Here is a 70,716-nt window from a genome sequence, read left to right on the forward strand (position 1 = left end):
ATCACCGTCTCTGGAAATGGAAACACTGAGAGCAAGCACGTGCCCAGGCTCCACGGCTGAGAAGGGCAAAGTAGGGGTTGAAGCCCTGTGTGGTGTGCGGACAGAGTCGGTCTCTTTCCAGCACCCAGGGCCCCCCAAAGAGGGGGGCCAGGGAAGAGGGTATTGAGCAGCCTTGAATGACAGTACCCAAGGTCCTCCTTGTTCAACCCTTTACAGGGCTTCTGGTGACTTCTAGAAGAAAGATGCTCCTTCAGAACAAAGACAAAGTCAGCCTGGGGCCCAGAGGTCTCCCCAGACCAGAGAGGGAGCTAGAACCGAATGGCACCGCCATGCTTTCATTGGCCGTATCATCGGCACGGCTGTTTCCTCTCTGGCCATTTTTGTCTCTGCACGGCCGGCCGGCCTTCTTTCCCATTGGCTGTAACCATAGAAAGACTCTCACTTGCTCTTCCCTCTCCACGAATTCTGGAATGGCCTCTTTAAACGCGTCTTTGGGATTCGTGCTTTCCGAGCCCACACCCCCATCACAGCATGTTCTGTTACAAAACACCCGAAAGCCCCTCCACACTGGGGCAAGTAGGGTCCAAACATTTAATCACAAAGATGTGTTGCGTTATTATGAGTCCAGTGAAAACGGTTCAGTTGATCGGGCCTAGGCTGTTTCATTTTTCAATAAATGCATTTGTTTTAAAACATGAAACAGCTTAAAGAAATATGAAGTCAACCATCAAACAGGTGTTAGGCTGACACGCCATGTGGAGCTGGTTGGTGTTTTGGCCGCGCTGCCTGAGACCAGGCTTCTGAGCTCTGCAGACTGTTTCTCCACGACCTGGGTTCAGGATGCTCTCTGGGGTCTCTTCTACGCCACCAGCTTCTCTGGGGGCTGGAGTTCCTGCGCTCTACTGAGCTTCCGGACTTGGGGTCTCTCCTTAGGTTAATTGGCCCCCCTTTAAATTCTACAGAACTGCAGAAACCCGATGACAAAAGGGGGAGCTGGCCGGTGGCAGGAAAATACCATTGGAAGTCAAAAAGCAGCCAAAGTCCTGGTAAGCGGATTAACTCAGCTGCTGGAAGGTAAGCCGTGCTGGAGAGGCCTCGGGTCGGGAGGTAGGCCAGCCGACTGTCGGTGGGTTCCTTCATGCGAACGGAATGTGGGTTTGGAGTCTGATGCAGGCCCAGAGGGGCCAGAGACGGAACGCTCGGCAGTCCCTGTTTCAGCCTGCGGACGCCAAGGTACAGCACATTTGAGCTTACAGGGAAAACACGGCCGGAGTGGAAGCGAATGTCTAGCAGGGAGTTCTCCACGGGCTCACTTCCCCTTGCATCCCAAACCTGCTATCTTTAGAGCATAAAGGAGCAGTTTCTTCAGGAAGAATCCCATTGAACTCTGCAGAGAGGTTAGAAGGAGTTTCCTGGGCTGATAGGTAAACAGACAAGACCCATTAGCATCGATGAAAAATTACAAAGTTAAATCTCCAGATTATACATTCGAGTTGGAATCTTAACTTATAAATCACTTTTCTTCCAGTAATATGTATATGCTCAGAGTGTGTATTAATTAAAAAAAAACAGTGTGACTACTATCCTTCAAATAGCCAAGGATACCTGAAAAAGATGGTGTAAGATAGTCTACCCATCCATTCCTCTGGTTCCCTAAGCTCTCAGTCTGTATCAAGTTAGAATGTGAAAAAGCTGGTTCCTAGACCATGTGAATTAAGTTCTTACAGAAATGCCTTTACTAAATTGCACTGAAATAACAACATCCTTTGCTTTTATATTGAAATGTTATGGCATCTTTAGAAAAATCCTTATGCTGCTTAATATCCTTGACTTAGAATCCTCATGAGAACATAACATTTGCAACATGTGGAATGAGGATTACTTTAACTCTGTTAAGAGTCTGGTATGTTTCCTTTAATCATATAAGCCATCCCATTTCTATTTTTGCTTTGGCTGCCAGGAAGCTCAAAGTTAAATTATTTGCTTAACACCAGCAACTATATTGGTCTAAATTTTAAATATGATGACTTTTCTATTTCCTTTAATATTTTTAAACAATCCTCAACAACAATATTAATAGTCCTATTATATCTATTATGTTGTCATTGTCTTCCATTCTGGCTGCTAGAGCAGAAGGCCATAGACTGCGTGGCTTATAGACATCAGACATTTATTTCTCACTGTCCTGGAAGCTGGAAGCCTGAGATCAGGGGGCCAAGCTTGGCCAGTTCTTGTGAGGGTCCTCTCCCGGGCGTGCAGATGGCTGTTTCCTTGTTGTGTCCCTCGATGAGGCAGGGACAGAGGGATCTGGTGTCTCCTTCTTTCACGAGGACGCACGTCCCACTCCCAAAGGCTCCACCCTCGTGACCCACTGACCTCCCACAGGCCCCACCTCCTGACACCGCCATCCAGCGGGTCAGGGTTTCAGCCAGCGAACTAAATGGCAGGACGCAGACATTCAGTCCGCAGCTCTACTTGCGCCTTCTCTGTGAATTTTAAGTTATTATTGAAAACAGTTTAAAAATATTGGGGGGATCACTGCATAACTTATAAAAATGTCGAACGAACCACTATGCTGGACGCCTGAAACTAATAAAATATGGAATGTCAACTATAATTGAAAAAATGTATAAAAATTTTGAAAACCAACAAAGGGACAAACCAAAAATAGATAATAAAATGTGAGCTCTAAATCCAATCATATCAATAGGCACATAAATATTAATGGCTTAAACACTCCAATTAAAAGGTAGAGTGATCAGAATGGGTGAAAGACACCCACGTGTGTATTGCCAAAAAGTGATGTAGTTTAGTTATAAAGACCGACAGAAAGAAAGCAAGGGGATGGAAAATAATTTACCATACAAAAAGTAAGCCTAAGAAGCATCAAGTGACAATACCAGCATCAGGCAAAATACACTTCGAGCCAAGGGTGTTAGAAGAGATGAAGTACATACAAACACATGTGTGTAATCTTAAATAACAGCCTAGATGAGATCCTCTCCGCCCAACGGGGTTAGGTCTGTGCTTGTTCTGGTCTTACGTTTGCCTTTTTCCTTTCCTGGGGCTCCCCATCCACATCCTCACCCCGCCGCACTTAACCTGTGCTAACAACCCTGTACTCATCTTTGCCGTGCTCTCCCCGTGCTTGTAAATGATTTCTGAACGTATCACGAGTACACACAGACACGTATATGCACTTACACAAAGTGTTTTGGTCAATGTTCTAGGGAAAAGTAGCTTCGTACCATACATCCTTGAACTCGTTTTCTCTTTCCCTGCCTCCTGCAGATTATTGCAAGTCCCCAGATACAGGGCTGATTCCTTGTTCTCAATGAATTATTAAGAATTATGCATTACTACAATTATAATGAATTATGACAAATTATTACAAATCATCCACAATGTATTCAACCCTGCATATATATATATATAGCCTTATGCTGTTTGGATGATCAATATTCTCAGGGGTGGAATTCTGGGTCAAAGGGGCTGTGCTTGTAATCTCAATACCTTTTTGCCAGATTCGTTTCTGAAAAGCTCGTGACCATCACGTGTCCACCAGCACCAGGTATATGCACCAGCAGACGCCCGCTGCTCCACCTGAATTTCTGCACCGCCCTGCAGGGTTGGTCGAGGGGCAGACGCCGTGGGTGCTCCGGCAAGTGCTCCTGGCCTTCTAGCCTCCAGAACCGTGGAAGACTAAATTGCTGTTGTTTTAAGCCACCTAGCATGTGGCGTTTGTTACAGTGGCCCCAGGAAACGAATACACACCATTGTCCCCTAGAGGGTTGACCTCCAAAAGTCGCCCACAACAGGTCCGACTCCCATTACTTATCTGGCCTCTGACCATCCGAGGCAGGAGCGGCAGGTTCCAGGCAAACTTGCAATGGTTTCATTGTGGGCTCACAGCGGGCCAAGCACACACAGACCCCACTTGGCCAGACGGAAACAGTCGGGGACGGCCTGGCTGCCTGTGCATCAGGAAACTTGTCTCACAGAAGGAGCTGGGATCTTTGTTCCAGTGTGTGCTACGTCACGGGAGTTCTTGTTTGTCCAGAGGGTTTTCCGAGTACATAAAGACATCCGCAGATTGATTTAGATTAATCAGGTGCGACTGCTGGATAAACAGAGGGAAAATCTCGGTCCCTAAGACCCAGGTACCATGACAGCTGGACCCTATGTGGCACTGGCGGTGGCAGCGGCAGGACCTCAGTGGTCCAGCAGAGAGGATGGAAACCAGAAAGGGGAAGAAACCCGGAAATATGAAAAACGTCTCGGGCTATAATCCCAAAGGAAGCAGCAGGCTCAAAGGTCACCCAGAAGATGAGAGTTTAAAGTACAACCCCGAACACAGATCTCAGGGAGTCATACCCTCTGGCCTTTCCCCCAGACACACACACACAGAAACAGTCACAGACACTCACAGACACATACAACACAGACAGACACACACCACCACAGACACACACACACAGACACACTCATACTCAGCCACACACACACACACACCTTGGGCACAGGGATCGCTATACATTGAAACTGTTTTTAGAGAATATAGTGCATGTATTTTACATTTAGTTAAATACAATGTTTAATAAACTATTTAATGAATAATTGATATTAAATGAAATATTAAGTAAAGTAAGCAGAGCACTCAGCACCATGCTCAAATCAGCCAGTCTCCAGCCAACTCACGGACTTGGGAGCAATAATAAATAGATGTGTTTAAGCCACTAAGTCTGGGATGGTTTGTTACACAGCAAGAGCTGACTGATGAACCTCATACTCCTGATTGGTGAGGCTCGCTATTGCTAAGAGGTGTCTTTTCCATGAATGAAGGGCAAGTGTTACTCTAGTCAAAATACCAAGTTACTTATTTCTCTGGGATGTTTTTAAAGATTTTTATTTATTTATTTTTAGGGAGGGAGAAAGAAAGGGAGAGAAACACTGATGTGTGAGAGAAACATCGATTGGTTGCCTCTTGTACACCCCCACCTGGGGACCTGGCCCACTGGGGACTCTTAACCCAGGCGTGAGACTGACCTGGAATTGAATAGTTGACCTTTCAGTTCACCGGCCAGTGCTCCATCCACTGAGCCACACCAGCCGATGCTTTTTTGGGATTTTTAAGTAAATTGTAAAACAAAATTAGCCACTAAAAATTTTGGGAAAAAAACTAATGGCAGAGAATAAGATCTTACCGTATCAGTTATTAAGAGGCACCATAAAACCAGGACAGTTAACACGGAAACAGACAAATACACCAATGGAACACAACCAACAGGGCTGAAAAAGACCTGAAAGATAGACAGAGATACAACAGACAAATGGGGCAAATGCTGTGTTACAAATCAGGGGTGAGGGGTGACAGCTTGCACAGTAAACAGCAAAGGGATAACAGGTTATCACTTTGAAAAACGTAAAATTGAACTGTTACATCACCCTAGAATCTAAAATAAACTCCAGATGGATTAAAAGCCTAAATGTAATAAATCAAACTATAAAAGTACTAGAAAAAAAGCACAGCAGACTATTGTCATAATCTTGGGGTAAAACAGGCCTTTCTGAGTAAGATGTAATCCAGAAGCCATTAAAAAATAGACTCGCAAATTTTAGTCCATAAAAATCAAATGCTCTATAGAGCAAAAGACCACAGACAAAGTTAAAATACAAATGACAGTTTGAAAGTTTATCTAATATACAAGGTTTGTCTGGGAAAAGTCCAGCCATTGTTAATATAACGAGAACAGTTTGCATGACATTGATGGGAGCTGGCAGCCAAGGAGAGTGGACTGGGATGCACATGCGTGAACAATGATGACTTCACTGTACTAGCCAGTGGGGGCGGTAGACGCCATTGAGTGAGCATGTGTACTGTGTGGCTGTCACATTCAAAATGACTGAGCGAGTAGAGCAACGAATCTGCGTGCAGTTTTGCATTAAGCTTGAACATTGCTCTGTGGAAACTACTGGGATGATTCAGAAGGCTTTCGGGGACGGTGCAGTGAGTGCAGAGCAAACAAAAGTGTGTCACGAACCTTCACAGACGGTCGAGAACCTGTTGAGAGTGATCCACGTTCTGGAAGGCCTGCAACAAGCAGAACCCCCGAGACTGTTGAACGTGTACAGGCTGCAATCACCAAAGATCAGCGACTGGCAGTGCGAGAACTAGGAGCTGACCTGGGGATTCCCAAAACTCCTGTGTCCGAGATGTTAGCGCAGGATCTTGGCATGAAACGTGTTGTGGCAAAATTCACTCCGTGGCTTCTGCTACCAGAGAAGAAGGAACACTGAGCTACAGCTACTAATGACTTGATTCAAACTGCTACCAATGAGCCGGACTTCCTCAGGAAGGTCCTAACCAGAGATGAATCCCGGGTCTGCGGCCACGATCTGGAAACGAAGGCCCAGTCGTCCCAATGGAGGCCACCTGGTTCCTCACACCCAAAGAAGGTGCAGCAAAGTTACAGTAAGATCAAGACCATGTTTTCAACAGTGGAAGAGACACGGGGAACACTGTATGAGGTCCCAAGGTGCCCACTTTGAAGGGGACTGAGGCATCATTGTCCTGTGTACAATGTTTCTTGTATCTTGTATCTTCTTCAGTAAATGTCTCTATTTTTCACAGTGCCTGGCTGGTTACTCTCTGGACAGACTGTATCTATCCATCTATGTATCTGGCAAAGTCTGGGTTGTCCTGACTCGATCAAAGCTCTAACAGTAAGAAACAACCACTGTCCCATCTAAAAAAAAAAAAAAAAAAAAAAAATGGGGAAGGGTTTGAACAGGCAATTCATGAAATAGAGAAATGCAACAAGCAGTTCAAAAAATTTAACAGGCCCAACCTCGCTGTGGTGCCCCTCAGCCTGGCCCACATCCACGATGGGCGGGCCCCTGCAGTGTGGGGAAGCGAGAGTGGACAGCAGTCCTATTGCAAGACTCTGTCCCTCCAGACCTCCCCCGGTGGGCACAGGGTGAGGGGGATCCCCACACAGGGGTCTCCGGGTGGTAACCGTGCCCGTTAAAGATCACAAGTGGCTTCCTGGTCAGCAGTATGCAGATGGACCAATAAATTGCAGTGCACAGCTACCCCCTGCAAGCAGGAGGTTGGTCCACATGCATGGACAACAAAAGGAGAGAGACGGTCGTGATGGGTGGTGTAATGAAACACGCTTGGGAAAAGCATTGACCAGGGAGGGACGGTTGTCACCCCTCACTAGCCACTTCTGTATATTTTAAACGTTCCATGGGCAGGTGTGACTTATGTAATCCTAGGAAACAGACGTAGAAGTGAACGGATGCTGGTGCTTTAGGTTTGAGATAGACGGGGACAGAGGTACCGGGGTGAGAACAGGTACGGATGTGACGTAGACGTGGGTGTACACAGTCGAGATTTTTAACTCCCTCACCACTTTCTGTTTTAACATCCACTGTCTTTAAAACCTAGCCTCTCTCCCCAAGTGGCCCACAAAGCAGGGCACGTTGTGAAACATGAGCGGACCTGTCACCGATTTTAAACACAGTCACCCTCTTTGGTCAGACCCGTGACATCTTTGTCTCGGTGAGGACCCTGGGAACTTCATTCCAAGGGGAAGTCAGGGATCCGTCCCTGAGAATGAGCTCTGTCCCACTGAAGCCCCACTAATCCTGCCCTGTGCCCTGCCTCAGACTCAGCCCCTCTGTGTCCACTTAGGGCCTCCCTCCCCCCACGTCCCCCACCCCACCCTCTTCAAACTCCACGTGGATGCTGTTTGGGTGGCCCCCTAGGAAAAGGCTTTAGGGTATGACTCTTTAAAACCTTTATTAATTCTGAAGTCTTTCTTCCCGGTAGAATGACTACACCAGAGCAACCAGCGTTGAGGCAGGGCCGGGGTGCCAGGGAAGGCTGGGTGCCCTCTGGGTGCTCTGCTGGGCCTTCACCCTCTGATCTCTCCACGCTGTCCCCGCCTCCACGGGGCTCAAGTTTCCACGTCCATCTCCTGCCCTGGCTGGAGCTCTGCCCTGTGCTGTCTTCACATCTCAGCCCCCAGCAAAGGGCCAGGATGACAGGGGCGTGGCGGGCAAGAACATGGGAAGGAAGGAATAAAGCAAGGGAAAGGGGAAAGGAGAAAAACTCAGAAAGGACGAAGAAAGTGAAGGCACCATGTAAGGCCCGGAGAGCGAGGTGATAGGACAGAGACAGGCAGCCCTGTGGAGGTCAAGGCAGGAAGTGGTCACATTTCATCACGGACCTTCGTCCCAGTGTTGGCTAAAAATAGTGCTGTTCCCACGGTGACTGCATTCACCCAGCCCCCGGGGCAGAGTCCGATGTGGACCTGTGACTCTGGGCCTGAAATCTTTTCTCCTGCAGGCCTGCCCCGTCCTCACTGCACACACAGCGCCAGCCCTCGCCACACACCCCAGTGTACCCCATGCCCAATTTCCGAAGGTGTTCACTATGCATTTCCTGGTCTAAATGCCTGGCTCCCAATTGCTACCTCTCCTTACCCTCGAGATCTGAGGCTTAGGATGTCTGCTTGGCCACGACCCTCAGCCATGCCATCTCAGCCCTGTCTGCCGGCCCTCTGGGCACCCCTGGGAGACCCCTGTCCTGGACTCCGAGATCAGATGGCCCCCGCCTCACAGATGCAGTGGGTACAGTCAGACCCAGGACATGTGCGGCCCCACTTCCTCCCCCGGCCTCCATTCCTCGTCCAGAACATTCCCGGCTCATCTCATCCATTATCGCAAGCATTCATCAGGAAAATGCCTCGCTCGTACTGGACTCGGGGTAGTGGTTCTTTTCAGGCACACAGACCTTTTTCACATAGCTCGTATCAGGCCTCCCAGATGCTCTATCGGGGGGTCTGTGGAAAAGAAAACTTAGATGCGGGCAAAAATATGGACTGTTATCAACGTCATATTCTGCCATTTCACATCCAATTCATTTGAAGAGTCCACTCCTCTCCCTCTCTGAGGGGAAAGGGGGAAAGTTGCTTTCATGCTTCCAAGATGCCGTGATGTGCCCCGGAGAGAACAAAGGGGCAAGAATTATTAGCTCTGTTTTGTACTGGAGGCAGCCATGTCTCTGGAAGATTAAACGGCTCGCCTGTTTCACCAGGCTCAGGAAGCAGAGCCAAGCTGCCTCCTTCTCCCTCCCCAGACGACAGGATTCCCAGCACCCCGTCCTGCTAAAGCACTTTTACCGCCGTCTGTCGGCAGTCACATAATTTGGACCAAATGCAGACCAACCCCGCAGGACAGTAAAAATAGAGACAGCCCCAACGATGCAACTGAATGGGGTTGAAATGATTGAAAATCACTCATTTCCAGGGAGGCTCCAAAGGAAGGCAGAGAGCATGCTATCATTCTGGCAACAGAGGCGTCGGGAGACCAGAGTGCGCACGGGGCCGCTGCACGCTGGATCCCTTCACCTCTGCTCCGAAAACAAGCGGCTCGTCCTACGAAGCCAGCGTGTCCAGATTTCCAGGGGCAGTGACGAGAACACCCGACGCATTGGAAAGAATGAGCAACTCAAGGTCAACCACCCTTCACTGCAAAGGCACACCCTCCCTTTGTGGCTGGCGGTCACCTCCATCCCATGAAGATGCTGGTCAGTCTCCAAATGACCCCTCTACTTGGAAGCCCATAGCTCAGCTCGGCCTGGAAACCGTTGCTATGTGTGGGGAAGGTTTTTCCCCCAAGCACGGGAATGTAATCGCAGGCAGGGAGAAGGCTGCATGTGCCAGTGACGTCCCCGCGGACCTGGCTTTTGGATTATCGAAGAGAAGACAACAGTTGATCTGGCCAGGCCGGCAACGTTCCAGGGAGAGAGGGAGAAGTTGCTGGAGAGGGGAAACCAGAGCTGTTTTGGAATAAAAGGATGGTGGCGGTGCCTGAACTGGGAATTGAAAAGTTCTCCTCTGGAGGACAGAGGGAAGAGAGGACGGCAGGAGGAGAGAGTCTTGAGTGAGAGGGGTGGGTGGTTTCATGGCGCCCCCCACCCAGGACACTTCCTAGGGAGGGGTCTGTCCACTCTGGGCCTCAGGCACCTCATCAGTCAAGGGGAACAAATGGTAGTCCCCCCTTCTAGGGTGAGGGTGACGTGTGGCCTGGACACGGAGTGTGAAATGTCCGGCCCTGGCCCGGCATGGCACTCAGCGTGAGTGGGGGCTGTCAGTAGTGGCGTTATTAGGCGGAGGCCTGTGAAGATCACACCAAGGGCTGAAGCTCAGATGGGCAGTGCTGATGAACAAAACTGGGAAGAATCACGTGATCCAGTACCCAGTGGGCCAGATCTGGCAAAAGCATGGTCCGTACGTGAAGCGGAACAAAGGCGGTGTTATGGGCTGAAATGTGTCCCCTCCGAATTTACATGTTGACACCCCAGCTCCCCTGTGGATTTTGTCATCAGGCCTTCAAGGAGGTAACTAAGGTTCAGTGAAGTCACAGGGGTGGGACCCTGGTCTCGTGGGGTTAGTGTCCTTACAAGCAGAGGAAGTGTGTGCACAGAGGAGAGACTGAGTGAGGACAAGGAGATGAAGGGTTAGCTGCCTGCAAGCCAAGAAACCAACCTGCCGGCACCTTGATCTTGGACTTCCAGACTCCAGCTGTGTGAGGAAATGACTTTGTGTTCTTTCAGCCGCCCCATCCACGGCATGTAGTTATGGCAGCCAGAGATGACTGAAACAGGAGAGGGGTCTTCAGTCCATCTGCCACTTGCTATTTCCAGGGTTCTCATCTCCCTGGCACTTGCAGCCCACCCAGAAGGTACCGAGGGACAGGTCTCAGGCCCCAAAGCATCGTAAGTATGTGTAGGCCACCTCGGCAGGACTGCAAGGCAAGTGCCATGGGGGTGGGGGTCGCAGGGTGGTGAGCAGGAGAAGCATCCCATGCTCTGCTGAGAAACAGGATCACAGAAGTTCCTTCCTTTTCCTTACCTCCCGCAGTGGGTTCCGTGGTGGGCTACATCCTGACCCTGGGAACCGGTGGATGAGGCTTTATTTGGGAAAAGGGACTTTGCGGATGAAATTGAGTTACGGATCCCAAGAGGAGATCATCCTGGATTTAAATCCAATGACAGTTGTCCTTAGAGGAGAAAAGCAGAAAGACACAGGGGAGATGCACACAGACACGCACACAGACACAGGGGAGGCGAGGACGTGAAAACGGAGACAGAGATTGGGGTGATGCACCACAAGCCAGGGGACGCCTAGAGCCCCTGAAGCTGGACATGGCAAGGAACTGAATCTCCCCTTGTCCCTGGAGGGGGCAGACCCCTGCCAGCACCTTGACGTCGGACTTCTGGCCTCTATACCTGTGACAGAATAAATTCCTGATGTCTTAAGTCACTAAGTTTATGGTAACTGATACACCGCCCCCCATCCCCTATTAGTTTAATTCCTAATCTTAGATTAATGAACAGGTAAAATCATAAGTAGCAAATAATGTCATAACACCAAGTTTCTAATGACAACACCTCCCTCTTCTTGAGGATTTCTCCTTGTAGGCACTGGGGAAACTGTGTTACCTCCATTCTGTCTCTCCAGAGGAAGAACGTGAAGCTTGGAAAGGTTAGGCGGCTGGCCCAAGGTCACAAAGCTCATGCCTGGCAGTGCCAGAAGGAGAACAGAGCCTGTCCAACTCCAGTGCCAGTGGGAGGTGGAATCAGACCTCCAGGTAACAGCAGGAAAGCTCTGTGAGCCCGGCCACTGCCTGGTGACCACAGCAGGAGCTGCGGTGACAAGCCCCAGCACAGTCAGGGACGCGGTAGTTCTTTGGGGTTTGTAGCAATAGGACTTTATCTCAGGGAACATGTATGGGTCTGGGCAGGGTGATCATAATGCCCTTAGGTCCCCTGGTGACCCAAACACCTGGGCACATCACCTGAGCTCAATCATTCAGTAAAATGCCAAAGTCTGCAGCATTCACATCCCCTCCCAGCAAGGAGCCACCTAACACATGGCAGAAGCCGCACGTCTCGGGCCAGACCAGTGACCAGGCTGGTTTAAAACACATACTGGCCGCTGTTCCAGGAGGCAACCCAGCTGTGGGAGAGGCCAGGAAACAGAGGTCAGGACGTCAGAGCTGAACATTGCCAGGTAGAATCCAAAGCCCTCCGGCTAAGGGGATACCAACACGTGACCATGGAACAGCCACCGAGCATTTTCACATCCATCAACCTGTGTGAGCCTCTCAACATCCCTGACAGGTGGCCAAGGCAGGATTCGAGACTCTCCCCAATAGATGGGGTAACTGAGGCCCAGAGGTTGAGTGTGGCAGCGAAGGGTCACCAAGTCAGGAAGTGGAAGAGGCCTAACTTCTGATGGTTGATTCAGTTCTCTCTCTGCCCTGTCCCTCCCCACTCCCACGCTCAGTCCTCATGGGAAGCCTAACTCTGCACTATCGGCAGTGAGAGAGCTGAAGCCCGGGCTGTGGGGCCAGTGCGGCCAGGGCCCAGGTTGCAAAGCGCACCAGACGATGCACTCCTGGCCTGCAGCACGGGGTGCTCATCCCCAGATCTTAGGCCACAGTTGCCCTTAACACCCCCTCTGGAAAAGCAACCTGGCAGGTAGGGAGAACTCCTTCCTGCCCTTTGCTTGTGGGCTCAGAGTAGCCCCACCTCCCCACTGCTGAGCTCAGAGAAGGGTCTGGCTCCCACCCACCTACAAGAGCACTTCCTCTGGGCCTGGAGAGCTGGGTGGAGGTGAGCAGTGTCAAGTAGCTGTTCTAGGGCTGCCTCATCCAGAAGAAAGGTCAGCAGGAGCAGAGAGAGGGCCGAGAGACAGCTGCTTCTGTCCGGCCTCAGCCTCTGCGTGACCTTCTGAGGCTAGAGACTCACAGGAACCTGGCCCATGGCCCCCTGCCCGCCCCTCACTCCGCTCTGGTCTCACTCACAGCCTGAGCCTTGAGGGCCACACCCTTCCCACATGTGCTGGGGAAAGGAACACTTGTCCCAAAGGGAGGTAGTGGGGACCCAACGACAAGCTGCGTGCAAAAATCACTCTTAGACTGCCAAGGGCTTTACAAACACGCACTGTCTTCATTGTTAAAACTGACCCGTGTCCCATCCCATGAGACAAAACAGCTTAAAAGGGAATCCATGCCAGTGAGTTAGGAGAACTCCCCCAGGTCTGCCTTTTGCCAGAGGTTGTAAATAGAGCTAACTCCCCTGTCAAGGGATTGTGAGAGGGATGCCATTCCCGTGCCACGGAACTCTGTGCAGAGGCAGGGGTGGGTGGTGGCAGCAGGTCTTTGGAGCAGATCTGCTCCTTGAAGCACTAGAATTTCACGGTCACTGGCACACTTGAAGCTTGACTCAATTCAGCAGGGGGACATGTGAATTCCAGGCATGTCCAAGAATCTTCCCAACTCCTGGAGACCCCCGGAGGTCAGGCCAAAGTCTCTGAGGCACAAGAAAGGATGGAGTGATCCAAGAAGGCTGCCTGGAGTAAGTGGTATTTGGAGAATCTGGTCATGAGGAAAAGCATGCCTTTTGGGCTCAGTTGATGCTGAATCAAACATGCTGTCACATCCAGGAAGAGCAGTTGTACCCTTGAGACAAAAGCAGATATGAATGGAAAGTTTCAAGGTTTGGAAGACGTCTGCCCTTCTACTTGTCTGCTGTGGCTGTGTGACCTTAAGAAAGCAGCTTGACCTCTCTGATCTCTTTAAAGTGGAAAGAACAGTCCCTGCCATGGCCACATCTTCCGGTTTTGGTGGAGCCAGTTTCTATAAACTGTAAGATGCCGTACGCATGCCTCAGCCAGTCACTGAGGAAGGACTGATGCTTAAGGCTGGAGAGAAACTTAGAACATGGAGGGGGGGTGAGGGCCTTAATGTGTCAGCCGCCCAAGAACTACAGCATCTGGAAAAATCACTTTGATGAACTCGACTACCAGCCACAAATCACTATTTTAAAACCCATTCCAAATTAAAAAAAAAAAATCTCTGCAGAAGGCTCCGAGATGTTTTCCTCTCCTTCTGCAATAGCAGATGGAGAGGACACTAAGCAGATGCTGCTGAGATAGGGTCCCCCCAGCCGCTCTCTGGGCCAGAAAGGCCTGTGGCTGGCAGTGGACATGAACACCGTGTTAGGAGGACCCTGGTCATCCACAAGACTATCTTCTGACATCTGGGAGGGGAGCAGAGCCGATGCTGTAGGTTGGTTTTAAAACAGTGAACTTGTGCCAGGCTGCGGATTCCCACCAAGTTCCTGCCTTCGATGTTTTCAGCCTCTGCCCAGCCAAACCCCATACTGGTGGTTCTCCTCCACACCCGGTCCTCTCACCTCTTAAGCCTCTGTTTGAGCTGTTCCCTCTTCCTGCTCCCCCCGCCCATCACCAGGTGCCTCAAACCACATGGCTCCAAGATCCACCACCAAAAGCCTAGGACCCCCGCTCTGGCAACCACAGCCTGTCTCGGGGTCCCCCACCCTCCACCTCAACACTGGTCATTTAGTACTGGGTCAGCCTGATCCATGTGCCTGAGGACAGACACTGCTGGAGCACAGAGCCTGGCACTCAGTGGGTGGCTGGTGAATGTTGGATGAACAGAGTGAGCTAGCTGGGACAGGGAAATGTTAGGGTGTGACCACCAGACAGCCTCCTCTCTGGTCTGATTAAAGGGACCTCCTTGCTGGCCAACTGCTAACCCACCTGCAACTACCACCTCCTCCAGGAAGCCTTCTGGGATTGCAGCTGTCTTTCCTCTTTGTCTCGTAGTCAATGTCACATAATTGAGCACTTTTTGATATCCTGTTGTCTATTCTTCAGAAATTGTTTCTTGCAGGTTCAGACTACATCACTGAGAGGGCAGCTGTCAGGTGTCAGGTGCCATAATATATATACCGGGCTTCCGTACTCAGCCTTATATCGCCCCCACCCCATTGTCACAGGGCAGGAGCTAACACTGTGCTAAGCTCACAGAGAAAGGAAACGAGGCATTAGGTAAATCGATGTACATCCTGGCCCCTTCCCTCACTAGCAACAGCCTCCATTTCTGGCTTAAACTCTAAACTTTACACCAGGGGTCTGCAAACTTCTTCTGTGAAAGACCAGATAATAAATATTTTCAGTTTTGCGGTCCCTACAGTCTCTATTGCAATGAACAACTCAACTCTGCCATTAGAGGGGGAAGCAACCATGGACAACGCTTAAATAAACAGGCACGGCTGTGTTCCAATAAAGCTTTATTGACAAACCAGGCAGAGCCCATCACCCCGCTCTGGAGGATTACTTGAGGTGACATTTACTCCCCTTGACACGGGGACCTTAGACCACATTGTAAATTAGTCCAAATCCTCCCCCAGCACACTCGACCTCCTCAGCGGACTTGGTTTTCATCTCAGCACTTACAAAGTCTCAAACCACAGCCTGACTACCCGGAGATGGACTGTCTGCCCCCACACATCAAACTCCAGGAGGGCGGAGGCTGTGTCCCCTGCACCTAGAACAGTACCTGGTGCAGACAAGGCATCCTTGTAATATCTGTGAACTGAACGGAGGCCACTGTTTTTATTGCTCTTGTTGTTGTTGAAGTCATCAATAAATATATTGTGTACTCCTGACTATTTTTAACGTATTGAGATATTTACCTTGATTAATCACTTGCCTTTGCAAAACCCCACATAATTGTCACGTGTTGCAGGGATACGTTCCTCCCACGTTGGAAAGGAGTGGGCAGCTCAAAGGCGACACAGCCTGATGGTGGCCAGGCTGAGATCCGGTCCCAGACCCCCTGGCTGGTCTTTACGCAGGGAGATGGTCTGGGAGTGAAGAAAGGGCACTGGATTTGGAGTCTTAAGATTCAACCTTGCTGTAAATGGACATGTCATTTCACCTTCTGAACAATGGGGACAACAAAGCCAATTTCACAGGGGCACTGACAAGATTAAATAAAGTACAGAAGGTAAGGCAGTACTTGACCCCTGGCAAATTCTGCTCTGTAGCCGCTGAGAAGGGATTGGATAAGGCATGCCCAGGAAAGGGATCACAAAACTGTCAACCCCCAGATGATGTTAAGATCCATATTTTATGACACCCTCCATACAAAGCAGAAATTACTTCCCCTCCTTAAAAAAAAGTTTTAAAATTTACATACAAACGTCTTCCTTAATGACAAAAATAAATCATAAAATCCCATAATCTTTCCAGAGCTATAACCTCTGTCGAGAAAAGGGTTACGTTTTCTTCTACTCACACGTGTATCAGAATCCAGGCCACAGAGGCCAAAACCGAAACAAAACCCAGGGGGTCATCAAGCTACGTACAAGGGTCTCTGTTCCACCCTGTGCATGTCTGGAGTCTTCTGCAGCAAAAGCAGCTGCGAGAGAAGAACAGCGACCCTAAAACAGAGGAGGCGCCACCGTCCTACCCCAGGGCAGAGGGGACAAGCTCTCAAAAGGTTCCGAGCGGGGCAGGGATCACATGCGCTGGGGTCGTGTTTAGGGTTCTGGCGAACATGAGCACACACCCCCAACTTTCCATCCCTGCCCACTGCAGTAGAAAGTGATTCTCTGGGACTCAGATTTAAATATTTATTCCTCAAACACAAAACCACATTGAACACGCACATGCCCCATCATGCCCCAGCCATCTGGCCTTCACAGGAACATCTTCAGAGGAAACCACCAGCTGGGATGTTGACTTCCCAGAGGCCGGAGCCTCGCCTGCAGAGGGGCACATCTCAAATGCTTCGGGCCTCCCCGCTTCTGGGAGCGGGGCAGTTTTCTTTTTCTGGTCCCGGAGTTAGCACTTTGAGGATTTTCAAAGGAGGATTAATCATACTCCATCTGGGAAGAAACATCGCTTGGCCTTGCCGGGTGATGTCAACAATTGGCTTGGGATGCCAGTAAAGCGGACGTTGTCACGGGGAGGCTGGCTGATCAAACACCGTCGGGGTGATTCGGGCCACGCTGGCCCCAGGCTGCCTCTGCAGTGAGCCCCTCGCTGGCTGGTGCGTCCACTCCCTACGAGCCCACCTTCTCAGGAGGGATGCCCTCCCCAGCGTGTCCATTCTCCCTGCAGCCCTGCGGCCACGTGGGACCCCCCCACCTGTGCAGGGTTCTGTGCAGGCTCTTGGCAACGCTACACCTGTGGCACACCGTGTGCCTCAACACAGGTGGCTGGACAACATGGGTCTTTTCTTTGAAAAAGATTTGTATTTTTTAAAGATTTTATTTTATTTATTTAGAGAGAGGGAAGGGAGCGAGAGAGGGAGAGAAACAGCGATGTGCAAGAGATAGACTTCCATTGGCTGCCTCTCACACACCCCCAACTGAGGACCTGGCCCAAAACCCAGGAATGTGTCCTGACAGGGAATCAAACGGGTGACCTTTCCGTTCACAGGCTGGCACTCAATCCACTTTAGCCACACCAGCCAAGGCTAAAATTCTTGTTTTTAAATATTTCTGTCCCACTCTCCCCCACTCCAAATGTTTAACAAGTTACCACATGTGAGTTCCAAGTGTTGGGAGCAGTTCTGGGAGCAGAGCTATCAGCCTTCCTCAGGTCACCAAGGAGAATCTGTCCCCTTAACCTGTGGTGGCTCTTTCAAGAGGCAGCCTCTCCCATCACGCAACAGGGTGGCAGTGTCTCCTGTGCTTGATTCGACTAGTAAATCAGCCAGGAAAAGATACACACGCTTTTAGGCACAGTCCATCATGGCAAAATGATTTCACTAATTACAGCTTCTATAAATCTGCTAGGTTAAGGGACAGGGTACCCACCCAGGGTGGGTGTGGCGGGGGGTGGGATGCAACTCACCCCACTAAGTCTGGCCACTGGATTTGGTCAGCAGACTCTGGAGGACGGCAAAATTAGGAAAACAGCAGGAATCAGTGGAATGAACTCCTAACAAAAAAGGGAAGCTGGGAGAGGAATTCTTAGGTTCTCTCTTCAGTGACGCTTCCCAGGGCTGGACACGAGAGAACAAACGAGAAAACGGAATCCAGAAATTACAGAGCCACTTTCAAATGCCGCAGCACGTCGTAATTCACCCTGTTTGCTCCTGGGGCGCATTTACTGCAAAGACGACGGCTTCTTATTTTTCCCAGAGTTAACACGAAGTCGTGACCAGCAGAGGTCTTCCACGTTGTCACAGAGCTCTAGGACGGGCCTCTGGGATGTCCCATGTTCCCCCAGCCAGTGGTCCCAACTGGCAAAACCTCGCTGGATCCTTTTCTTCCAGAACTCTCAAGGAGCTCTGCACAGGCTACTGTGTTGTTTTCATTTTACTTTGAAAAAAACAAACAAACAAAAAAACCCGTCAAGGTCATTTGGCGATGCTTGGAAATTTAATTGAAATCCACTCCAAATTCTCTTCTTCTTCACTCTAGATATCCTTGTCCTAAACCCCATAGGGAGATCGCAACCTATTATACCTTATCGGATGCTTCCTTGTCTTAAATCCTCGGCAATCACCTTCAATTTCCTCAGAGGCTGTGTCCTGGGGTCATGTGTAAACTCCTAAACCAACAACAATTAAAAACAAGGTGTGTTCCTTAATTCCAAATTCCAATCTACTTAAGCAGGACTTTACCCAGCCAATCTGAGGGTGTTTTTCAAATCACGCGTTAATCAGTGCGGCAGACTCTCTGCTGGGTTCTTATGTTATCTCGAATCCTCTGCTCAGCCTTGCACTGGTTGAGGAAGGAAGCTCTCCCAGGTCACTCAGGGAGCACAGGGCCCCACGCTGGTGGAGGCGTGGACCCGTGGGGCTTAACCGCCAGCCACCCAGTCGTCCACTCTTCCCGTCGTGTTGCCCAGCCCTCCCCAGGCTGGACTTCCTCCATTTCACTTAAAGAGGTGGCCAGATTGGGTGTGCAATTGAGCAAAACTGAATCTGGGGGACTTACCATAGGGACCCAAAGATATTTGGGTGCCTAAACTATTCAACTTGAGTCTCTTAAAATCTCATCTAACTCAGAAAATGAGCCCCCTGTTAGCCCTACCTCCTGGCCCTGTCCCCCCACTCCCAACACTCCCCCCCCCCACACCCTGACTCAAGGGGAAGAAGAATCTGCCAGCTTCCTTCTCACACCCAGCCTTTCAACAACACCCTTCACACAGGCTCAAACATTAGCTCCAAGCTCCAAAGTTGGTGACAGGCAACTTGATTGAAGAACTGCCGCTGAGATATGCTCTTCATGGGTGTGGTTTGTAAAGCCTCGTTCAACAGCCCCCCACCCGGAACCTCCCCCACACACAGCCCACTGCTAAGACCAGGAAGAACTCTCACCCTCTGCGCAGCTTATTCAGAATCAGAGGACCCAGGTCTCCCCCTGCACTACACATGGCCTTACTTGGCTCAGGTGACCTGGAGCACCTGCAAGCTGTTACCCCACACCTTGCCACCACCCCAAGAGGTGTTTGGAGTCTGCTCAGGTGTGGAGGTTCAGGGACTGCTCTGCCATTTCCTATGCGTCCGGGGCAAGGCCTTTCACCTGAGTCTCCACTTGCCATCGGCAAAATGGCTACGATTCCCGGCTCCTCAGGAGCTGAGCTGTGTGTGGAAGGCCCCTGCAGTGGAAAGTGCTGGACCGATGTCAGGGGTTATGATTGTTGTTCGAGTTCTCTGTCTGGCACTTCCCAGTAGATTAGTTCCCCAGGGGCAACCGCATTCACTTGTGCTGTTGGCGAACTTTTATACACAGCTGTATCGCCACCAAAAACACCAGTCCTGGTTCTGTGAGGCAGCCTGGCTTATGGAAATCACAGGAGCCTTGTCCCTTGCAGACGACAGTTCTCATTTTGACCTCTTGTGTTACTTTCGTGCCTTGGTTTGCTCAGCCACAAACTGGGGGGGGAGGGGGGACACCCTTGGTTTCAGGAGTGGAAACCACTCAGGCGTCATCTGTCTTACGCCTTGCCCGTTTGAACACACACACACCCCACTTTCCAACGCCCTGATGCCCACAGTCACGAGGTCCGGAGACAGCTCTCGAGGGCCACGTGCCTTCCGCTCTTGCCACCATCTGGCCCTCGCTGACTGCAGCAGCCAGGCCACGACAATGGCTGGAGCCCCACGGCTGACTGGGGAATGCAGGACATGGGTGGACTATAATTAGACGGGCCGCGCTGACATTTCTCTCTTCACTCCAGATGTTTACTATGTTTATTTCCTGTGAGCTGGGCCGACCCTTCACGGGGCCTCCGGTGTGGCCACGTGGACAGGGAGAGAACTCTCACTTGCCACCCCCAGCCTTTCTGGAGCCTCCTGGCACCCCCCACCCCCGCCCCGGCATTCCTGGGGGAGGTGTCTAAGAAACTGCTCTTCCCTCAGGCCCCCTCTCCTTGTCACCTGCATGGACGGACCCCTCTCCAGACTAGACGGATGCATATTTTTTTTTAAATGTAATAAATAAAAGATCCCCTCATAGAGGGGGTCTGAGGGCAAGTTATGGACAAAGAGACCCAAAGGAGTTTATAGAGTTCTGAAGATGTCAAATGTCGCAGGGTGGAATGATGCTGCCACTCTGTCCCATGTTAGAATGTTCTAGAATAATAGAGAACTAAAGGAAGGGAAGGGAAGGCTCATCCTGGACACCCCTGCAGGCTCACCGCTTTCCAATGAGATGGGGGACGGCCCCCAGGAGCAGCGATGAGGGAGCAAAAGGGCACAGCAGGCAAGGCTCTCCCTCTGGAAGCCTGAATCTAGGGGGAGGTGTGCTAATAACCAACGCGGGATTCACTTGAAATTAAGGTATCAGCTTCTTCGAGTATTTCTCACCCGCACTGGCGGTAGTGGAAACGTTTCCAATTACGGTAGAAGACTTCGACGGGCGAAGATGGTGTCCCCGATTGCTTGTGACTGAGTGTTGTTAAATTATTTAGCCTTTCTGAACCTTAATTTCCTCCTCTGTAAAATGGTGAAAACATCCCCCATCTCAGCAGAGTTCTTAAAAAGGAAAATGAGATCATGTACACAAATCCTGAAGGTCTGACACAATATAAATCGTTCCATTTTTAAAAAACAGCCTGGCCGGGATGGCTCAATTGATTGGAGCATCGTTCCATATTCCGAAAGGTTGGGGGTTCGATTCCCAGTCAGGGCACATACATAGGTTGTGGGTTCAATCCCCACTTGAAGTGCGAATGGGAGGCAACCAAATGATGTTTCTCTCTCTCTCTAGAATCAATAAACATTTAAAAACATAAGCAGCCAAAGCGAAGGAATATTCCCCTGTGCCAGGCCCCATTTTGCACCAGCTAGTGCCTTTGACGCCCACGTCTCTGAGAAGCGTAGGCTATGACTGTGCCCGTTGTATAGTTATAGCAAGCAAGGAGCAGAGAGGTTAAGTGACTGGTCCAAGGTCACAAATGATGGAGTCTGGAGAGGAACCAAGGTGAGCTCGTCCCTGGAGGCAGAGCTGGTTGGCAAACTGCCGTCTCCTCCTTCCGTCTAGGAATACTCCTCACTAAAAAGGCCTGATTGGGAGTCACTCCATATTTCATCTGCTCCAGGAGCACCTTTGAAATGTGTAAGGAGCTGTAAAAAATACTGCTTCTTGTAAAGAGCTGTTACCTCGTGGGCAGTGTGCTCCACAGCCGACCCAGGCCCAGCTTTCCCCTGGAGGGTCCTTACCGCCAAATGGGGAGGCAGCCTGGGAAGCCTGGGCTCCCCTGCTTGGAGACAGCAGATAAATCAGCCAAGCAGGGAAGCTCTTGAGTCTTAGCTTCCTTGTTTATAAAATGGATTTAATGCAAAAATCTGTAAAGTTTAATGCACTAAAAGCCATTGTTGCTGGCCCTTGGCCTCTCCTACCGCCCTGCCCCCACACAGGGTCCTGGAAACCATACAGAAGGCATGCTCTCGTCTTGGGTCCTATCCCAAGTACCCAGGGAAGCTTCTTCCGGCCTTCTCAGGGCGAGGCCCAGCACACCGGGCGGGCGGGCTCCCCGCACTCCGCCTCTGGCCCCAGTGTATGCAGATGGGAGACAGCCAGTTTGAGGGAGAGAACGGGAGGCTCTGCACTCCCGCCTCGCACAGACCCAGCAGCCAGTGGACTCTCGGCTTACTGGTCCCTGAGACCACATGCTTAGGGGGAGGCACGAAGGGCCCAGCATCACTGAGGTCTCTACTGTACCCGGGGGCACGCGGATCCGGCCACCAGGTGGGAGAGAGCGTGCGCAGCGGAAGTTGTGGGGCAGTGGCGCTTGCCCTGGAGGAGATGGGCATCCGTAGAGACCCCGAGAGACCCAGGAAAGCGTAGGGAGAGAGGGCTTCGGGACTGCCTAACTTCACTGGGAAACCCTCCACCTTAGGTCTGGGGACTTCGCAGGAGCAGGGCCTGGAGAGCAGCAGGAGCGGCTCCCGAGAGGTCCCCAGGTTTTCCCAGCTCCGGGGTGGATTCTGCAGCCCTGATACAGCTTCCCGTCTGCAGCAAGGAGGGAGACTCCTCCTCCCACCGGCCTGGACGGACTGGAACCCCGGCTGCCCCTCTCCTGGGCAACGCTACTCACCCCGCCCCCCAACAACCCCCGCCCTCTTCACTCCTGGAGACCTAGAGACCAAGTGTACTTTCAAAATGATTCCTACCCAGAATTTCTCTTTCTCTCTCTCTTTTCTCTTTTTTTTGGGGGGGGGGGTAGGTCAGAGCAGCCCAATTTTTCTTCCGAAGCTAGATTAAGTAGATTTCTTTCCTGGGCCTCAGGCGGCGGTGCTGGAGAGGCACGAAATACGGAATGTGGCCCGTCTACATCGCCATCACTTTATTGTATTGTCACCGTTAACTTAACTATAAATACTACGGCGGGGAACGAGGCGCCGGCGGCGGCGGCGGCCTCTGCTGCCGGGTTGCGATCCCAGGCGCCCGCCCTCCCGGCTCTGTACACTATTTACAGCTCCTCGTTCCGCTTTCTCCACCCCCTCCCGCAAGGCAGCGCGTGTGCAAGAAAGTAGCATCGTCCGTCTGTGCAAGTCCTTCGAGTTAGGCAAGTGCCTCGGCCGGCCGGCGGCCGTCAGCTGTCCGAGTCCAAATCACTTTTACCTTCCTCTTCCCTCTTCTCCGGCGACGCCTTGGACGACGTCTTGTTCCACTTCTCCGCGTTTTCCGACTCCTCCGACGACGACCGCTTCTGCCGCCTCCACTTGGCCCGGCGGTTTTTAAACCAGACCTGTTGCGCAAGGGAGGGCAAAACAGTTACAATCAAAGGCGCGCCGCCCCAGCGCCGGGGCGCCCCGGGGCTCAGTGGGGCTGGGAACCCGGGATGTCCCCGCGCTCGCACCAACAAAAAGAAAGGAGACTCGCTCCCGCTTCCGCATTTTCCTCCAACTTCCTGGGCCTAAAGCGCCCTCCAGCAGCCTCCGGGCCGCCACTGGGATGCTTTTAGGTGCAAGGAGACCTCCAGGAGGGCCGGGCAAAACCGGCTGGGGGGCGCCTCTTATTTGGGAAGGGCCTTTAAGCGCACCCGGCAGCGCCTGGCGCCTACCTCCACTTTCTCCTCCCGGAGGTGCACCTTCCGGGCCAGCTGCTCGCGGGTACCCACATCTGGGTACTTGGTCTCCTGGAAGAGGTTCTCGAGCGCTTCCAGTTGCTCGTCGGTGAAGATGGTGCGGTGCCGCCGCTTTCGGCGGCAGTGCAGCTGGTTGAGGAGCTGCAGCTCGGTGCGCGACAGCGTGCCCACGTTCATGTAGGGCAGCATCTGGTGCGGCACCGGGGACACCAGCACCGAGCCGGGGCCCTCGTAGCCTACAACAGAGTAGAGCACACGATCAGCCACTGCCCCTGCCACGGCGCACGCTTCGGCCGCAGCCACTCCACCTTTAAAATCGTCTACGAGGGGATGCTGGGGATTGGAGGTGCACGGAAATCGAGGGTGCAGGGAAATGGGGGAGGGCGCCCCGGCGTCCACCCGCACACTCCCAAAGCTAGTTAGGGAACCGTAAAAATCCAAGCCGCCCTATGCAGGCACTGAGTTACCGTTTCCGCTAACTTCAGCATAAAGTGTGCAGCGAGTTTGCAAACCCCTGCGCCCTATCGGCAAAAGATGGGGGGCGGGGGGGGAGAGAATCCAGGTTTGCGAGAGGAGGAAACTTAGTGCAAAGTGAAAAAACGTAGCGCCACCACCCGCTCACGCCCCAGAGGCTGCGGACCGCGGCAGGCGGCGAAGGCCCGAGCGAGCGCGACCCTACCTGGGGGCGTTGGGACGCAGGAGCACTGCTGGGCGCCCAACGGCGGCACGGCCCCGCAGCAGGCCGGGCCCACGGGCGCCGCCTGCACGTGCAGCTGTCCGTAGAAGTAGTTGTTATAGCCCAGGCGGGAGCCACCGACCGCGGCCGGGAGGCCTGCGCCACTGGGGGCCACAGGGCGCGGGTAGAAGGCGCCATAGTCCGAGGAGGCGGCGCCGCTGGCGCCGTAGAGCGAGTCCCCGTGCAGGGCCGGGAAGACGACCGGAGCCGCGGCGCTGGGAGCCACTGGCAGAACCGAGTCCTTGCAGCGCGGCCGGGCGGCCAGGATGTTGTCGATGCTGAACATGCTGGCGGGCATCCCCGAGCCCCGCACTGGGACCGGGGGGCGGCGGGGACGCGCCGAGGAAAGAGCCGCAAATGGGGGGGGGGGGTTCACTCTCCTCCGGAGCCGGACCAAACCGAAAGAGAGCGCCGGCGAGCGCGCGGTCCCTCTCCCCTCCCCGCCCCCTGCGTCCGCTCTCCCTCCTCCAGCCCTCCCCTCGCCGCAGCGTTTGCTGAACTCAACCCGCGGGTAGGACGGAGTTTAGCCCAACTGAACCTCTCGTTGGTTTTATACTGAGTCTACGTCATCCTGGATTTAGTTCCTGGTAATATGCAGATGACAAACAGAACCAGATTTGGCCCTTTCTGATCCTTTGGGTGGGGGGCCCAGGGAGTGGGGGGGAGGGGGAGAGGTGCCAAGGGGAGGGGGTTACGGGGCCTGAACGGAGTTTGTGGATTGTGAATTAATGAAATTAACCTAATCTTTTCCATTCCGCTGCCCCGCGGCAGACCTGCAGAGCTGAGCGGGGCGGGCGGCTTAATTGCCCTGGTTAATCTCATTAATTCCATTGTGCGGCCGCAGTTAACAACTCCCTCCGCCGGACCTCTCCGCCCCCACCCTTCCCTCAGATTGGGTCTTATTATTGGGTGCGATTTCCTCTGCAAGAAACTCAAATTCATAGTGGCCGATTTTTACTTTGGGGCTACTTTTCTTTCTTTCCTTTTTTCTCTTTCTGAATTTGTTTTGTTTTTAGAAAATGTGAGGGGCTGAGTCCGCCGCAGGAAGGATTGAAAATTCCGATCTTCTTCCGGGGCCCCAATGCATTCACTGCCTAATTGCACCTCTATTTTATTATTTTATTTTACCTTGAGATTTTCTCCCTAATGGAATATTGGTTAACCACCACTCCCAACCCTTTTGTTTTTGCACAGGCCAAAATTTGTAAAGGCAAAAACGATGAAAGATGTATTGTGCTTCTTTAAATATTTATATATATTTATTTTTTTGCAGTCACTTTGGGTTTGAAAACTACCATAGCAGTCAGTCCCTAGGCCTTACACAGCAGAAACCGAATTCAGCCACTATTTTAAACCGGCCATCAAAAGTAGCATTCTGAACCGATGTCTCCAGCTGTTTCCTGCACGGGTGTCGGTAGGTCTTGGGTTTTTTCTTTTCTTTTTAAAATCATTATTTTTGGAAATGTGGTGTCTCCCTCCAAACTTTTTTTGTTTTAATCCAAAAATGAGGATTCCCTAGCCACCCCCACCCCGCCCCCAACAATTAAGTCGCATTTCCCCTCCGACCTGTCCGCTCTCTGACCGTGACAGGACCGTAAGCCGTCCTTCACCCGGCAGGCCCAGGCTGGGCTCTCCGTGCCTCGGCGGGCCAGCGCTGCTCTCCGCAGGCTGCTGCCGTGATTTGCGGGATCCTCTGCGCGGCACTCCCCGCCCGCCGGAGCCTCTGGAGGCGCATCCAGGCCACGATGGCGCGCAGGCGGCCAAGAGCCCTGCGAGAAGGTAGGAGACGGTGCGCGCGGAACTAAAGGAGACCCCGAGGTCCTGCGGGCTCCGCGCAAGGCCGGGTCTTGCAGAGCCGTCCGTTCTCGGCCCTTCACGCAGGCCACTCGGGTCACTCCAGGGGAGGGAGCAATGCAGGCCCAGGCGAGACAGCGGAGGGCCGAGAGGCCGGGTTTTCCGAAAGAAGGCCGCCTTTAACTCATGCCCATTTACCCCCGTTTCTCCCTGGTTAACTAACAGGGGTCCTCGCACGGTTGTCTGAAGTCGCCATACGAGGTCTAAGTATGTGGGCTGCCTCCTCCTCCGCGCTGGGCAAAGGGGAAAGGGCACCGGTCAATTGCTGTTCCCGGGTCAGAGCGCAGAACTCTGGCGGCACGCAAGAGTGGCCCGGAGAAGCTAGGCGGAGGCGCTTCCTCCTCGTAGGCCTCCGGGTACGGACCTCGGTGCCCTCACGCCCACCCGCGGGTGGCCTGAGAGCCTTGCTTCTTTTTTTAAGTGCTGAGCAAACTAAGAAGCGATTGTAGGGCGGAGATTAGGGCAGCACAGAGATGGGACTCAGTTTGGGGAGACGGTGGATTTTTACAATACAAACCGCTTGCAGAGGAAAGAGTGTGATCCTCCCCTTCAGAGAGGCAGGGTCTAGGTAAGGCGGTGTAGCGCCTTCCCTCTCCTACCAGCCAAGGAAAGACGCATTTCCCCGCGTTCTTACAGACTTAAAAGCCGCCAGTTTCCGGGCACACACATTCCTCCCAGCCTTTCCCGGGTACAATCGCTGGAAGACGACTGGAGGCTGCACTTCCGCAGGGACTCTGGCTGCGTTTGTGTTCATGGCTGGGCGCGGGTGGCAGTGATGCGGGAATGGATCTTTTAAGACATTATCGGAGCCTGCCCGAGGCCGAAGCGCCGCGGGAAACCGGGAAGGAGTCCTCGTCGGTTTCTGCAAAGGTGCTCAGACCCGCGCAGCGCGGAGACTTCACCGCAGATCTGAGAGTGCCTCCGAGTTTTCGAATCAGGCGACCTCCCCTGCGCACGCCATCATGCCTCCTTCCACTTGGTACATTGCTCTTTTTAAGAACCAGATTTAGACTTCACCCTCGCTTTCCTGCGGTCCTCCCCCGTACCACCGACTTCACGAAGAAGGAGCACTGTACCGCGAGTCAGAGCTCTAGACCGCACGTTGCCACTCTTGCAAACCATCCCTCCTCTCTCGGCCTAAGGTTTTTTAGTTAACTGAACCGACGCCAGGCTTCATTGGGGTCTCTTGCGTCCCTAACATTTAATGAGGCTGCGTAATTGTTACCCGTTCGCCGAGGAACCTGGGGTCGGATTTAGGGGCTTTTTTTTTTTTTTCCATTGGGACAAAGGAATGTGCTGTCCCCACCCCCACCCAAGGGCAGGGTCCGGGTATCAGCTGGGTCCAAGAAAAGGAAAAGGGGTTCGAAAGTTCTGTTCTCTTGCAGAGGGGACTTTCTGGGAAGAGGTCACAGGGACCCCGAGGTCACCCTACTCCAGTTATTCAACAAGCTCTCCAGGAGCTCACCCCCGGCACGAGGGGCCCCCTCCCCAGCCCCCAGATTGCCCGTCGATCTCCAGGCGCCCCACTGCGTCCGCAGGGAGGCGGGAGCCGAAGGCAGTCAGGGACGCGGCCACCTCCTGCTCCGGCCGAAACCCACAAGTGTCCGAACGCGCTAAACAAGCAATCAGCGGCCTCGTGTCTCCCGGTACTGTTGGAATAACCAGTGCGACGCACGCAAATTGCCCACCGCGCGTCGCCACGCGGTTGTTTGTCAGCCCCGCACGCACCGCTCAGCATGGGAGGACCCGGAGCGGCCGCGGGCGGCTGGCGAGCGCTTAGGTCGGAGATGCAGTAAACACGCCGTTGATTTTCCCTATTATCACCCAAACACGATTTCACACAAAGCAATCACCACGCAGAAGTCCATGAAAATGTGTTTGCCGAGGAGTCAGTCGCCCCCGGTAATAGCCCTCATTTTTAAGATATTAAAGAATACATAAGCGGATTCTACATGCGTAAGGTATATTTGCGGTTCGGCATCTATCCCGGCGCTTTTGCGCCGCAGTCATCGCTAAATTGATTCGTAGAGCATAGATTACATTGCTTCTCTGATGTCAAACAGAGTGCCCAAGTTTAGAGCGTGTGTTTGGGTATCTCCTCCTGCCCCAAGATATTTTCATCATGGAGAAAAGCGTCGCCCACTATCATTACACACACTCCACACACACACACACACACACGCACGCAGCGTGGCTCTTTGAAAAATGCATCTGCGGCCCCAACTTCTTACGGTTTCAGGAACTTTCTTTTCTTAATTCTTTCAGCCTCTTGCCCTGTCACGGAGCAGAGTTCATAATCAGATGCGTTTAAATAGGGGTTTTGGTGACATGTGCAAGAGGCCGGCGTGTCCTTTGCAGAGGTGCGGAGCTCCTGTTGCAAGGCCGATTAGAGGGGTCAGGGGCACTAGGGACAGAGCGCAGAGCCGCGGCAGCCTGTGCGCAGCATGCAGGTCCCGCACAGTTTTGACAGTGCAATTCGACTTTGTATTTGGGGTTTAAAAAAAAAAAAATCCGGTGCCTCAAAATTAGTGCTCTAAACCGGCTCAGTGGCCACGTAGCTCCGTTAAGGACACCGCCGGTAGCCTCAGGGAATTTTCCCTGCGAGATTAGGTGGGTGCAGGCACAAATGCCACCCCCACTAAGGGGCAGCGCGCACCAGGGCTGGGACCCCGCACTCAGGCAGGAGGTAAGGACGCTTACTAAGCTGAGTTTGGCCGGAAGTTTTGCAACATTCCAAATACACACACCGAGCCCCTGAGGACGGAATAATCAAGGTGTTAGGAAAATTCAACATAACACTGGGGATAAAGACGAGGGTGTCGAAAAACGACGTGCTCCCAAAGCATCAGGGGGAAAAAAAAAAAAAAAAAGAGGACTCCGGGTTTCCAGGGTTGCAGAAATCCGCTTTCATCGGAGCTATTTACCAAAGTTTGTTTCAAAGTGACTGCACCGTTGCTTTTGCAAATCACAGAATGCAAATGATGATAATTTGTTCTCGGTGGAACTTTCTCTTGAAATGATTAGCAAAGTCAGTCATTTGAAAATTAGAGCGAGTGTACAGACGGTTCCCGAAGTCCCTCGCTAATCGATATCAGCTTCTAAAGTTTTCATTCATGTAAACCTCATTAATGAAGATCTTTTATTTAAACGTCAAGGGGATTTGAAATTTAGAGTAAATTATGAAGCTTGTATGTCTAGCCAAGTCATGGGTCAAATGCATTTGTAAAAACTGCTAAAAGAGCATATGGTTTTGAATTTTTCTACAATGACTAGTGTTTAAATAAATTGCTTGTACTGCTTAACTTCATGTGTAATTTTGACAGAAATTGGCCTATAGCCTTTTGATATGTAAACATTTCAGCCTTTTATGCGGCATAAAAAAGACACTTGCTTTTTAGGATCAGCTCAGGCAGTCACCCTGTAATTCAGAGAGCTGGCACCGGCCATTACCGTTCTTGCTAGATCTCGACTTTCAAGTGGCAGCCTCAGGGAGAAAAAAAGAAAGGAAGAAAGAGGATATTTCAAAAGCAATGTCCATTTGAGATTAAAAGCTGCAAATGAGGTGAGAACGTGCCACTTACTATCTGAAAGGAATGGATAAACCATAGTCATTAAAGAACATTTTCTGTCATTCTTCTTTAAGCCGGCCCATCTGAGGGGACACTTAAGCGGGGCTGGGACTGACTGCCGTGTCATTAAATGCTTGTCTTAGAGCCAAGCCAATCGGTCCAACATACAAATAGGTGTTAAGAAATCTGGGTATCACTTCAGGATGTTCCCAGCGAAATGGCTCCGTGTCTCAGAGCCATTAAGATGCAAATATCACTCAGCCTCCGAAGAGAGTCATCGTGGGCATGGAATTACTGGGCACAAATGGCAGATCTGAGCCGGGCACGGGGTCGGTCTTTCTCCGGGGGAGGCTGCTGCTGGGACAGAAGTCGGGGCCGAGCACCGTCCAGAGGCCGCTGTGGGCTGCCAGGGTTTCTGAAGCACGTGTATCTGCATAAGCCCATTTGTTGCTAGTATATCCGTCTCCCATCAGTAAGCATTGGAATGTGGATTGGCCCGCAGGGCGCCCAGGGGGATGCAGAGCAAGTGCCCTACGGTCGCTAGACAGGGCCACATGCTGATTCCGAGTGCGTGGGGACAGGGCCGGCACCGCCACCCCTCTGTTCTCCCCATTCTGCCCGTGTTTATCGTGCACGTCAGCTTGTCACACACAGACTTTCCCAGAGCCACCTTCCCTTTGTGAAGTTTTGGAGGTATGGGGGCGGGGGTGGGGGGCGAGGACACTCAGGAAGCAATGGAGACCCGTTTCATCATCAGGGCTGAATCTTGGGAGCAACCCGAGGTCCTCGTTATCAAAACGGGGGTTCGGGGGAATGTAATTAAGAAAAAAAGACTCTCAGGCAAAGATGGGAGGAGGTGTTTTATTCCCATTTCTTATGCATTCCAACGCGCACATTGTGGTCTGCAGGCCAGAAGGGGAAGGACACGTTCCATGACCTAAAGAAGCCACCAGACTTTCGAGTTCTTGTTTTTGTCTTTGTAAGCATTCTACATCCCGGTCTGAACTTTCTGTTCATTTTAATATGGGTAAGGGTAATTTTTTTCTTAGCTATAGTTTTAAAGGCTTGGAAAAACAATTAACTTGCTAATAAGATAATTCCAAAGCTTTAAGCTGCTTAACTTTCAGAAACTTACCCTCAAAACTTTGTGATTAAAGTTAGCAAAGCAAGGCATATATTTTGGGTAAAAAAAAAGGGAATACTTAATACTTAAAAGATACTTTGGGAGGTTGAAGGGTTTTCTTCTTTATTTTTTTTAAGAAAGAATATTATAAAATAAAACGGAAGATTATAGGGAAAGAAAGCCATGCGTGGGTGGCTGTATTACATACGTAAAATTTCGGGTCCAGAGAAGTTAATGTTGGTGGAGATATGTGTCAGACGCCACTTTTTCGTGCATTCATATTTTGAAAGAGGATTTGATAAAGTGGACATTTGCTGATCGGTCATCTCAAGAGCTGGATGTGAACTTGATATGAGGTTGGGTCTCTGTGTGTGTGCGTTTTCATAATTTTTTCTTTTTATTGAATTTATTGGGGTGACATTGTTGATTCTTTTTAATCATAGAAGTGAGGAAACTAACAAGCACATTCCCAGGTGTGTCTTGTCCTTCAAAGTAGCCGCCGAAGGAAATTCCAGCTCGCTGTGACATCACTGTCGCTGTGGTTTTGAGCAGTTTTCTGAACTCCTAGGAGGGCTCTTACTAGGGCCCAGTGACTCCTGTCTGCCTTTTAAAGATGCAGCCAGTCTCCCTCGCCCACAGCTTATGTGCAGAAATCAAGGTTTTTGAAGCCTGAGGAGCCAGGCAGAGTCAGGGAAATGGGGGTGGGAGGGAGAGCCCCTTTTAGAGGCCACAGGTTGTGTCACCTGTTCAATGCCACCGTCAGAGTGATCTGAAGCTGTGACTCCAGCTGGCCTTGCTGTGAGCAGAGGAGGCGGAGCCCTTACTGGCCATTCCCGAGAATTTAGGCCACTTCCCTGCTTGTCCCTGATGGGGAAAAGGAGAATTCCCAGGGACAACCCCAACTTTCAGTTTGTTTGATTTTTGGTGGGGCTTTCATTGTTTTTTCTTAGCCACTACACTGCCCTACACACATACACACACGTACGCACACACGTACGCACACACATGTACACGCGCACACGCACACACACCCTCCTTCCCCAACCTGCTACTCCTTTGTTTTACAGGCTCGACCATTTCTGAACCAGTCAACTCCAATACCAGCGCCTTGGTCGCCTCCTTCCTGAAGTTGGTGTTTATTTGTTTTGGGTATCTCCCCTCAGTCAGGGAGCAGACCTGAATGGCGCTTGAACCAGGATGTGGATTTGGTTTCACTTAGCAGTAAAATTCTTTCTGCAGACCAGAAGGTCTTGGCTTTAAAATCACAAGAGTCTATCTCCCATGCCGTTGGGTTGTTTGTAATTTATGTATTATGGGGAAAGTCGTCTGTTCGTAGTAATGATAGCGTGGGGAATTCAGCATATGAGCCAAACATAGGACAGTTGAACTGAAAAGAACCCCTTCTTGTCTACATGATCCCTTGCAGGGTTTTTGTTTTTTCTTCACAGGTTTTTTTTTTTTTTTTAATAGATCCCTAAAGAACAGTGTATTCCCCTCTCATAAGGTTTGTAGATATAGTCATTTTCTGCTCTGCCTGCGCTCTGCCTGGTAGGTCAACACAATATCTGCAAGTAAAATATGACGTCAAAACACATTCATGCCCAACTGATGACAATACTTTCTCTGAAACTCTAGAATTCTGGAGTTATTTGGATCCTAAAATATCTCCAGTTGACTTTGAGACGGAACATAAGTTTTTGATAATGCGGTCCACATTCTGATTTTAAGCCTTGGCCATTCTCCCCCCACCCCGCCCAAACCCTCAGAAAGTAGCTTTCCAAGTTAAACTAGACCAGGGTGACCAAGTGCAAGTTTGACTTGAAATCATTTTTAAAAGAGCTCATTCGCCGTGCAAGCCCTGCAGTGCAGGGGAGCGGCAGCAGAGCGGGCTGCTGTTCAGAGCCCTTGCTTGGCAGAGGAATTCAGCACTTCCGATGGAAGACGGATATTGAATACGTGTGGCGAGTGCATACCGCTCCATGTTTCAGGGAAGTTCTTTATTGAATATTTCTCGCTCGCAGAGCCGGAGTCACTGTGAAACCCCCCTTCTCGGGTCCACGTCAGGGCAGGCCCAGCCTCCCAACCTGTTAACAAATTGCCTTTTTAGGGGTTCGTGTCCTAACTGAGAGCAAACATCTGTGTCCTGGGGCACAGAGTGGCCTAAACTGGTGCTGAGGGCCAGCGTGGCCACATGGAAGTCAGCGGAAACTATTGGTTTGGTTGTTCTAGAAAACGGAGCAAATGGACCTGGCATCCAATCCTGAAGCTCTGGCCCAAAAGGCAGAGAAGGAGAGGACCATCTGGGTGTGCTCAGCAGATGGTCGGTACACTGTCTGAAGGTGGGACCTGTTTCTGAAGAGGACACCAAGACCAGACAGGGGTCATTATCTGCTCAGTTCTGTTCAGCTCCAAGAGCCACCCTCTTGCTCTCATCCTATGTCAACTCTTGTCAAACAACAGAGATTCCCAGTTCAGCCTGGCAAGCAAGACTGTTTGCTCCCTGGCACTGAGTCCCTTCCCTGCCTCCCCTCCCCATGGTCCCAAGGGACTCCAGCTGCCCAGAGGGCCCCTGCTCCGTGCTGCTCAGTCCCTGTGCCCTTACCGGCTCTGTTCTCTCCTCCTCCATGGCTATCCCCTGCTGGTTCTGATGTCCACCCCTGGTTTCCCTGTCCTGCCAAGTGGATGTGCCCCATCTCTCACTCTGAACACCTGGAGGTACTTGTTGGGGGCTTCCTGTGCTCCAGAACAAATTTTCCTGGAGGTAGAGGTGTCTGACCAGGGACCACAGCTGAATCAGCATGGATTCAGCTCTGTGTCTCCCACAGCTGTCCACAGGCCTTGGCACAATGAGTGTGCTAACTAACTCTTTGTTTAAGGAAAGAATACATTTTCACCTTTGCCCCCACCCCCTGCTTCTAGATCTCCCCAAATTCCAGGCCAAAGACCATTAGCAGGAGAGTGTTAATTAAACACAGTGGGTGCCCTCCTGGAATAAAGAAAAGAGGAGGAGGGGGAGAAGGCCGTCCCGCAGAAGCTGGCTGCGGTCTTGTTGGCGCGTTCCGAACACCTGTGTCTCTTCAGCCACACCTGTGTACACAGGCAGGCGTGCCGGCTGTCACCTTTGAACCTGAGGACTGGCACATCTGAATGGAGTGTCCCATAGCGGGTCCTGAGTGAAGGAAGCATGAAGACTCCCCAGACCTGCCTGGTTATGTCCCCGCTGGAGCCTTCCTTTTCCCACCGGTGAAGTGGGGGAGCGATCTGGACACAAAATGCATATTTCCTCTGAGCTCAGACCCCTGACACGGTTCAATGGGAATCGAAGTCCCACCGTCTTCTGGGAAGACATCTCCCTGTCCCACTGGTGCAGCCGGAGGGGCAGAAAGGTCAGGATCTAGCTCAAGGCCACCTAGGGGTGTGGGAGCAGAGCTGCCCAGACACAACTGGCGTCCTACAATGCTTTCTCCCAGCCAAGGAAAGGTGAAAACAGCCACCTCTAGAGACCTAAGCGGTGACATGTCGGTCAGCTGACTTGCAGCTCAGGTGCTTATGAGCTGTGTGAGCTGGAATAAGTCCTGTAAACGCTGAGGATCAGTCTTCAGCTCTGTAAAATGGGGATAGTAGGGGCCCCTTCAGAGGGTGAGAAAGTGAGGGTGGGAAGTAAGCTTTCACCAGGCAGCTGCAGACATTTCTACAGGTGCCAAGTCTCTAGCACATTAAGAGGCTTTTACCGTTAAGGCCCCCAGCTCTCCCACACAGTCTAAGAACTATATTCGTCAAGGGATGGGGGAGACTTGCTGCGTAACAAAAGGTTAAATCCTCTGGGGGAGGGGTGAATTTTCAAGGAAAATGGTGTTTTCCTTAGGAATTGCAATTCTCTACAACCTCATTTGATTGTCAGATGAAAACAATGGGGTCAGGGCAGGAACTCAGCTTTCCTGATGAGGAAACCGGGGGCCAGAGGCGCCCAATGACTTGCTCCAGGTCTCAGAGCTGCAAGTCAGGGTGCCATCATTCCTCGCTGGGCCTCCTGGTAGCCTGGGAGCTCCGGCCCACCGACCCCTCCTAGTGCATGCTGGCCTTTTGCTCCTTCAACCAACTGGCCACTTCAACTCAGCTTTGGGAGAAATCAAGGTGAATTCCAGCTGTGGTGAATCTGAGGAGCCCCAGGACCACTTGCTGGGAGGGTGCGGCTCCTCCAGAAAAGCTGCCTCCTTAGGTGGAGGCAGTCCTCATCCTCAGTCTATCTCTGCAGGCCTAGGAAAGCCAGTGGGAAGGAGCCAGTTTTCAGGTCAGAGTTCAGTTGTAACCTCCCCCCCACCAACCGACCCACCGACCCGCTGATAGGCCTAATCACTGCCCAAGCACAGGCGATCCAGAGATTAACCTGCTAACGGTAAGATTTCATACCCCCTAAGTAAATCTACCCCAGAAACCCCTTCCACTCTTACTCTACATAAGGTTTTGTGGGAGGATATTTACGGCATGGAAATAACCTAACTGTTCACCAGTAGGGTACTCACTAAAAAAACCAGGGCACACTCGTACTAGGTAACCATGCAACCATTGAAGACAGCAAAGCGATCTCATACGTGCCGAGATGGAAAAATCCCAGGATGTATTGTTGAGTGACAAAGGCAAGTGAGAGAAGTCTAGCATCGTATCACTCCACGCGCATATGTGTTCTCGTCCACGTGACGCGGCACTACTTTCTGCGGGGTCGTGAACACAAACGAGTTAGTATTTGGAAGGCAGCTAAGACAATGCCTGGAACGTAGCACGTGTTATATCACGTTTAAGAGAGAAATAAAAGTGCGAGAGAGAAAAAGACCCGGAAGGTCCACCACCCCATTAACAGCAGTGATACCCTGTTTGTAGGAGGGGCTGGGATGGGGGCTGGTGGAAAGGGACTGGAGCCTCATTGCCAATATTTTTCTTTTATTGCACAAAGACAGGACATTTATGTTTTACTTGTCAAATGAAAGTTAAATAAGCATCCCAACCCAGGATCCCTGCATAGGAATCTCTTCCTCCTCCTCCGCACCGACAGCAGCAAGGTCAGACAAAGGGCTCTCGATAAGGACCCGCCCAGACAGTCCCTCCTCACTTCCCCCACTAACACCTCATCCCAGGCAAACAGCATCCTTGGGAATTTGGCCCCCCTGCTAATGACGTGCTCCCCTGGGTTCCTAGATGGCAGCTGGACACATTTCAGGTTTAAAGTCTCAAGACCAGATTCAAGTCCCAAAACTTGCCCCTCACTTGTGTTCATTTATCTCTGCAGTTTCTCTTTGAGAAACAAGTGGGGCAGGGAGGGGGGGTGAGTGTAATTATAACCACCTGTGTCCCTTGGCACCTGACAGCACTTGGCATTCTGTAGGGGTGCAGTGGGTGTTCACAAAACTGAGCTGGGAGTGGTGAACAAGGAGTTAAAATAACAACAAAGGCATTGCTACTATAAAGCATGAAATTACTATTTTTGATCTTTCGCGTTCATATTCACAGGGCAATCACTCCACAAGCATTTCTCATCTACCTTCTGGGTGCCGGGAAGGAGAGGATGAAGAGGAAAAGGCCCCGACTTCCTGGAGCTTACAGTCAAAAGAGATTTCAGCAGTGACAAGCGACGGTGAAGGAGGAAATCGAACAGGTAATCCTGGTGCAGTGAACAGGGACAGGGAGTTACTGTCATAGTTCAGCGTTATTGGGAGTCACGTTGACGTGTAACTCAAATGCAGACAAAAGTGTGCTTTTTCCATACACATATTCATATATCCTGCCAGGCCTTTTTTTTCCTAGGGAACCTCCCTCGTCTGTACTGACAATCTCAGGGAGTATAAGCCGTGGAGTTTGGGACCAGACAAACCTGAGCTCACATCCCAAGTTCACCAACTCAGAGCTGGTTCTTTGGGGTGACAGAGCAGTTTCCAGGGTCTCTGGATCTGAGAATTCATCCATGTCAGGCAGCTTGTTGGGGTGTCATTGCAAGACTCCAGCACACAAAAGGGATTCAGCCAATGGGAGCATTCTAGGGACAGCAAGCTACCTACCTGCCCCCCACACAGGCTGATCACTGAACCCCGCGGCCTGAGAGGCAGCCTGGGTGTCCGGATGTAGCCTTTTCCAGGGACCTAAACACTTCCAAGACTCAGGTCATTGTATGGAAACTCAGTTTGACTCAGAAAGTTAACCTAGGTGTCCTTCAAGGGGAAAGATAAAGAGAATCCTGATAGTATTTCCTTATCTTTAATACACTTTAAAGCCCCTGTAATTTGCATTATTATCCCTATTTGCACAGGAGGAAATGCGCTCCTCTCCTCAAGATTAAGTGGTCCCTCAGGTTGTAAGGAGGAAGCAGAAGCGTTATGCAAACCCAAATCTGCCCAAAGCCTCCATTCTGTTTGCTCAGCCCCCAGCTAGGCAAGGAGGAAATTTCCAGCGGAGGTTCTGGTGTTAGCAAGACTCTTGTCTGTGTTAGTTTGCTTGGGCAAGTTTTTCAACCTCTCTGGCCCTCAGTTTTCGCATCTGTAAATTGGGGTTAACTGTAGTCCAGTCCATGTACGCTGTGAGGACTAGAGGAGTTTGTTTTGAATGGCTTTAGCGTGCGTGGCGGCCCAGAGCATGAGGCTCTGTGGGAACACGGGGGCTGGATTCACAGAAGTCGGACTGTGACGTTGGAGGAAAACAATGTATACTGCTTGTGTTTATTGTTTTTTATGTGGGTGCAAGAGAGTAATATATGCAGGGTGGGGCAAAAGTAGATTTATAGTTGTGAGTATGCAAAATGAAGAGTTTGTTCTTTTATTATTATTTATCAATTATTGTATTATTTTCCATAGGAACAACTGTAAACCTACTTTTGCCCACCCTGCACAATCAAAATCGCTCTATGGCTACAGAAGCCTGAAGGTCTCATCACCTGAGAGCGGAGGTGCTAAGGGCACACATACGCACAGGTAGACGTGCAGTCTCAGTGTGGCGCTTAGTGGATGCTGAAATAGAGCTCATTAACGGATGTGGTGAGCACACCCTGGCTGGTGTGGCTCAGTGGATTGAGCGCTGGCCTGCAAACCAATGTGTTGCTGGTTCCATTCCCAGTCAGGGCATACGCCTGGCTTGCAGGCCAGGTCCCTGGACAGGGGTGCATGGGAGGCAACCACACATTGATGTTTTCTCTCTCTCTCTTTCTCCCTCCCTTCCCCTTTCTAAAAATAAATAAAATATTTTCAAAAAAAGGAGAGAGAGAGAGAGAGATGGCAAGGGGACCCAGGATTGGAACCAGGCTCCTGGATCCTGAGCAGAAGCAGGTAGCTGCCTGGCTGTCTTCAAGATCATTCTGCTTTCTAGGGGTGCTGCTGAGACCAGCTGAGGCAGGAGACCAGCTGAGGCAGGGGACCGGCAGCACTTTGCACACTGCCCCAGGGGGATGCAGTATTTGGGAATCAGCGGCCCAGCCCTTGCTCCTTGCTGTACCTGGGACAAGGTGGAGCATTTAGGAGAGGTGGGGCTGACTACAGGTATAGGATGTGGCCAAATTCCATTACCCTGGTTCCCTCTGGGGGAGGGCTGTGGCAGCGCTGGGGTATCCACCTGGGGCAGACAGACTGACAACCAGGCCAGCCACTCAGAGCTGGGAGTCAGGCCCTGCCGGGCTGCCTCCAGCAATGGAAGAATGTGCTGGAAATATTTTTTTCCCGTATGATGAGAACGTTTAAAATTTACTTTATTGACAGCTGACAATACTATTGACTCTAGTCACCATGCTGGATATTATTATGGTCTTCTCTAGAACGGGAATCAGAATGTGTCTGCTGGAGCTGAGATCGAGCTGGGAATGACGTTGGTGCCAAGGATGGGGCTGCTTTTAGGGTCAGGGCAACGGCTTCGTCTCAAGGGTCGGGCTGAGGTGTGTTGTGAGGTCAGATAAGGGTCAGAGGCAGGGGCCACCACGGGAGCTTGGCGAACCTTAGACTTAGTTTGGATTGGCCTTAAGGACTGAGCAGACCCCAGAATTGTTGCAGTTACGAGTCAACTCAGATGAAGTGCTTGGCATTTACTATCTTTTCCTCAATTCCGAGACGTACCTTTTTGTTACTTGCATTTTATTTAACACATGTATGAAGTTAGGATCTGATGGTAGCTGTCCTTAAATTGGCAGCACTTTTATCTTTCTTTATATCTATAGGATAATGGTGCATCTTACGTTGGATGACACCTTTGGTTAGAAGAAATACACAGTATGTTGCTGTTCTCGAGCCGCCTGTCCCCGCCTAGCACACAGCACGCCCACCGGTTTGTTCAGATGGGCCACCAGGCCCCACTTGCACTGGGCCCTGGGGCTCCCATCACGGCTCCAGTATGTGTCACGTGGTGTTTCCTGCGCTCAGAATTGATATTTTGTATCCTGCTCCTGTGAGATCCTCCAGGCAAGGAGCTGGTCTTCCCCACACCTCCCTTCCCACTGGGCCCTGGGCCCCAGCACAGGGCCGGGGGTCTGATATGAACCGTGGTGTTAGGAAAAGCTACTGTTTATTGGACACTCACAATGAGTGAGCATTTGCCAAAAGTTTTACATTCGTATTTTCATTTAATCCTCAGAGTGGCTCTCAGAGGTAGCCATTTTAGAGGTAGCTACTTTAATTTCTATATGAGGAAGCTGAGGCACAGAGAGCTTCCAGGGTTTATTCAAGTCCCTTTTTTCATAATGTCCTTGGAGGCAGCTCTAAAGGCAAATTTTTGAAAAAATAATAGCTTTATTAAATATAAGTTTATCCTTTGAAACTGTACACTTCACTGGTTTCTGGTGGGGTCAGAGCACTGGGTAGCAATGCACACTGCCCGCTCTCAGACGCGCCAGCCTCCTGCACAGAAAGCCCGCCCTTCCCCCTCCAGCCTTCAACACACACCTGCTGTCCGTTCCTGTGGGTTTGCCTCTTCCGGACATTTCCCATAGATGCAATCATACGATATACCACCTTTATGCCTGGCTTCTTACCATGTTTTCAGGGTTCATCCATGATGAGTTACATGTCAGCACTTCACTCTGTTTTAAGGAGTAAGGGTCCATTGTGTGGGTAGGCCACATTTTCTATATCCATTCATCAGCTGATGGACATAGGGGTATTTTACATGTTTTGGCTGTTGTCACCAATGCTGCCATGAACCCTTGTGTACAAGTTTTTGTGTGGATATGTGTTTTCATTCCCCTTGGGTCTATACCTAGGAGTGGAGTTGCTGGGTCTAAGGTACCTCTCTATTCAACCACGTATGGAACTGCCGGACTGTTTCCAAGATGGCGACAGCGCTTTGCATCCTCGCCAGCAGTATATGAAGCTTCCAGCTGCTCTACCTCCTTGTCAGCACTTAGTAATGATCTGTCTTTGTTAACTGTAGCTATTCTAGTGGCATAAAATAGTATCTTATTATAGTTTTGATTTGCGTCTTCTTAATGACTAATGCCAGCGAGCATTTTTTTATATGCTTAGTGGTCATTTGTGTATCTTCTTTGGAAAAATATCTATTCAAATTCTTTGCCCATTTTTTTAATTGGGTGGTTTGTGTCTTTATCGTTAACTTGTAAAAATTCTCTGATAAGGGACACAGTTCCCTTATCAGATATATAAATAATTGTCTCTTCTGTGGGTTCTTTTCACTTTCTTGGTAGTGCCAAAAATTATTTCCAATGTGTCTATACCTTTTGCATTCCTCTCAACATTGTGTATTTATATATTTATTCATCACCTTTATTTACCAGTATTCAAACTAATAAGTTGGTTCTCTAGTGACCTCCAAGAGTGACCAGTGCATTATATTTTCTTCTTCTGAGTATCAGGAGTTCGTGGATTTAAATTTATTTTGTGTTTCAGTATAAGAAATAATTTTCTACTGATACTCACATTTTCCGGTCTCTGGTGGGTGGAGACCTCTGCAAATTTGCTCCCGAGTCTTACATGACAAGATGTTCCAGATCCATTTTGTTTTTTGCTCAAGACCTAGAGTCCAAAATTCCTGGTTTTTTAAGTGAGAAATAGTGTTTGGAGACCGTAATCTGGATACTGGGGATGCTCATTTATTCGGGTTGGGTATTGTTTCTAGACCTTTTCAGTAGGTCTCAAGTAAACAGAGTTAAAAACTACAATTTTTTAAAAGAGATAAAATATATCATGAGTTTGTAGTGATGCTTCTAATCCTAGTTCAGGCTACATTTTACCATTTAAACATTCTATTTCTATCTCTTTTTACCTACACCAAAAATCCTGGCTCCAACTGACAAGTGGGGGGGATAAGGTAGATTCGCTGGTAAGTGCAGTGCAAACAAAACTAGCTGACATTTATTGAGTGATTATTATGTGCCAGGCCCCATGCAGTCCTCACAGCCAGCCTAGGACCAAGTTATTATTTCCCACGGGGAGCCTGAGGCACAGAGGGACAGAGGAAACTGCCCTAGGCAATGACCTCATTTAACCTGATTTCCTCTAAAAAGAACCTGTCTTTTAAGATAGGACTTTATCTAAAGCAGCACAACCTTTTTGGCACCAGAGACCATTTTTCCACAGATGGGTGCAGTGGTATGGAGGGGAGGGATGGGCGGAACAGGAGGAGCTTGCCTGATGCTCACCTTCTAGGCCGTGGACCTGTACTGGGGTTTGGGGACCCCTGATAAAGCAAACACAACCCTTCACTTGTGTTCCCCCCAACTCTCTCTTTTACATCTTTAAAAAGAATGTGCAAGCGTCCTACTAAAAATTGATTGAGAGCAAGAATTACCCATGAATGTTAAGACCTCTGGGTAAAAATTGTTGGGGAATGTGATATTCATGCAGACTCAAAGCCTCATACTAATGATGAAAGGAGACCACTGATCCCTCACACTGACATGAGAACAACTGGGTGAGCCTCTCCTCGGTCAGTGACCCCAGTCCCCTCACCAGAACGGGACAGACCGCCACCACAGCTCCTCTGGGGGACGCAGCAGGGAGGATGCAGCATGATTTATGTTGCGCGTTTGCAAAACTCTTGAAACTGGAATTCGTAATAAAAACGAGGACGCAATCAGAAAATTCAGATGGTGGAGTACTCTACAAAACAGCTGCACTGTGATCTTCAAAAATACCAATATCACGACAGGTTCAGGATGGCTGAGGCGTTGTCCCACGTTAGAGGAGACCAAGGACAACACGTGACAACTAAATGCAACGTGAGACCCTCTTTGCATCCTAGATCGGGGGATGTTGCCAGAAAGACGTTTGGGGGGAACTTTGAATGCAGAATACATATTAGATAACAGTATTTTTAAACTGTTAACTTTCCTGATTTTCAGAATTGTAACCATTATGTAAGAGAATGACCTTGTTAAGCAATACAGACTGACAGGTGACCAGAGGAGAGGGGAATAATGGTGGTAAGAAGAAGAAGGGACTAGTCAAAGAATGTGTATGAATGACCCAGGGACATGGACAACGGGGTGGGGGTTGACTGTGGGAGCGGGGGCCCAGGGGAGCGTGGTGCAGGTGGGCTGGGCGGGGGAGGGCAAAGGGGGAAAAATTTGGACAAGTTGTAATTGTAATACATATTATAACACAATTGTAGTAGAATAACAATAAATTTTTTTAAAAAGACATACATACTGAAATTATGAGGACTAAAATGTCATGGTATCTGTAATCTACTTGCAAATGGCTGATCAAGATAACAACGATAGGTAGAAAAATCATGTAAACTTGTGTTTTATCATGTACTGTTGTCCACTGCACGTTACTGAGTCTGTCCTACACAAGCACCTGCCTATTGTCGTGGACAAAACCAAGCACACGCTCCCTCATCCCGAGCTTGAGGGTTTCTCATGGATAACTTCACCTAGAAACTTTTGCCTGACGTCCTGACTTCAGAACCTAAACCCCACGTAGGAGGCGTCTCCAGGGTAATTATCTGTCAACAACATTCTGCTGTAAAAAGCAAGGTAGTGGCCTTGAGATTGGGGCGGGTCGAGGCTGAATACTCGCAGTGAGCGGGAGGGAGAAGAGCCGGGGACAAGGTTCTGTCCTCAGGCCGGCAGTTCCCTGGGCCTCTCAGGGTGTTCCCAATGAAGAGGCTCGTCTGGGGCGCAGCGGAGTGGGGCAGCTCGGAGTTAGACCATCCGTCCGACAGAAAGAGAGCGCGAGGCCCAGTGCCACTTAAATGTTTCTAGTAGCCACATTGAAAGAGTAAGAAAGGACAAGTGAGCTTAATTTTGATACTGTATTTGATTTAACCTAATATATCTCAAATAGACCACGTCAATGTATACCCAATATAAAAATCTTCAATGAGATGCTTTTCATTCTTTTTCATTTTAACTACATCTTTGAAATCTGGGATGTATTTTACCTTTACAGCACATTTTAACTTGGACCAGCCACAGGTCGAGTCTTCAGTAGCCACCTGTTGCTGGCGGCCACCACACAAGACTAGCACAGGATCAGACCACAAAATAAGAAGTGGTGGGTTCAAATCCCAGCCCTGCCACATTTTAGTTTTGTGAACTTTGGGCAAACAATTTAATCTCTTTAAGCCTTAATGTTTCCTAAACTATAAAATGGGATTTGACCTGGGAACCTATGGCTTAGGATTGTTTTGAAGATTAAAGTTAATGATCTGTGTAAAGTTCTTTATGGAGTGTTTGTTCACTCATTCATTCACCCTCCCGTTAATTCATCTATACAACTGATGCACCCATACGAGTGTTTCTGCTGAACAAACCACTGAGTGAGATTCAGATGATGCTGTGATCATGATAAATGCATCTTAAAGATGCCGGGCAGAAGCTGCATTCTCTGAGATCCCCTGGAAAGTGTGATGACTCCTAGCTCAAAGGTGGACCTTTCTGAGTGCCTGAATCAGCTTAGGGACTTAAATTATTTGATAGTCCTTCACCCTACAAGCACTTGCTGTACCCAATAGTTGTGCTTGAAGTGTGACAGGAAGTAGTGCTTGCATGAGATGCCAAGGCAAGCATAGAAGAGCTGGAAAGTGAGCCAGGCAAGAAGCTTGGAGATGTGGGAGGCAGGGAAGGGCTATGAGGGACCATGAGACAAGGCCCATGGTGAAAAAGATGGGAGCCAATGTATAATGTCAGGACCATCGTGTGGACCAAGTGACCAGGAAGGGTGAGCCGTGTCTTGCACAAGAGGAAAAGAGAGGCAGATGGCACTTCTGAGAGGAAAAACCACCATGTGAAGGTCAAATATCAGGAAAGGGCTGGGGAGTTTGGGGCCTGGGCAAGACTGAAAAGGCGGGATTGGCGGAAGGTGGGGCATGGTTGGAGCTGGAGGGCAGGTGCATGGTGAAGGGGCGGGTAAAGGTATTAAAGGGGTTTGGACTGTTATCAAATGGCATTAGACAGGAGTACAATGGTCCTTCTCTGTGGGAGCAGGAAGGAGGGTCTTCAGCAGAGGAGGGGCCCCTCTCAGGATAAGATGGATGATGATCAAAGAGGAACTTGCCTGGGTCTCAGCTGGGGGTGGAAGAACCAGAAGCAGCTCTGTCTTCTCCCTGGAAACCAGATTCCTGGAAACCAGCCCTGGGGGGTGGAGAATCAGGCTTGGCTCTCAGCCTGAGTTTAACAGATAACACAGGGGCCAATGTGCTTGACAATGGAGTGAGGGAAGAGGGCTGCCTTGGGGGCACTGAGGAAGAGGATTAACGAATTTCCTCTAATAAATCCAGATCATTCCAGTCCTTGTCCTTGTCTCTAGGCCTTTGCACTTGCTGTTCTTATCTGTTACCTGGAAGGGGAAGCTCAGTCTTGTGTCTATACCTTTGCCTTTCTTAGCAAGGTGATTTTCTCATTCAAACACCACCTTAGCTGTCTGGGCCACACTCTCTAGGACTGTCATCTTCTCATGCTCCTCTTCCCCGCCCCTCTTACATGTCATCCTGTCTTCAAATCCCACCTGCTGTCACCTGAAATCATCTTATTTGGTGTAATTGTCTCTTTCCTCCCTTAGAATGGCATGTGGTCCAAGAGTAGGGATTAGTCTTGTACCCTGTTCTCCCCCCCACCTTTTTGGACAGGATCTGCCGTCTACTAGGCATCTAAAAGATCGCTGTTGTCTGAATGAATGAATACATGAATGGATGGATGGAAGGGTGGACAAATTTGGTGACTTTCAATGTAATTAAAACTTGGATGGATGGAGAGACTGCCCAAAATCTGAACAGAAGGTGCACATTTTTGGGTGTTGTCCTATTTCAGAAATATTTCAGGGCTGGACTTGATCTTTTGACTGACTGTGCACTTTGCACATGGAGGTGACGGGTGGGAGTTGCGACCCTACAGCAGAGGACGTGAGGGCCACCAGGAGCCACACCTAGGCCACGTGGATGGCTGATTTGAACTGTACCATGTTCAAACATTTTTAACAATGAGTTGCCAGCATTTAAAAATCTCTAAAGATTTCAAATAACAAATTTAGATATCTATTTTCACTTAACCCAAAGATGTGGTAATACCAGGCCTGCGGTTTTACAGGGCAATAATAGGCTGGAGCTGACCGGTGTTTGCTCCCATTTAATCTGGCCTTTGCCGTCCAGCCTCTCAAAACCCACCTGGCCCATCTCCTCATTCTTGTCCTGGCCTCGTCAGCCTTTGGATTTGCTTTATTTCCTCAAATGCTCAAAATAATCATCTCAAGTAGTGGTTCCCACCTCTTTGAAGTTTGAGGACTCGTTTGTAAATAATTTTCCCTGTAATCATAGAACTAATACATCCTCACAGCAGGGACTCAAGAAGCACAGAAAATGAATAGAAGATAATAAATATAATCCACATGTCCAACATGTGTGAATAAGCACTCTTTACATTTAGCGGATGTGAGAACCCCTAAACTCTTCACGGTCCTCATACCCTAATAGTTTTATTCATGGTAGATATTGATTGATCAAAATGAGATGTAATAATAATAAAAAAAAACACTAGGAAGGAACATGTACTTCCTTCAACCCATTGGTTAGCCACAGCCTTTGGGACAATAGCCATGCATGCCCATGGGCACTCATTACAGGCTCATCTGGTGGGCACTCGGTGGCGCCCACAGGGAGGTTCGGGTGTTCGGCTTACCTCTGTGGCCCCATAACTTCTAAGAAACGATAGTGAAGACGGTAAAGTGAGCCAACTTGGTATTATGGTGCTCTAGAGCTGCACACTAAAGCACTCTCTTATCACAATCCGATCCTGGCTAATGATGGGCTTATTGGAAATAAAGAAACCCTTAAGGGTAAATAAATAAGCAATTAAATAAACAAACATGTCAGAGAGCTGAAACCAGAGCAAGGCATGGTGTATGGTGAGGGAATAATGGAGTAATAACAGTCAGATAGGATTGTCCTCAGGCCAAAGACTTATCCTAGGGCCACAACTAAATTTTGAGCTCTTAGAAAGGTAGAGCAGCTGAATGTGAGATGGCTACATTGAGCCCTGGAGTCTCTAAAAAACAGACAAGAAAAAAAATAAGCATCGAAAAAATGCAAATTCAAATGATGCGAACAAAGTCCAGTTTTTTCAATAATCACAATAAATTTAAGGGACTAAGCCTATCAGTTAAGACACGAAGATGGTAACTTTTAAAAAATTTAGTGACATACTAATTATTAGAAACAATTGAAACTAAAAATAGAAAGGTTGTAAGAAAAAGGAAGATAAGAAATACAAATAATGAACAGCAAATAAAATAATTTTTAAAACATGCGATGTCATAAAGAGGGTCAATATATAATAATAATAAGTTCAGTCTGCCAGTAAGACATGATAGTTGTAAGCTTACACCCGTTTTATTAAGCCTTAAATATATGAAACAAAAACTGAAAATAACTACAGGGGGAAATAAACCAATCTACCATAATAGTAGGAAATTTGAACACACTTTTGTTAATTATTGATGTCAAACAGACAATATTGGTAAAGACAGAAGATTTGAGCTACGATTTAATAAACAACAAATAATGTTTATTCTCCTCAAGGGATGTGGAAACTTGTGTTTTAAGACTTTGTGTTTTAAAAAATGATTTTTGACTTAATTTCATTGTGGTCAGAAAACATGGTTGAAATGTAGAGACTTGATGTGGCCACAAGTCATTTGTTATTATTTTGAAAATAATCATTATCACACAGATATCATAATCCTCTGATTACAATGGAATTAAGAAAGTATAATGCAAAGACAAATTTCAGTGATCTTCTATGTTTGAAATTTAAAAGCACACTTTAAAATAACTCGAGTGAAATAAAAATAATATAAATGTTAAAACAAGAATTAAATGATACTAAAAATATTACAGGCCAATACTTGTATGTAACAAAAGTGGTACTAAAAGGAGAAATCTATAGCCTTAATAAATATTATATTAGAATAAAAGAAGAGAAGAAAAGCTGAAAATGTGTAATCTGAAAAGAATAACAGAATCCCCCCAAGTAAAGTAGAAAGAAGGAGATAGTAAAGATAAGAATATTAATAAGAGATTAATGAAATAGGAAAAAAAGATCTAACAGAGTATATCAACAAGGTTGAATGTTGGTTCTTTGAAAAGATTAGTAAAATAGACAAACTTCTGGTAAGAATCATAAAAAGAGTATACACAGAGAAAAAACAATATTAAGAATACAAATGGATCAAAACTATAGCTAGAGCAAAGGTTTAATAGAATTTTATAAAAATCTCCATGCCAAAAATTTAAATACTTTGATTAAATATTAAAATTTAAGAAAAAATATTCCAAAATTGATTCAGAAAGAATTAAAAAATCCAAATTTTCTTATAACCATTTATAAAATGAGTAAGAGATTATCTACTTTCCTACAGAAAAATATAGTTACAGGTCCCTGATTTTTTTTTTTTAACACGGGAGTTCAACCAAGCTTTCAAGCTCTTACACGAAATCTTTCAGAAATTAGTTTTTAAAATGCTTCACTCATTTTATAATGGTAATATAACATTAATATCAAAACCATATGAGGTACCATATGAGAAAGGAATACTACAGGTAAATCTCATTGATTAATATAAATGGAAAAATCCTACCTAAAATATTATCAAACTGAAACTGACAAAATATAAAAAAGATAATGCATGATAACTGAGTTGGGTTTAATCCCCAAAATCAAAGGTGGTTTTCTTTTCTTTTTTTCCCCTTGGACCATACAATTTTATTGACAGGTCAGAGGAGGAGCCAGAAGTGAAGGTCCCGCCCCTCCCATGCCCCTACCCAGGAGCATCCATCCGTCTGCTGGAAGCAGGAAGCCAGGGAGGCTGCTGGACTCAGGCGGTCCGGGTAGGGGGCAGGTTGGTGTAATAGGCATCCTGGCCCTCGAGTGGGCTGTGGTAGGTGGTGATCACCCACTCCAGCTGCGTCTTGGTGTCCACGAGCTGCTGGTACTCCAGGTTCTGCCGCTCGATGTCCACACGCACATCACTCAGCTGGGCTTGGACACTGCTGATTAGCGTCTGAATCAGTGCCAGCTGGGATCCAAAGCGGGACTCCGTTTCTGCCAGTGTGCCTTCCACGGTGGCTTTCGTGCTGAGCTGAGACTGCAGCTGGATCTCCAGGCCCTGGAGGGTATGGCGCAGGTTAGTGACCTTCTTCTTGTTGGTCTACAGTTGCTCCCGTGTGGCCAGCGACCTCCTGGTTCAGCTCCTCAGTCTCGATGATGAACTGGGCTTCAGCACCCTTCCGTGGTTCTTCTCAGCCATGACCTCATATTGGCTTCTCCTGCCACTCAGGATCTTGGCTAGGTCAATGCCAGGAGCGGAATCCACCTCCACACTGACTTGGCCACCCACCTGGCTCCTCAGGACACTGATTTCCTCCTTGTGGTTCTTCTTCAGGTAGGCCAGCTCTTCCTTCAGGCCTTCAATCTGCATCTCCAGGTCTGCTCTGCCTAGGGTCAGCTCGTCCAGCACCCTGTGCAGGCCGTTGATATCAGCCTCCGTGCTCATGTGGAGGGCCTGCTCAGTCTCAAACTTGGTTGGGAAGTCCTCCGCAGCCAGACGGGCATTGTCGATCTGCAGGACAACCTTGGAGTTCTCAATGGTGGCACCAAGAATCTTGTCCTGCAGCTTCCTGATGGTCTGGTAGTAGTGGCTGTAGTCGCGGGTGGACCTAGTTCTGGTACCTAACCCTGCTTCTGGTACCAGGCATGGATCTTCACCTCCAAGTCGCTGTTGGCCGCCTCCAGGGTGCGTGCCTTCTCCAAGTGGGAGGCCAGGCTGTCATTAAGGTTCTGCACGGTCAACTCCTCGTTGCCCAGCAGAAGCCCGTGGGACCCGACCAGAGTGCCAACATAGCTGCCGCCATAGCCCCCAGAGGAGGACAAGGACGTGACGCGGGCAGAGACACTAGCATGCCGTGGCTGCCAGAGCCTCTGTGGATGCTGGGCACGCAGGAGGCGACTCCCGCTCCGAAGCGCACGTTGCCGCCGCCCATTCCCCCAAAGCAGGAGGAGGCCGAGGGCTGGCGACAGCTGTAGCCTGATTCCAGATCCCCTGTCATGGAATATACACTTGAAACCTAGATGACCCTATTAACAAATGTACCCCAATAAATTTAATAAAATAAAAACATAGTAATATAAAAAATTTTTAAGAATCTACAAATTCTTAAGGTTAATGAGAGTTTAGCAAAGTACCTAGATATAAAATCAATAATAAAAAAATTAATTGTATTTCTATACAGCAGCAATAAGCAATTAGAAAATGTACTTTCAAAGGTGATACCATTTATAACAGCACCAGAAAGAAAGGTATGAGTCATCTGAGGATATTTTTTAGATGTGGAAGACTTTTATAGAGAAAATTATATAATGTTAGAGAAAATCATTAAAGGAGTCATAACTAAATGGAGAAATATTTCTCATTTCATAACTCAAAAGACTTGATATATTGGAAGTCTAAAATCTCCCCAAATTGAGCCATACTTAATAAAATTCCAAGCAAAATCCCAACTGGATTTTTCAGGAATCTGAACAAGCTGATTCTAAGATTTATAAGGAAGAACAAAGGCCCCAGAAAAGCCAAGGCATTCCTGAAGAAGCATGAAGCGGGGCGCTTTGCCCAGAAGATGCTGAGATTGATTACAGAGCTGTGTGTATTATGGCAGTGTGCTATTGGCGCGGAGAAAGTGACCACTGAAGCGCAATCGAAAGCTCAGAAGCACACCTGAGCACAGCTGGTAACGGGACACGGACTGTAGCAGCCTTTCAGCGCACCAGGGAGGAGGAACTGGTCTGCGGACGATGCGAGGACCACTGGTTACCCGCAGGGCAAAAAAAAAAAAGTTGGTCCTTACCTGACCCCATCACTGATACGATCTAGATCCAGATAAGTTAAATATGTAAAAGAGAAAAGGCTAGGTTTAAAACCTTTTTAGAAGGAAATATAGGAGGATATCCTTATGACCTCCAAATAAGGGAGCCTTTTCAAAACCACACTTAAAAAGGATAATCATGGAAAAGAGATAATCATGGAAAAGATTAGTAAATATGACAAGTAAAATTTTAAAAAGTTGTCCAAATTCACCTTCAACAAACAAACCACAAATTGGATAAGACAATTCAATGCTTTACCAGCCAGGGATTACATCCAGGACACACTAACAATTCCTGTAAGCCAATGAGAAAAAAACAACCTACAATTTTGATAGGACAGAGTGATCCTCCTGTCCCCCAGGCCATAAGCTGAGTGTTACTTCTGGTGGTTTTTGGTGGTCTCCCAGTTTTGTGCTAGGTGAAAGCTAAAGAAATACACTGGACAAGAGCCCTGTTTCTTGAAGAAACGGTGGTACTGCCTAGAGGATGCTTGGAATAGGGGCAGCAAATTCAAATGGCCAAGGGGATTCAGATTACTGAGTATAGAATGCTGAGTGAATTACAGGAGATAAGCAAAGCTGTTTTGTAAATGGGAAAATAAGAACCATCCTTTTCTCATTGCCTCTAGAATCCTCTTGAAATTAATGGGATTAACATACCCAAAGGATTTTTAAAACAAAATCCTTTTTATCAATGGTGGGGTGGGGTCCCTTCCAGGTGAGGAATTACTAGCTTAATCCTTCTGTGAGTTAGAAGCTCTTAAAGGCATACAACTGTAACTGAATAACAATAAAAATTTAAAAAAAAAAAGACAAAGGACAAACGAGTACCCTGAGGGCTCCTGGCAGTCCCAGGCAGAAGGCTGAGGGGGGCCAGACACATGGGCATTAAGTTCTGGGACAGCAGGGTGACCTTGTGCAGGTTGGGAACACTAACCTTCAGGTCCCTGTCCTGTAAGAGGGGTGATAACACCTTCCTCCCAGGAGATATGACTGGTGTCACTTGGGTAGCCTGAAGCCTGGCTCTCAGTAGGACCTCAGCCAGGTTCCCTGAGCTCTTTTTCCCTTGGAAAACCTGATGCCACAGCTGCAGGCCGAGGCTTCGGTTCCTTCCTCCCACCTCCTTCTTTGCTTCTCTCCTCCTCCCAAATTTTTCCTTTTCCTCTTTCCATCAACATTGACCCAACAGTTTTCCAACAGGTTCGGATTTCCAAGTCCCAAACGGGGATGCAGGTAAACACATCAGCATGCGCACAGCCATTATAGCGATGATAGACGGAAGGCACCACTCTGGAATTACAGGCTACGGTCGTGGTAAAAATGAACACCCATAAAATAAGTTGTCACGGTAGTGAAACGCTGCAGGCTGGCCGGCACTGTGCCCAGGGGCTGTGCTAACTACACGGCACACCGTCTCCTATCTAAGCCTCGTTCCATCCCTGGAACCAGACACTGCTCTTGTTGAGCCCATTTTGCCGACAAGGAAACTGAAGCTGCAGAGCGGTTGGGTACCTTGCCCAAGGTCACGGGCTTTCTGGGGCAGGAATCGTACATTTCCTGTGGGCCTGTGTGTCCGCTTGGCGCAGTGGATGCCGGTAGTTTGGTGCCGCGGTTGGGAGCGTGTCGCGGGACTGGCATGCCCGGCTCAAGCCCCTCGGCTTCGGAAGCTCCGCCAGGGACTGCGCGGGCACTCGGCGGTTCTGGCACGTCAAAGCGGGTAACAGCCGCTTCCGAGCATTTTGGCAAGGATTCTTTTTATAAAATACATATTTTGTAAAGATTTTACTCATTTATTTTTAGAGAGAGGAGAAGGGACGGAGAAAGAGAGGGAGAGAAACATCCACAGTTTGCCTCTAGTATGTGCCTGACCGGGGACCCAACCCGCAACCCCGGCAGGTGCCCAGACTGGGAATCAAGCCTGAGACCTTTCGCTTTGCGGTAGGACGCCCAACCCACTGAGCCACACCGCTCTGGGCTGGCAAGGATTCCATCAGATAAAATACCTAAAAAGCTTAACACAGTGCCCGGCACACGATTTGTGAGGATTAAATGAGTTAATTCATGTAAAGTACTTAGAGCCGCGCCTGACTCGGGCAGCTGCTCCCTAAGGGCTGGCGGCCCTGACTGCAGTTTGCACCGGCACCCTTCCCATCAGGCCGCGCCCCTGCGGCAGGACCGCACAGTGTGCCGGGGTGGGAGAGCAGATCAGCCACGATCTCGGTCAGAGCTTTGGAAACACGAAGACCCCTTCCAGCTCGTAGATGTCTTGGGGGATCAAATTTTACACACAAAAAATTTGAATATCCACCTTCTTTTGGAAAGCTAGATCTGCTGGTCCTAGGCCCACATTCCTGTAGATGATAGTCACCTCTTTATAGCTGGCATGTGTGGGTCCTTCCTGCCAGCCTCAGGAGGGAAATGTCACTTGCCTGGTCCCTATAGGGGCATCAAACTCATTTTCACCGGGGGCCACATCAGCCTTGCTGTTGCCTTCAAAGGGCTGAATGTAGTTTTAGGACTGTATAAACGTAACTACTCCTTAACTAGGAGAAAGGAGCTCCGTACTGCCGTCGGGTGGAAACAAGGTGCCCTCTGGATACAACAAGGTGGAGGGCCGGATTCGGCCTGGGGGCCTTCTGTTTGCCACCTGTGGGTCAGGTGTTGGAGTTTGTGATCCCTGGAGGAAGTACTCCTGGCACAGAGAAGGGTGTGACTCTCGAGGTCTGAGAAGGGTAAGGAAGGCTTCTAAGGGGAGATCTTTCAGCAAGTTTCTGGGAAAATTATGAGACATAGCATGTGTACTAAAGAGTATAAAATGTATATAGCTGGTTTAAAGAACAATAAGAAAATGCACACCCACTTCCTATCCCACTGAGAAATTGAACATCACCTAGAAACTTAGAGCCTTGGTACTGGGTGTGGTCCTCAGACCGGCAGTGTGGGCCTCCCCAGGGGGCTTGTTGGAAATGCAGCATCTCTGGCCCCTCTGTGTCCTGCAGAACCAGGTAACTCCTGTGCGCATTAGAGCTGGGAAGGGCTGCTTTTTGAGGTCCTCCATGCAGCTCAGAGTGCTGCCCACCCCTTGCCTGCACCAGAAGATTCTCTAACTTACTTATAGTTAGCTTTTCCACCTGTGTAGGTGTCTCTCCAAAATATTGTTCAGTTTCGAAAAACAGCATGAAACTGGCTATTCAAAGAAGAGCTATGCGCTTGCTGAGAGCTGAGTGCAGACCATCGTCTCTGGGGACAAGCGCAGCTCAGCTCCCCTGTCAGCTCCCTGGAAGGGAAGTTGGGTGAGGGCACCCCTATGGGGCATTTGGAGGGGCCACCATGTAACCTGGCCAACCTATATTTTCTGCTTGCAAGCTCAGGAGCAGACCAAAACAGTACACTCCTGTGGGGTGAAATGAGCGTCTCCGTTGGACCCAACCTGCTGGAGAGAGCAGGAAGCCCATCTGCTCATGGTCAAGAGCAGGTGTGAAGCAGGCCAGGCTTGCCAGGCCAGAAGTGCGATCTTAGGGATGACACCCTCAATAACCCGCTCTGCGGGCCCCAGGATGGAGGTTGTGCATCAGGCCAAGGGGACAGCCGGCCAGATTAGCGCTGTGACGTGAAATTTTGTGGTTTTCTCCCCTCTTAAAGTCCCTTTCCTGTAACTTGGTGGGATTTTTGAAAGGAGTGAAATTAAACATGTGTGTTCAGCTTGCCACCTAAACACGGACAGCACAGGTGGCAAACACAAGGCCCACAGGCCGAATCTGGCCCTCCACCTGGTTTCTTCTTTTCTGCGTCTCACAGGAGGGCAGTGTTTCCTGATCAGAGACTCTTTGGCCAGACCTTCGGGTGACAAAGGACTCTCAGAGTGTGTGGAGCAGCAGCATTCCTGCGGGGCTGGAGCCAGAGCAGGGAGAAGGGGGGTGTACCCATCTCCAAGGGCCACGTGACAAAGGACCTCAGACTGGGCAGCTTAAACCAACAGGAATGTGCTGTCTCCCAGCTCTGGAGGCTGGAGGTCTGAGATCGAGGTGTCAGCAAGCCCGCTCTCCCCCTGGCGATCCTGGGGCAAGGCCCTTCCTCGCCCCTTCCTGGCTGCTGTTGGTGGCCGGCCATCCTTGGCCTGAAGCTCTGTCACTCCAGCCTCTGCCTCGGTTGTCACATGGCATCCTTCCCCATGTGTCTGTGTCCTCTCCTCTTCCTGACAGGACACCAGCTGTGGGACTGGGGCCACCCTACTCCAACATGACCTCATCTTCACCGATTACATCTGTGAAGCCCATCTTTTGGAAGGACTTCACAGTTAGAGGTTCTGGGTTAACATGAATTCTGCCGGGGGAGGGGGGCTGTGGGAGACACTACTAAACCCACTACAGATGGTGTGGCTGGAACTCAGGGTGTGGCTGGAACTTGGGGTGACAGGGAGAGGGCAGCAGGGGTTGCAGGTGGAGGGATGTGACCCCATGCCTCACTAGTTGGACTTTATTCTCTGCCCATGGAGGGCTTTAAATGTGACAGTGATGTTGTCCCCACTTCAACACACCCCCACGTCTCCGCACTTCTCTCTGCCTTGCAGGCTCGCGTCAGCTCCTCTGCTGAGCCTGTCTGCCCAGCCATGTGGGGTTTGCAGCTCGGCCCCTGCTCACTCCCCAGCCCTGAGCTGCCCTGTGCTCCCCTTGTCAGGCCCTGTGGCTGTGTCCATCTCTCCCCGCATACAGGAGGCCTTTAGGGATAGGGCCACCTACCGTTCATTTCTGTACCCTCTGCTCCCAGCGGGGTTGGCTGGGCACAGAGTGGATGGGGACAAGGAGAAGCTTTATAAAACTAGTCCCAGAGCTAGTGCCTGGATCTGTCGGGATTGTTTCCCAGAAAAGACTTTTCTTTTCTGTTTCATATGAGGGCAGTTTTTCCAGATCAGAGATTCTTTATAATGTCTCTCTGAAGTCAAGCTTCCTTCTAAACGTGCTTCTCTCCCTCAGCAGCCGGAAGAAGGGCTGACCATCCTCAGGGCCCCCATGCCTCCGTGAATCAGAGTCCGGAGTCCCTGCCGCCTGCTGCCGAGACCCCTCGGTTGGCAGCCCTCCACTTTGATGACAGGCCTCGAATTTCCGAGACAAGGCACGATCATAAAATCAACTGTCGGCAGCCATTAGGTCCAGGCATGGTTAATGCCAAAACTGGCCTCCAAATGGACAGTTAATGAGGGAAAATGACGAGGGGGCGTGTTAACAGATGCAGGCTCGAGGTAATAAACAGGCCGTTAAAGCCAAGTAGTAAACAGCTTGCCAAGGACCATTTATGAATTTTGTTTTTTGAAGGGGAAAATGAACCGATGAAACCCGTCTCCCTCAGTGACTGGGTCCGGCTGGCAGCAGGAAGAAGTGAGAGATTCTTGGGAAGGCAGAGATGGAGGGCACGTCGGGGCCATCCTCGGAGGCCCCCGTAGGTTGCGAGTGCAGGTGTGGGTGGGGTATAGGAACATGGCACGTAGGCTGGCTGTGGACCCGATGGCCAGGACTTTGGTCCCAGCTGTCCTATACAGCCTGTGGCATCAGAATCCTGGCACTGATCACAGCTCTGCTCTTAGACACTGGGACCTGGAAGAACTCATCTGATTTCACAGGCCTCAGTTTCCCCACCAGAAACATGAGGATGGGCTCCGTCATTTCTTCAAGGCCTTGACCTGAGTTAAATAGTGCTCTCCCCACTTTGTGTCCTTCCTGGACCCTTAGGATGAGACTTTATTTGGAAACAGGGTCATTGCAGATGTAATTAGTTAAGATGACATCATACTGGAGCAGGATGGATCCCTGATCCACTATGACTGGAGTCCTTACCAGAAGAGAAGATACCGTGGCGTCCTGTCCCGGCCCTGGCCTGGTGGGGGGCGCTCTGCTGTCAGGAGCACCAACTGGGGGTGCAGAGAGGTATCAGCGGCATCTTCTGACTCCTGCTCTTCTTTGTCACCCCTCCAGCCCCCAATCTCTGTGAGCGGTGAGCAGACAGTTAAACTCTGGGCTCTCTGGCTTCAGGGAGCTTCTTGGTTCAGCAGCCACCATGTGACTTCTGTAAGTTCCAGAAGCTGCAGAAGCCACTGTCCCTGCTTTATAAAACGTGGACCATCATAATAGCATAAACCTGCCCATGTTCTGTGAGGACAAATGAGATGATCCAGCGGGAAAGCACTTAGCACGGCCCCTGGCACAAAGGACATGCAGCAGGGCCCCCATGTGACAGGCCAGGTCTCCTGACCCCCCACCCCAAAGCATAGGCTTTGGGAGGCAGTCAGGCACTAACCAGGTGGCTTTTTGTTAGTGACTAGGTTCAGCTTGCACAACTGTAAGATGGGAGTAATGCTTATTTTTATAAATATTATTGGGAATATTAAATTAAATCAAACCCTTAGCAAGGTACCTGTGGGTATTTACACTTATTCCTTCCCCTCCCTCCACACTGTGGTCAGGGGCTGGCTTTCCTGTCACTGGGGACATCGGGTCCCAGCCAGAAGAGCGGGGTTCCCGGGGTGTCTCACCACCCACACCTGGAGGTTGCCCCGTCTCTTTCTGGAAGCACATGCAGGCCTAGATTTTTGGGCGGTACCTAGAGACAATGGCACCCAACTTCCTGATCTTCCAAAGGGAAGCCTGAAGCCTGGATAGGACAGTGACCCACCCCAAAAGGCCAGAGCCGAGGCCCCCAGTCTCTCCACTGTACCTTACACTTTTCTGCCAGGTCCATTCAGTAAGTGCTCGGGGTCCCTGAAGAGCCCCACACTGTGTGAGGGGCCAGCGTGGTCCCGTGCCCGCCCCCTCAAACCACTGCAGGGCTGAACAGTGACTCTCAAAGGGCCATGTTCTGCGTGTGTATCTTTGGAAAAGGTTCCTCATAGATGTAATTACATTAAGAATCTCAAAATGTGATTTCCTGGGTTATCCAGGTGGACCTTAAGTCCAGTGCCCTTTCAAGAGACAGAAGAGGAGGGAGAAGAGAAGGCCATGTGGGGATGGAAGCAGGGATTGGAGACAAGTGCCCTTAGCATCCTAGTTCACAGGTAAGAAAACTGAGATGCAGAGAGGCCAGGAGGAGGTGGGACTGGGAAGAACCTGTATTTGATTCCGGCCTATGCTCTTGACCTCTGTGCTGGGCTGTCAAATGCTATAAACCAGTCAGCACCTTCTCTATGGACCTGCCGTCAAGCCAGCTTTTTGTAGAGACCCTGCCCAGCCCAGCAGCTCTGGGGAAGCCAGGCCAGTGGAGGAATGATAATAATAATAATAATAATAATAATGATAGCAAGAAACATTTGCTGAGCATCTCTCTGTGCCAGCACTCTGCAAATGCCCACAGCCCTATGACTATTGTTATCCCATTGCACAGATGGGAAAATTGAGGTTTCCGATGCAGGCCGGTTTCAAGTTGTACTTCAAGCTGCTCTGAGCGGGGTCCAGGCCATCGGCGGGAGCGTTTGCACGTGGCTGTCGTGTGCTGTCCATCTCTCAAGTCTTCTGACGTCCGGGCTCTGAGCTCTCAGCACAGTGCAGAACGATTGTCTTTCACTTGTTTGCTTCCCCACACGCTGTTAGAACACTAGTCAAATATCTGCCCGCCCGAGTAGACTCTGAGCTCTCTGGGGTCAGGATTTGCCCCTGGACCCAGCGCCTCACGCAGGCAGAGGCTGAGCATTTGCGTGGTAATGACCTCAAAGCAGCGGTTGGAACGTAAGCAAATGTGGAGGAGACGGAAACCCACGGAGGAAGGCCTCCTAAAACAAATACCCCCATTTCTGGGCCTGATATATGTGAATGAAAATGATATTTAATTGGCTAAAACCAGAGCTGTCAGCACCTAATCAGGGAGCCTGAAAATAGATTCTCAGCACCTTCCGCTTCTGATTGGGAACAATGGTGCAGGGGCCCTGGGAGACCGGGGCTGTGGGAAATGTCAGCAGGCGTCTGTCTGTCGGAGGAGAACCTGGAGGTTTGGTTTTTCGATCAGGGGGGTCCACAGTGATAGAGAAGCCTCGGGGTGCTGAGGAAGCCCACATTTCCCCTAAAACCAACAACCCCATTTGCTTCTGTGGCCTGAGTAACGGTCACCACAGTTCCCTTGGGTCCCGTACATTCTAGTGTGCAAAGTGCCTCCCCGCTCACAGTCTTCCCTATGTGCTGGGAGGGGGTCAGGCTATGTGTCCCCAGTGGTACAGACAAGGGGACTGGGGGTCACACGGGCAGCTTGGTTATGAACAGCCACACACCTGCCTCCTCGAAGGCGAACTTTAGAGAGTCATTTTTCACGTGCCAGCGAGTCCTTCCTACCAGTGGGGTGCGGTTGTCAGAACCTGCCTTCCACCCACTGTCGACGTCATGCTTGGGGCCCCTTCTCACTGCTCACGCCCTTCTCGGTCACCGCTGCTGTCCTGATTCCTGGGTACCTGTGTCAATGGTCAGCCTCTCTGCACAGTGACATGCCAGCCCCTTGTCTGCCCTCCTTCCCGGCACTTGTCCCTGGAAGGCTCAGCTCAGAATCACCTCCCCTGACCCTGCAGGCTGGGTGGGGTGACCTTCACAGTAGATTCCAGAACCTTCTCCCTGAGGCTGAAGGTGGAGGTCGACTTTGCTTTGACAGAGATTGAGGGCTACGTGGAATCAGATGGCAGACACTGGGGGTGTCACTGAAGACAGCGGGTTGGAGGGACAGAGGACAGAGGCATGGGCAGGGCTGGGGGAACCTCCAAGGGGTGGTGAGGTGCCCCAGCACTAGCAACAGAGGGAGGCTGTTACTACCCCCAGCTCTGAAGGGACAAGTAGGGGTGCTCTGAGAGAGGGCTGCCATGGCCTTGACCAGCTGCCGCCCAGCACGGAGGAAAATGAGCAGCAAACAGCACCCTCGCTCTCCTCACTCCTGGTCTCTCACACCTGCCCCATAGGCTAAAGCCAACAGGCAGCCAGAAGGGGAGGAGCCAGGGTGGGGTGCCCCACACAGGGCAGTCTTGGTGGGAGAAGGGTGGAGGAGGGGAGGGGAGTGATCTGGGAGACAGGGGGAGAAAGTGCAATCCATGGGCTTCCAGGAATGTGGGGTTCTAGTTTAGTAGGTCTGGGGTGTGTCTTCAGAATCTGCTTTTCAAACAGTGCTCTGGGAGGCTTTTAAGAGCAGACTCGGTGCCATCCCAGCATTCTTTTGGGCAGCGATGTTCTCGGGGCACTGGGAGGTCTGAGCTCTGGTCTCGTCCGGGTTTCATTGTGTGCCCTGGGGCCGGTCACTCCCGTGTTTTGGGCCTCAGCTTCCCCATCAGTAAACACAGGGGTCTGGAGGCTTCTAACCTTAGTGGACTGTGCTACGTTGCTAACCATGCAGCCAGCCCGGTAACCCTTCCCTGAGCCCCAGGGACAGAGGAGGGGAGGAAGGGGTTGCTGTGGAGGTGATAAGCCAGGCCCTCAGCTCCTGGCACTCCCCAGCTCTCTGCAGTTGACAAAGGCCAAGAGAGATCAAGTCGCCTGCCTTCGAGTGCATGGTTGCCCTCTGTGCATGCTGGTCTGTGGACTGAGTGTATGTTCTCCTGACGTGAATGGAGGTCACTAGCACTGGGAACCAGGACAGAGGCAGGGAGGCTGTGGGGAGGGGTGGGCTCACACGGATTCGTGATGCATCCACACTCCACCATCAGGCCTCCACAGCCCACAGGTACAGGCAGGGTGATGAGCCACAGCCAAGAACCCTTGGGGGGCCTTGCCTGGCTCCTCTGTACTCTGGTTGGGGAGAACCCAGGAGGAAAGATGTACTGCAGCCTGTCCCCAAAGGTGACTGTGCTTTCTAGAGGCTGGTACTCCCCACTTCCCTAAGTCATCCCCACGAGGCCAGCTGGAGAGGAATTTCTCATGTCCATGGGCCCCGGGCCTTGCATGGGAGCCATGTTCTTTCTGCCATAGACTGTCACGGGTCTCATTTATCTTTTGTCCTGAGAGCCCAGCACACACCTAGAACCCAGTAGATCTGGCCAATAGGCAAACAAAAGATCTACTTGGACTTCCCTGTGTATTGCCAGCCCTTGAGAAAGAGCTGTGTGTAATTTCCCTGACCTTGAATCAAATGCACAGCAAAGTCCACGTACCTGCCCAGCTGCCCAGTGGAGGCCCAGCCGCCACGCTGCAGCCAGTTCTCAGGCATCCTCCAGTGGTTGCGAAGGGCAGCAGCTGAAGTGAAAGAGTTCCCCCCAGAATCAGGTCCAGGGGGAGGGATCTGCCATCCTCAGGGTTTATTAATCCTCCTGCTGTATTACTGCTGATCACGGTTACCACGTACAAAGGCTCAGGGAGCTTAGGGGACTTGCCTGCGCTCACTCAGCTAATGAGTGGTCTCATCCTTCCCGGTGTCTCCAGCTTTAGACACTGCTGACCACCCCACCCCACCCCTGCCCTCCACTGACCAGCCCTCTTGCCCCTTGGCTCCTCTATCATCTCCTTCTGAGAAGATGACATCTTTCCGTGTCTTCAACTCCTGGTAATATTCCTTCTCAGTCTTCTTTTCTGGCTCTGGGGTATCTTCTACCTCTAGCTGTGGGCACTCTGAGGAGTCGAGGACCCCCCCCCCCCGCCCCTGCTATGGGCGCCTCACTGTCTTGAAGACTGGAGCGGCCCTAGTGGGTTAGTCGAGGGGCCGAGTCCTAAACTTGCAGCTGCCTCTGGGGAGGGATCCAGCATCCTTGCAAATTTGTTATCCTCCCCCTAAAATTTGTCTTCTTCTTCACCTTCCAGACAGTGCCATCCACTAAAAACTTTCCTCCCTTTATTCAGGGCACAGGGCACAGGCAGAGCCGGGACTTGAACCCAGGCTGGTCTGAGTCCCGGGCTCAAGCACTCAAGCCTTAATCGCTCCTTGAGAGGGACAAACACATCGTTATGAGAACATCAGCGTTTTTTTAAAAACAACAACTCTTCATGTTTATTTTATTTTTTCTTGGAAGACTTTCCATCACTTGGCCACACATCCCTCGGCTCCCCCTATAATGATGCCGCGGTGTCCCCACCAACGTCCTCAGAGGCCACTACAAAAAGAAGCGTTGTATCTGAAGCACAGCGCTGAGTCACGCAGCACTTGTACCCTGGCATTAAGCTGAGTCACGCCGGGTTTTATGTTTCTGAAGCTCTGAGAAGCTCCCGTTGGCATTTCTCACCCCCAAGGACACTCAGAGCCTCCAGGCTCCCGAGCCGCCCTGCACTTACACATCCCCAAGCAGTTATGTATTTAGTCCTCTTGCCCTGTTCTAGGCTCTGCGGGGGCAGCAGAAACCAGACAGGTGGGTCCCCCCTCTCCTAGGGCTGACGTACCAGGGGAGGAAACATGATTACAAGGAAAGGTCACTTCAGAGTGTGACAGCTTCGACAAGAACATGACCTACAAGATATAATGACGATGGTGGGAGGCAACGCTAGCTGGAGTGGTTGGGGAAGGTTTCCTTAAGGAGGTGACACCCACAGGGAGAAAAGGAGCAGCCCATAAGCGGAGATGGGAGGGGAATGAGCACAAAGGCCCTGGGGAGCCCAGTGTTGCTGGAGCGGAGTGAACGAGGGGAGTGGGGTGGGGGTCAGGAGTGAGGTCAGAGGGGCAGGCAGGAGTCAGGTCACGCTGGGCCTTGAAGGCCAGGTTAAGCAGTTTAAATTTTGTTCTGGGCTAATGGGTATTCATCTTACTGCGTATGCCAGGGATGCAAAGCTCCGCCCCCTCTTTACCTAAGCCATTTCTCAGAGTTGTGCCTGCAGTGAGTAAGCCTGAGATGAAGTCACGTCCCCTCCCTGCCATAGAGCCGACTTATTTCCTGTTTGCTATAAAACGGGGAGTTCCCCAAGCTCAGAGTTCCTCTACTGCAATGCAACCCCCCGCACAGGTTCAAGCACTCATCTCGGCCCATCCATGTGAACCGGGACTAAGGGACCCTTGGTGAGCATGCTGACTCTCTGCCCGCTGCTTTTGCCGTCCATGACAAAGTCTTTTGTCTCTGACCCAGGGATCGCGTGTCTTCTGTCAGCATGCAGGAAACCAGCATATTCATTTGTTAGCTTTCGAGTCGGGTGGAATCTCACAGGTCTTGAAGGGACGGCTTGTGGAAGGTGGGAGGACAGGGCGTGCATGAAGAGGAAGCAGGAGGACCAGTCAGGAGGCTCTTGCAGCGGTCCAGATGGAGGGTGATGGCGGGTCAGCCAAGGAGCTGACTGTGGAAATGTCATCGGTGGGCTGATTTGGGATTTATTCTGGAGGCGGAGTTGCTAGGTCTCACTGAGGGATGTAGAGAATGAAGGAAAGAGAGCAGCTGAGGAGGACCCTGGGCTGTGTGGCCTGTGCAGCTGTGTGGCAGTGGTCCCCTTCAGTGGGATGGGGAGGACTGGTGGAGGACAGAGTGATGAGCTCCTGTTCAGCCACCTTAAGCCAGAGATCCTGTGAGACATTCAGTGAGGTAAGAGTGTCTGGAGTTTAGGCAGAGGCCCGGGCTGGACCTGGAGACTTAGGAATTACCAGCATGGGGTGACATGGAAAGCCATGCAATGGCATGGTGGCCCTCCCAGCCAGGAGTTGAGTCCTGTGTGCCTGCCCTGCAGAACCTCCCAAACTAGCCCAGGGGGGCCAACAGCTGAGCCTGCAAGGGCCCTGGTGCTCCCAGAGCTCCCTGCACTCCCAGTGGCCACAAGGTTTCTAAAGTCTATTCTCTCTGGACCCGCCCTGAGGGATGGCACTTAGTTCACAAGATGAATTCCCTGCAGCCAAATCACCGGCCTTCAGAATCTTTGAAATCTGGACTTTCCCACCCACTCTCAGTGAGCCATTGGGCAAATTGCGTGGCTTCTGTAAACCCCGTTTTCTAACTTTGTAGAACAAGGATAACAGCACCCATATCTTGGGTCATCCCCTGGATTAAGATATACTTCCTGTGAAACTTTACCGCAGCGCCTGACATGTTATAAATACTCAGTGCCACTGGCTGCTGCTTCTACTCACTTTTTCATTTTATTCGGTGAATGCTTATTGTGCATGTATTCTGGGCCAGGCACCGTCCCGGGCTCTGTGGGGACAGCAGGGAATAAAACAAGAAGCAGAGGGAGGGGGCAGAAAAGGAATAAAAAAATCAATGGGGAACAACAATGCAGGACATGGAGGGGTCTGTGCTGTGCCACCCAGGTGCCCTTTCTTCAGAATGGCACCCTGCATCCTGCTGGGAGCGTTGGCTGCCACAGGTTCTCATCTGAGTCTCTTTCTGCCAGTTGCCCTCAGCTAAAGATAGCCACCTCACCCAAGGTCACACGTATTGCCAGGGGCATCTGCTTCCAATGACTGGTTGATGTGGAGGTATAAAGGCCTTGGCTTAACTTGGCACAAAGGGCTATCCCAGAGCTCCTAGAAGGTATGGGACCTTTGTTGTGTAGCAGAGTTCAGAAGTGTTGGATTGAAGGATGGATGGATGGATGGATGGATGGATGGATGGATGGATGAGCAGACGGATGGATGGACAGATGGATGGATGGATGGATGGATGCTTCGGGCTTGCTATGTTTAACCTGCTCACCGGAAGTCCAATCTCTCTGGTCTTCCTTGTAACATGAGTCAACTCATTCTCTGCCCTTCGGCACACGGTACTGTTCTAGCCACAGACATACTCTGGGATGGCTGGCCTTTCCCCATGGGCTGTTTGTGGGAGGGATAACAATGCAGAGCTTGCATGAGCTCTGGAATCAGAGAGACCTGGATCCAAGCTTGATGCCGCCATTCCGACTTAGAGGATATGCTGGGAATCTTAATCTTTTTAAAACTTATTTGAAGTGCTTACATAACACAAGGCACATAGTCCACACACCCAGGAGGCTGCTTTCCTCCTCTCCTTCCTTCTGTCCTGATTTTTTTTTCTGTCAGTCGAGGTGCTGTGCCTCATCCATCTTGAGCTTCCATTCTAAGAGCAGCAGCCACCAAAAGTAAGAACTATTTTAAAACTATTATTTCTTTGTATCCTGCCTCTTTCTGAAGACATGATGGGTACGCTTATGATGAAATTTAGCCTTGGAAAGAGGATAATCAAAGGTGAAATCAGGAATTAGGAAAATAGAGGACTCCAAGACACTAGCCATAGGCATACGCAATTGCTGACCCTGAGCTACCTAGCAGACAAGGTAAAAAGGGGAATGTGATCATGTGCATAGCCCTTATTATAAGAAAACGAAGAATCCACCAGCCTTTCCAGGAGATAGGGAATGGAATATTCTACGTGCAACAAAAGAAATGAAATCCCACACCCTTCTAAACTTCTTAAATTGAAAGAATTATAGAATGCTGTGCCTGCCTACTTCTAGGTAGAATTTCCACATAAAACCTAGACTGAGGCGGGGGGAGGGGAAGGTTGGAACGAAGGGAAGTAGATACTGTGAACAAATTATTATTATTACACATAGCAATGGACTTAAACTAACATCTTTGATCTGACGTGCCTCTGTGGAGAAATGAAACTCATATGCACACTGGTCGGAAAAATGCTTCCACCTAATTGCTTGTGGATAAAGCACGTTATTTATAGACATCCAGAAGGAAATTTGGCTCCCCTGCTCTATAATAGGGCAGGGAACGGGGCCAGGTAGTGGCTGCTTCCAGGACACTCTGGGTTCCATACGGCAAGAATGTGGAACCACTTTCCCCATAAACACAGTGGGTTCTTCCCTTTTTCTTGCTTATACTTAAAAAAAAAATTTTTTTTTAGAGCTTTTTGAAGAAGAACCACTTAACCATGAGGGCGAGGGGCTCTGCCAGACCTCGCTGTGCTTCCTCAGGCTTTGATCAGCTCCCGAAGAGATAAGAAGGATGAAGCCCACCCAGCTCCCAGATTCTGGAAACAACGCAGAAGGCAGTTTGATGTTCTCACGAGTTCTCTGCATTAAAGGGAAATGAGACCCGGGGACATTGCAGAGAACCGAATTACTACCACGCCATCCACTGGCCCTTCCCAGCAGGAAGGCTCCCTCGGAGGGACACCTCTGCTCCTGGGCACTTACAATGGGTCGATGGGTCGATGGGTTGGGGTGAACCAGAAGGAAGTGTTGAATGCGGGCTGGGGCCAGCTCTGATCCAAGCTGGAATGGGATCTGGGGTTTGAGCTGCAGAGAGGGTTCCTCAATGGTCCCTCAGTCCACAAAGAGAGGCCTGCGCAGAGAAGGCCCAAGGGAGAAAACAGAACGTGTTGACAGTGCTTTGCAGTTTGCAGGGTGCTCTCAGTCATTCCGTTCACGCATCCCGTGCCAGCACTCACCGCTGGGGCGCCTGCTGCCTGCGGGCACAGGACGCACGAGGGGTTTGTCTGGGGGACCAGAAACAATGAGCAGCTGCCAGTTCCACCTGCAGGTCAGAGTCACACGCTCAGGAGCTTGCAGCCTCTGTGACGTCACTGTGGCCCAGGCACTCCTCTCTCACGATGTCACCTGGTGCCCGCCGTGGCCTCCTTGCCGGCCTCCCTGGTGGCAGCCAGCTGTGCTTCTGCAGGCTGTTCTCCATTGAGAAGCCAGGGGGGTCATTCTCAAAGTCAGCAGTTCATGTCACTCAAAAGCCTATCAGAAGCTACACCAGGTAAGCAAGTGAACAGGGAGAAGGTCTTCTGCATAAAACCTTCCGAGAGCCTGGCGGAGGTGTGTTGTACGTGTCTGCTTGGCTGGGCTCTGGTACCGATGACTTCATCAAACCTGAATCTAGGTGTTGGGAAGGTATTTTGTAGGTGTGGTGAGCATACTCCATCAGTGGACTTGAAGGAAAGGAGATGACCCTCACTCATGGGGTGGGTCTCGTCTAAGCAGTTGAAGGCCTTAAGAACAAAAACTGAGGTTTCTAGAGAAGAAGAAAGAATTCTGTCTCAAGACTGCAGCTGTGGGTTAGGGGGACACCTGCGGGATGGGGGGAAGGGCACAAACAAAATCAGAAAGAGGCCTTGGGGAAAATGGACCAAGGGCATGGAATTTAAAAGTCACGGGTGGGCAGTTCTATTACAACTAAACACAGGCTGACCCTTTGGACAATCCCATCCTTGGGTGTGTACCCAAGAGACATGAGTGTGTGAGCACCCAAGAGACATGCTCCAGAATGTTCGTAGGAGCTGCATTCATAATCGTCCCCCACTGGACGCAACGCAGGTGTCCTCCAAGCAGGGAACACATACATAAATCGCGGCATATATGGGCAGTTAAGTGCTGTGTGGTAACATAAAAGAACAAATTATTGATGCACGGATGAATTTCGCAAACATGATAATGACCCAAATACACCCTGTAAATGGAGTCACGTGATGTGCACGCTTTTGTGTCTACATCCTGGGTAATTCCGTTTATAGGGAGATCAAACACAGGTAGAACTAACTGATGGGAAAAGGAGTTGGACGGGGTTATCCCAGGTGGGGTAGAAGAACACTGACTGTGAGGGGACGTGCAGGACTTTCCTGGGGACACTGGAGACATTCTACATGTTGATCCTGAGGGAGGGTGCATGACACACATGTTAGTATCTGTCAATTTGCACACTTGAGGTTTATGTGTTTCATGTATGTAGGCTATTCCTACTTTGAAATTTATTTTTAAAAACAAGTCAAAAGCAGGGATACTGAGTGTGGATAGGGACCAACGTGGTGACCTCTGGCCTGAGCACATAGAAGACATCGGTAAATTATGGTTAGAAGAATGAATGAGGGAATGGCATCAGTAATCTTACCTGAAAAAAAAAAAATCAGCTCCTTATAGAGGAGAAGGAAATGGGAAATGAAGCTGGACGAAACACTCAGGTTAATAAACCACAAATACCCTCTTGTCTATCAATTTGGGGAGAGTGAAAGAGCCGGGTGGCTGTGATTACAATGCCAGCCCTTGTTTTGGCTGACAAATTAATCTGCCCGGGCTTTGGGGAGTGAGGAAGCATCTTCCCCAATCACCCCGCGGGCCTGGTGGCCTCAGCTGATTTCAGTGGAATAGATGAGGCTGCCTGCTTTTCATGTAGATTACTCAGAGCTGAATGTAAATTGATGTAAATCAGGGAAATAGATCAGCGGCCACGGACACCTCATTCTCCAAGGTGGGGCCTCCCTGGGCATGTGTAGACTGGACAGGGGCTCTCTGGGCACCCACTTCCTGGGTACCTTCCCCACCTGAACCAGGCAGGCCTTATGGGGGAGGGGGTGGCAGGCAGGAACATGGAGGGGGGCACAAGAAAGCCCAAGGAGAGGCCGTGCAGGCTCTGTGGAGCCATGGAGGAAAGAATGCGTCCCAGGAAAGATATCTGTGACAACCGCCAGCAGCGTCACTCCTCACGGTCCCCACAGACTCATCCCCGCGCTAATCGACACATCGGGCCTGCAAGGTGAAGGTGGTTATGGTTTTTATAAAGGCAATAAGTGCGCCCTGTAGGAAGACGAGCGAATTTAGACAAGCAAAGCGGAAAAACATCGCAAGCGCCCACAGCTCCAGGGGTCACAAATAATCAGCTGAAATTTGAATTCCTTTCAAGTCAATTCTAATAAACGTGCAGATATATATGTCTGCATATAAAATTCAGTTTTTAATGGTTTGTCATTTTTAACTGTTGTATTCCTTTGGCTCCATGTGATGCATTTAGAGAGTGAATCATGATAAAGGGGGTTTGTTCAGAGCAGAGCTCGCACGAAGCTGGAGGCACTGAAGCCGCAGGACCCCCTGCATGCGCAGCCTCTTCCAGGGCCCTGTACCTAAATTTGCGTTTATAATTCTGTGTCCTTCCTCTTAGAGAGAGCTGGCTCCCCAAACTCTCTCTGTGCTCCACGAAACCTGATTCCGTGCCTGCCTTTCTCCAAAGCCAGTGCTATGGGCTGAATTGTGTCCCCTGAAAAGATACTCTGAAGTCCTAACCCCCTAGTACCTGGGAATGTGAGCTATTTGGAAACATCCTTTTTACATGATGGGATCAAGTTAAAATGAGATCAGGGTGGGCCCTAACTCCAGTGAGTGATGTCCTTGTAGGAAGAGGGAAGTTGGGGAGGGGTATAAAAGGGACTGGGCCACGTGAAGGCTGAGGCAGAGACTGGGGTGACGCATCTACAAGCCATGGAAAGCCGGGGATGGCCAACCACCACCAGAAGCTAGGAAGGAGCAAGGAAGGACTCTACCCTAGAGTCTCCAGAGAGAGCGTGGCCCTGCGGACACCTTCATTTCAGATATTTAGCCTCCAGAACTGGCAGGGAATAATTTTCTGTTGTTTTAAGCCATGCAGTTTGTGATTTTCTTACGGCCGCCCTAGGAAACCAGTGTAGCCAGGGAAGCCCAAAGCTTGCTGGGCATTGGAGTCACTGGGGAAAGACAGGTGACCAATAGGAGGCTGTTAGGTGAGGCAGGGCCCAGATCTACAAAAGGGAGCTCATGCTGGCATGTCCTGGCTCACAACTGAGGCACCTCCCCAGCATGCAGACACTCCTGTGTGCAGACGCTCCTGTGTGCAGAGATTCCTGTGTGCAGACACTCCTGTGTGCAGATGCTCCTGTGTGCAGATGCTCCTGTGTGCAGACGCTCCTGTGTGCAGACGTTCCTGTGTGCAGACACTCCTGTGTGCAGATGCTCCTGTGTGCAGATGCTCCTGTGTGCAGACGCTCCTGTGTGCAGATGCTCCTGTGTGCAGATGCTCCTGTGTGCAGATGTTCCTGTGTGCAGACACTCCTGTGTGCAGATGCTCCTGTGTGCAGATGCTCCCGTGTGCAGACGCTCCTGTGTGCAGATGTTCCTGTGTGCAGACACTCCTGTGTGCAGACACTCCTGTGTGCTAGTCGGGTCTGCCTGGGGCAGGTCTGGAGTAAAGAGAGCCACAGCCTCCTTTTTTTTGACTTCTTTTGTCTCTCCCTGACCCCAGGGAAGAAAGGCAAGCTTACTCGTATCCACTCAGCGTGGGGCACAGAGCTGTGTCTCCACGCCGGTGAGTTATTCGCACAAATCTCACAGTGGCTCCCCGAGGTCACAGGATTGTCCCCTTTACGGACAAGAGAGTGGAGGCTCTGGAAGCTTACAAAGCTTGCTCAGGTCACAGGGAGCAGATGACAGAGAGAGGGTCTGAACCTAAAGGGTTCTTGCACCAAAGCCTATACACTTTCCCCTCTTGTTCCCTAAAAGGGGCTGGTTCCCATGTCTGAATTTCAGCCCCCACCATCCACGGCTGGAGATAAAAGTGACTGGGCGGAAGCTGTCAGTGTCCGGGGTAGTTTGGAAGTTTCTTCAGAGCCCGACTTGCCTGTGGTCCCACTGGCCAGGGATGCCGTGGAGGGCAGGGCCGGGCCTACCTGCTCCCTACCATTTACCACCAGTGAGACCATGGTGAGCACTGAGGAGGAAGAGAAAGAATCTCCACTTAAAAAAACCAAAACCTTACAATTAAAAAAAAATTAAAGGAAAGTAACAACTGTTAGTGAGGATGCGCAGAAACTGGAACCTTGTACCTGTCGGTGGGAACAAGCGAAGCAGAGAGTTGCCCGTGCCCTAGCCATTCTGCTGCCAGGTACGTACCCAAAAGAAGCGCTGACAGGTGTTCAAGAAAACACTCACGCAGAGAGGATCGTGGCAGCACCCCCCACTGCAGCGGACGGAGGAAGCGACCCAGATGTCCATGAGCAAACGGACGGACCAACAAAACGCGATCTACCCACGCAGGGGAGTGTTGCCCAGCCACAAAAGAAGGGAAGTGCCGAGTCCTGCTGCACTGTGGGGGCACCTTGAAGACCTCGTGCCAAGGGGCAGTAGCCAGTCACAAAAGGCCGCAGATGATATGATTCTACGTATGTGGAATGTCCAGAAGAGGCACGTCCCTGGAGACAGAGTGCAGGTTGCTGGTTGCCAGGGGCTGGTGGGTGTGGGGGGGGAATGGGAGGGACTGCTGGTGGGTACGGGGTCTCCTTTGGGGGTGATGAACATGTTTGGGAAGTCGATGGTGGTGAGGACTGCACAGCATCACGAATGTATTAATGCCACTGCGGTGGGCACATTAACGCGGCAAATGTATGTCATGTGTACTTTACCAAAATGAAAAGTATTTCAAACAAACCAACCTTCAATGGATTTCTCATGCTGCTGCTTTTTCTACCATTTTGTCGTCTCTCTGTCACAGTGAAACTTCTCAGCAGTGCTGTTTGTACAGAGGCTTTCTCTGTGTGGCCGTCACACACCACCCATGACCCCTCCAGTCTGGTTTTGGGCACCATCGTGTCCCTAAAGTGGTCATTTGTCGTGCTGTCTTACTTGGCACGAAGGTATCACACCACACGCACGTGCACACACACGCACACATGCACACACGCACACACGCACACACGCACACACCCCATTTTCCATCTGAGGTGGTCGCCTTCTCTGAAGACTGTCTTGTTCCTGATGCAGCTCCCTTGGCCTTGGGAACTTTCAGACTGACACCTCAATGCTGACCTTGAGCAAGGTTTCATTTCCCAGCCAGAGAGACGGGCCCGAGCCCAGCAATTATGCCCTGACGGCCGTCATCCCAGCTCATCCGGGGGACAGATACGCTCGCCCCGGCGCCATCACACGCAGAACATGTATTCACGAGACTCAAAAGGTAAATTGCACGTGTCTCAAATGGCACCCTACCTTTCCCCGTACATTTTCCTCTCCTGCGGAAGGTAAAATTAAAGGCTTCAGA

At 50.3% G+C, this 70,716-nt stretch overlaps 1 protein-coding gene, 1 long non-coding RNA gene and 1 pseudogene across 4 annotated transcripts; 1 reads left to right on the forward strand and 2 right to left on the reverse strand.

Annotated features, from left to right (window-relative positions):
* Nucleotides 1–6,704: 6,704 nt before the first annotated feature.
* On the reverse strand, nt 6,705–24,615 carry GSC (goosecoid homeobox). Of its 3 annotated transcripts, none has more exons than XM_045202065.3 (4): nt 24,118–24,615; nt 23,415–23,674; nt 22,973–23,099; nt 6,705–6,746 (listed from the first exon to the last, which is right to left on the reverse strand). In XM_045202065.3, exons 1-4 carry the CDS (start codon nt 24,470–24,472, stop codon nt 6,718–6,720), a joined length of 771 nt encoding a protein of 256 aa, XP_045058000.2. In that variant the 5' UTR covers nt 24,473–24,615; the 3' UTR covers nt 6,705–6,717. The 3 variants fall into 3 exon arrangements, with proteins under 3 accessions (XP_045058000.2, XP_045058002.2, XP_024424309.3); XM_045202067.3 differs by lacking the exon at nt 6,705–6,746 and adding an exon at nt 13,114–13,536; XM_024568541.4 differs by lacking the exon at nt 6,705–6,746 and having other exon boundaries at nt 22,680–23,099.
* Nucleotides 24,616–24,969: 354 nt separating this feature from the next.
* Nucleotides 24,970–39,497, forward strand: LOC123480553 (uncharacterized). Its single transcript, XR_006656606.2, has 4 exons — nt 24,970–25,588; nt 25,765–25,953; nt 36,226–36,370; nt 38,906–39,497. It is a non-coding gene; the product is annotated as an uncharacterized lncRNA (long non-coding RNA).
* Nucleotides 39,498–48,011: 8,514 nt separating this feature from the next.
* On the reverse strand, nt 48,012–49,242 carry LOC112311782 (keratin, type I cytoskeletal 19 pseudogene; annotated as a pseudogene).
* Between the last annotated feature and the right edge of the window lie 21,474 nt (nt 49,243–70,716).

Source organism: Desmodus rotundus, chromosome 7 (genome assembly GCF_022682495.2).
Source record: "Desmodus rotundus isolate HL8 chromosome 7, HLdesRot8A.1, whole genome shotgun sequence".
NCBI lineage: Eukaryota > Metazoa > Chordata > Mammalia > Chiroptera > Phyllostomidae > Desmodus > Desmodus rotundus.

Bases quoted from the DNA above. Each gene is read 5' to 3' on its own strand.
- GSC (XM_045202065.3), bottom strand. From the start codon at position 24,472: ATGCCCGCCAGCATGTTCAGCATCGACAACATCCTGGCCGCCCGGCCG. The intron at 23,675-24,117 runs GTAGGGTCGCGC...ACTCTGTTGTAG, and splicing joins CTGCGTCCCAACGCCCCCAG to GCTACGAGGGCCCCGGCTCG. The intron at 23,100-23,414 runs GTAGGCGCCAGG...CTTGCGCAACAG, and splicing joins TCCGGGAGGAGAAAGTGGAG to GTCTGGTTTAAAAACCGCCG.